Source organism: Protopterus annectens, chromosome 6.part0, assembly GCF_019279795.1.
Source record: "Protopterus annectens isolate FY-2018-M chromosome 6.part0, PAN1.0, whole genome shotgun sequence".
NCBI lineage: Eukaryota > Metazoa > Chordata > Ceratodontiformes > Protopteridae > Protopterus > Protopterus annectens.
Window position 1 is genome coordinate 1,085,585,534 of NC_056737.1, and position 72,089 is coordinate 1,085,657,622.

Consider the following 72,089-nt stretch of genomic DNA (forward strand, 5'->3'; position numbering starts at 1 on the left):
ATATTATTACAGTCTGTTTCTGTAGATGCATCAAAAGTTGCTATCTGTGAAGTGTTAAATTTTAGAACTAGCAAAAAATTCTGTCTTGTGTTTGTCAAATATTAAAATAAATGCGCTGCAAAAACTGTCTTTTCTTGTCTTGACAAGTGCACACCATCCTATCTAAACGCGTGTTCCCAAAATTAGGCTTGAATGCTCTACAGTTTTTCCTTTTTTTAAAACAAGCCAATTTTTCATGTAGGTATTTACCTCCAAAAATCTTTTCATTTATGGTTACCCAACTCTCCTTTTTGTATGTGATTCATGAAAAATAAGTCCTAACACCTGTACAAGCTATGCTATATAAGAGGGCTATAAGTTCCCAACTAACAGTTAGAGAGTACTTGCAGGTAAGATCATTTGTGCCACCATGAATAAAAACAGCTCAGTACTTCCTTGCATTAAGTCTTTTAAGGTCTTTCTCACGTTCTAGATTTTTGGTCCTGGCAAGCATAGCACTATTCAATGTTCATTATCTTCTCTGCAAAGCATAATTTCCTCTAATAACTGAATCTCCTATTACGAGTAGATCACTTCCGACCAGATCTGAAGAATCTACAGCTTCTAATTCTCTAATGTTTGCTCTATCCATGGTTACAAAGGAATGATCTTCATCACGATTAGCATACCTCTCAACCTCTTAGTGCAAGAAATCTAGGCAGAGCCAAAAGTAATGCGGTGGACAAAGGCCCAAAATTAGGGACAGATTTTAAATATTATTCTTACAAACTTAGAAAGTTACTAAAATAACAGGCTTATATTAACATGCATTTTGTTAAGGATACAAATCCTGAAACTCAAAATTCTCATTATTTAGTGAATTCAATCTTTATTGACTGTCCAGAAAACTACATATTTTATGAGAAACAAACCTAAAATATGAGGCAAAAGTCTGCACTTTCTGAGAAACTCTGAACACTTGAAAGGTATGCGATTAATCCCACTGTTTTTAATGCTTATGCTTATTAAATTTGCAAGCATATAATTAACAGCTGCTTTTGTACATCTACAGCTTGAGCTGTGTTGTCAACTTCTGTCTTTCTCTGCTGTTTAATTGGGTCTATACCAGAACATCGAAGTTTCAGAACTTTGAATGTTCTAATATCGACACCTACTAACCGAAAACTGATAAGACCGAACATTTAGAACATCTAATCTTTTCCTAGGGAAAAAAGTTGCTGTTCCAAAACACGTACACATAACACAAACACACCAAACAAACAGCAATCCACGTACATACACCTAAAATCTTACATCTAAACCTACGCTAAACTGCACATACACCACTATCTACCCACTTACCTTAACCCAAACCCTAACCCTAAGGCCCGTCACTATCGCACACACACACCTCACCCACACCCTAACCCTAACTCACCTATCCCACCCTAACCCTCACATCCAGACATTCTCACACTTACCTGACCCGCGCCCTAACCCTAACTCACCTATCCCACCCTAACCCTCACATCCACACAATCGCACACTTACCTAAACCCGACCGTAACTTTCCACTGCAGAGCTGAGAAGAGCGAAGCGACAGGAATGGACAACCAAATTCTTTCCCCAGGAAAGAATTCGGTTATCTAAAACTTCGCTATTTTCAGCTTCCGCTTATTAGGTGTCGATATTAGAACATTCGAAGTTCTGAAACTTCGATGTTCTAATATAGACCCGTTTAATTTTAGTACTGTTCTTCAATCCTTCCATGCTCAGTTTTGATTTCTTCCTTTTCACCCCCCCTTGCTTCTTTTTTCTACCTTCTCTTTTGGAAAATCGATGCCTTTTTCTGTATGCTGAAGGTTTTCTGGTAGAAAAATATTAGCATTCCCCGTAATCTGCATGTTACATAACAAACAGTGTTGTTTTTATTATACACTCTCGTTACATCACAGACATTCGGCCAGGTCTTTTTCTTCCTTTGTTGTGAACTTTTTCCTTTCATTTTTACTTTCTTCTACATGCTCTGAATCTTCAGCCTGCTGAGTACTTACATCCTGATTGATAGAGTTGTCACAGGTATTATCTTCTTTGATTGGGTTTGAGTGATCTTTACTGACAATGGACACTTCCTTTCCTAAATGTGTTCTATTTGTACTTTGCCTAATATTATTTATCTCAGGAGTCCAGTGATAAATATTTCGAACAAAAGTTCTCCAAGCTGCACCAGTTGCACAGCTGCAATCATAATCAGTAAGTCTAGATTTACTACTTATAATTGTAAGCAAATCCTGCAACTTTTGACATGAGGAACACAGGTCACCTCTGTTTTCAGGTGTTTCCTTTAAATATATATAGCATTTAGTCATCATCATCTTCTTTCGGCTGTTCCTGTTAGGGGTCGCCACAGCGAATCACCTGTTTCCATTTCTTTCTGTCCTCTGCATCTTGCTCTGTCACACCAACCAACTGCATGTCCTCTCTCACCACATCCATAAACCTTATCTTAGGCCTTCCTCTTTTCCTGTTACCTGGTAGCTTCATCCTTAGCATCTTTTTCACAATATACTCCACATCCCTTCTCAACACATGTCCAAACCAAGTAATCTTGCCTCTCTGGCTTTGTCTCCAAACCTTGTAATCTTGCCTCTCTGGCTTTGTCTCCAAACCTTCCAACCTGGGCTCACCCTCTAATATACTTATTCCTAATCCTGTCCACCCTCGTCACACCCAGTGCAAATCTTAACATTTTTTAACTCTGCCACATCCAGCTCAAACTCCTGCCTTTTTGTCAGTGCCACTGTCTCCAACCCATATAACATAGCTGGTCTCACTACCCTCTTGTAGACCTTCCCTTTCACTCTTACAGGTACTCGTCTGTCACAAATCACTCCTGACACTCTTCTCCACCCACTCCTTCCTGCCTGTACTCTCTTCTTCACTTCTCTTCCACTCTCACTGTTACTCTGAACTATTGACCCCAAGTATTTAAACTCATCCACCTTTGCCACCTCTACTCCTTGCATCCTCACCATTCCTCTATCCTCCCTCTCATTCACACACATATATTCTGTCTTAGTCCTGCTGACCTTCATTCCTCTTCTCTCTAGAGCATATCTCCATCTCTCCAGGGTCTCCTCCACCAGTTCCCTACTCTCACTACAGATCAGAATGTCATCTGCAAACATCATAGTCCATGGGGACTCCTGTCTGATCTCGTCTGTCAACCTGTCCATCACCATTGTAAATAAGAAAGGGCTCAGAGCTGATCCTTGATGTAACCCCACCTCCACCTTAAATGCATCCGTCACTCCTAATGCAGACCTCACTGCTGTCACACTACCCTCGTACATATCCTGTACCACTCTTACATACTTCTCTGACACTCTGGACTTCCTCATACAATACCACAACTCCTCTCTAGGCACCCTGTCATATGCTTTCTCCAATTCTACAAAAACACAATGCAACTCCTTCTGACATTCTCTGTACTTCTCCATCAACACTCTCAGAACAAACATCGGATCTGTAGTGCTCTTTCCCGGCATGAAACCATACTGCTGTTCACTAATCATCACATCCCTTCTTAACCTAGCTTCCACTACTCTTTCCCATAACTTCATGCTGTGACTGATCAATTTAATCCCTCTGTAGTTACTACAGCTCTGCACATCACCCTTATTCTTAAATATCGGTACCAAAACACTTTTTCTCCATTCCTCAGGCATCCTCTCACTTTCCAAAATTTCATTAAACAATCTGATTAAAAACTCCACTGCCATTTCACCTAAACACCTCCATGCTTCCACAGGTATGTCATCTGGGCCAACAGCCTTTCCATTCTTCATTCTCTTCATAGCTATCCTTACTTCCTCCTTGCTAATCCATTGTACTTCATGATTCACTATCCCTACATCATCCAGCCTTCTCTCCCTCTCATTCTCTTCATTCATCAACCAGTCAAAGTACTCTTTCCATCTGCTCAACACACTCTCCTCGCTTGTGAGTATGTTTCCCTCATTATCCTTTATCACCTTTACCTGCTGCACATCTTTCCTAGCTCGGTCCCTCTGTCTAGCCAATTGGTACAGGTCCTTTTCTCCCTCCTTAGTGTCCAACCTTTCATACAACTCTTCATATGCCTTATCCTTAGCCTTCGCCACCTCTCTCTTTGCCATGTACCTCATCTCCTTATACTCCTGTCTACTTTCTTCCTCTCTCTGACAATCCCACTTCTTCTTTGCCAACCTCTTTGCCTGTATACTCTTCTGTACTTCCTCATTCCACCACCATGTCTCCTTGTCATCCTTCCTCTGTCCCGATGTGATACCAAGCACCTTTCTAGCTGTCTCTCTTACTAGCTCTGCTGTAGTTACCCAGCTATTTGGTAACTCTTCACTGCCACCCAGTGCCTGTCTTAATTCATCCCTGAACTCCACCTCACAATTACCCTTTTTCAATTTCCACCATTTGATCCTTGGTGCTGCCCTCACACTCCTCCTCCTCTTTTTGATCACCAACATCATCCTACAAACCACCATCCTATGCTACTTAACTACACTTTCTCCGGCCACCACTTTACAGTCTCCAATCTCCTTCAGACTGGCCCTTCTACATAAGATATAATCCACCTGTGTGCATCTTCCTCCACTCTTGTATGTCACCCTATGCTCCTCCCTCTTGTTAAAATATGTATTCACCACAGCCATATCCATCCTTTTCGCAAAATCCACTATATAGCATTTAGTACACTGCACAAAAGTATTGGGCTTTAGCAGGTCATTAATGGCATATTCTTTTAAGAAATCCATTTTGAGCTGCAAAGAATTCTAAAAGAAAAGGTTAATAAAAAATCAGTTGCCAAAGAATTTAAATAGATTTTAAGTCAACTTCTATGAGACAAATCACACAAACAATATACAATTAACTATTACATTAAGTACAATAAAGTCATCACTCTGACCTACTGTACAATTTGCGCCAGTCATGCAAAAGCTGGATTTTGCTCAGTGTCATACCTCATTACCACAGGAAAGATCAAAAAATCACAAACCAAGACAGGACTGTTTCAGATGAGCTCTGGATTCAAATGGGTGGTGGGATGGACACTGGGGGACAGACGAAGAAATGAGGACTTCAAAGCAGAAGTCAAAGTAGCTCCAACTGCGGAGAAGGTCAAGGAGAACAGATTATGGTTGTCTGGGCACGTGTGCAGGCAAGCAGAAGACAATCCAGTGAAGAACATTTGGAACAGACCGGAAGAAAGCAAGAGAAGCCTAGGGTGTCAAGCAAAAAGATGGATAGATGGATTATGTGAGAGAAGACCTGCACGAGTCAGACAGGACTGCCAAAGAAGGTAAGAGAGTGGCACTGATTTAATAGAGATATGGTGGCAGTTAATGTGACACCCCAACCACATGTAGATTGTTGATGAGGATGATGATGAGGGTGATTTACCCTAAGCTATTTCTTGTGCTAAGTAGAAGGATTTTCTAACTACAATTACCATGACAGTCAAATAAGAGGGAACTATCAATCCAGATCATCAAGTCCCTGACTACATTCTCGTTTAGCAGTGGAGTATTGTCTATACTATATGTTGAAGGTAGGGGTTGCTTACCAAAATGAAATGATACTACTCTTTTTTTGTATTTAATTCAAACCAATTTTCAGTACACTAGGTTTTAATTAGGGTAAGTTTATTTTTGAAGTGTATAGATGTCAGAAAGGGTCTTGACAATCACACCAGTTGCAGTCATCTTGAAACTTAGGTAACCAGATGTCATAGATCTCAGCTTGAAGATAAGAGAAGTAAATGCCACAAAGGCGGGTCCTAGTACAGAGTCCTGGGAAATTCTACTGGTTATCTGCATACTTTCAAATGAGGCACCAGTGACATGAACTATGTGGTTTCTGTCTTTTAGCCAGTTTGCTATCGCTCTTACTACATAAGGATCTACATTTAAAGCATTTTGCATCCTTGCAATGTTCTCATGGGGTATGGTGTCAAACAATTTGGCTAGGTCAAGATACACTGCATGGCTACTATCAACAGCCTGTGTGACTCTCACAGAGAAATTATCTAGATTTAATAGGCAGGATCATCTCTTCATGAAGCCAAACCTTTGAGGGTCTAACCTAATAAGATTTTTGATTTCACAGTTGATGAGCTCAGTTATGATATGTTCCACAACTTTACAGATTAGACTTAGACATCTGATGGGTCAATAATTACAGGGGTCAGTGGTACAGCCACCCATGTGGAGGTATGTCACCAGTGAGGTACATCAGAATTAGGGAATAAATCTTCAGTCTAATCTTAGGTTAAACAGTTTTTAGGAGAGGTAAGGTGAGACCATGTTCAGCAATGTTTGTTAAGCATCCAGGTAAGTCGTTATGTTTCATGGAGGAAGTATTTTGGTCTTTGATAGCATCTTCAGGATCTGTTCCTTTGTGATAATAGTAAGTATAAGGGATTCTGGAATATGTGGAGTTTGGATAGATGTTTCAGGAGTCCTGTTTAGGATAAGTTATGACCATTATTGGATATTCCCTTAGTTTCCTAAAGTAGCTAAAGAAGGACTTGTTATTATCCACAACTTGAGAAACTATCCTATGCCCATTGGTTGCTGTACTAATCCTAGTGGTATTTTTCAATTCTGTGGTAATATTCTTTATGTTAGCCTTATTATGAGGGGTTTTACATTTGTTGTATAATTCAAGGTGTTTCTTCTTTTCTTGTAAAGTTTATTTATGTTAGGGAACCACCAGGGGGGGTTGTTTTTGAATTTCCCATTGTATTGTGTTCTGTGTGGAAGAACTATTTATTCTATGCAATGTTCATACTGCATTGCAATTGACACTAGATACCTGTTGGAGCCATGGCCATTCTACCATATTGAACTCTCAAATTTCGGTTGAACTTCAGTATAACACTGCACACACACAAACTCACAGTATCATAGAGTGTGTGTTTAACTTGCTCAAAGCCCACTTTCACTGCTTCAACATGTCTGGGTGAGCACTCCAGCATGACCTTGCCACAACCTCCAGAAGGTTCCCAAAGCTTTGCAGGATACATAACATGGTGGTGAGTAAGCACGCTGGACAGCCCAAGGATAGTGGCAAAGTTAGACCACACACACACACACAGCCAGCAGAAAACATCCCCATTATCATCCAATGGGGGTTTTGTGGAACATCAACAACCAGCAATCACACCACTCTCCCCCGACAGAACTAAGCACAGTATGTGATGCCACAGACAAAATGGTGGCATCTAGTCCAGATGCATGGGCTATGACAATCAGACAGTGACAGCACAGAGTCAGGTAGAGCAACCATGATACTTGCATTGTAACTATTAGACTGTGCTGGTCAGTGTAGGGTCAGACATTCCCAGATATGCCACACAGGATGAAGGATGATGGAGGCACAGTCATCATCATATGCACAGGTGGCTAGGGCCACGATGGCACATATATTCCTGCACACTGGCTGGGGGTCCTATCACAAATCTCTGACATGGGAGTCTCAAGGTTATGGCAACTCTATGTCATAGACAATTTCAACCAGCAATGTGGTGATGGAGATCTGTAGCCTCAACCTTGACTTGTTGCACTAGGATTTGGGGTTTCCCCTCACAAGGATAATGTGCAACTTTGAGACTATGAGCTGGATGTGGTCGATTCATGAGGTTTTCTACCAATGAAGACCAAGTATTGCTATGCTAAGGGGGTGGCAGACTGTTGTACCTCTCCAGCCTCAAGTGAGGCTGCATGCCTTCAGTACCCCCCCATTTAAGACCACCTCTGATGCATACCATACCCTGACCTCTTCCAACACTGCCATTGAGAGCAGTGATGTTGACACTAGCAATCTTCTGCAGGGGGATGGATATGGAAGTGGTGTGAGCGACCATAGACCTTATTTGACCAATTATTAATGTGTCCCTGGCCTCTATGACGTCATCTGATGACATACAACACAATAAACACCTTCATGCTGTATTGAATCATACTTTGGTACATCTGATGATTGATCCCAAGTGCCATCACATTTTTGGGGCCAGCTGTGGCAAGCAATGGTAATGAGAACCCCAATGAGAATGCAAAGTGATGGGTTCCCCACTTCAAAAATATGGGGCTCATCTGCTGCCACAGCTGCAAGGAAAGCTTCATTGGTGGTGAATGAGTACTCTGATTGTACAGCCCCAGGGCCATCTGTGGGTGAGAACACGCCTTCACGATATACTGTGGGGGGATGCTCACTAAGGTTGGAGGCAGACAGTGCCACCATGTTATCATACTGTGACTCATCATTATTGTTAGCATCTACACATGCCAACATCAGCCTAGTGCCCCTAGTGCCCTGTTCCAGCTTCTACAGGGGTCAAAATATCAGTGCTCTGAACTATGTATACATAGCAAAAGATTATACCTTTCAACTATCCCTGATTTTGCATCACATTTTTGCCCTGTTCCAAGTAAAATGTTTGATTTTCTGGTAAATCACTGAGAGTTATGGTCAGTTAGTAATATACATTAGAGGATTTTAGCCTTTGATTCCCCCCAACTACAATTATTTTTGGAATTGTCCAGAATTCTTGAGCAAAGAAGTTGAGAGGTATACAAAAGCCACTGGAGTTAGCATGCATACCTTTGGCTAAATGACACCCCAAGGCCATGCACATTAAGGATGTATCTGTAAATGCCAACATAACTCTGCTGCCATCATGATGTGGCTGGATACCTGATGTTTCTATAACAAAAGACAGGCAACAGATGTTGTGGTCAGCCTACAATGTTTAGGTACATATGCTGTGCTCAGCCTACAATGTCTATGTACATACACTGTGGTCAGCCTATAATGTATATGTGCATATGCTGTGGTTAACCTACAGTATCTGTGTACATATGCTGCTGTCAGCTTACGACGTCTATGTGCATATGTTGTGGTCAGACTACGATGTCTATGTACATACTCTGTGGTCAGCCTACAATGTCTATGTGCATATGCTGCAGTCAGCCTACAAAGTCTATGTTTACATGCTGCTGTTGACTTGCAACATCTCATATGCTCTGGAGAGACAGGAATGTATCCCAGAGACTAGCCTGTCTCTGGAACAGGCTCCCCACCAATGTGAAGCAGAGTTCCTCCCTATCCCAATTCAGTTGCAACTTGGAAAATTGGATGGGGAACAGGAAATTCATCCCTGGATTGGCACCTGTGTCTCTAACGGACAAAGGCAACCTGTAAATGTTTCATCTCCCAAGCCCCTGCTTACACTTATCAAGGATACCAGAACTTCTCAGAGACATGGGATGCATGGCTAGGCTTAAAAAGGCTCCTGTGGTCATTAGCCTAGTAAACACCTATGAACCTGTAGTCAGCCTACAATGTCTATGTACATATGCTGTGGTCAGCCTACAAAGTCTATGTGCAGTAATAAGGTACACAAATCTGGCGCAAGTGGTACAAAACTGGTATATAATCTAAGAAAGCATGTGGAGGTGGGCCCATCATAATATTAGTGCCCGCTCCTCCAGGGATAATCCCAGAACAAGTGTTCCCCTTGCAGGGACACTAAAAACTTATCCAGTTCTGTCAGCCTGCTGCTTCCAAGTGACCACCCCTGTGGCAGATATCTTAGTACCTATGGAATGTGCTTTTGCCTTAACATAGCTTAGTATGCCTGGGACATACTAGTGACTCTGTAGTAGTGTGTGATTGCACCCCCCCACCCCCACAGCATTTATGCCATAGACCACTGTCTTCCACATCTGGTTACGTAAAGACTGGTCAGCACCTACTCTCTCCAACAGCTGTTGTCCATGTCTGCTGAGTGCTTGTAGCAGGACATCATTTTTGGCAGGGCTGAAATCGTTGAGTCTCTGCTGTGAACCTTGCCCTTTGGAAATGCAGACCATCTGTAAACAGATAATACAGTGTTATAGAATGTATAATGTCTAAACTGATAAAATAACAGTTACAGTCAAAGGGATAACCTACTTACTCCATACTATATTCAAAAGAATGGCTGTGGGAGTATGCCATATGATAGCTGAAGTGAAAGATATAAGCATAAGTAGAATAACTGTACATGCCAACAGATATGTACAGGGTAAGGCTAAAATTCCCACTGTCAACAACTGAGGTTACCTTTCTAAATGGCATTGAAAATGCCATATCCTAGTATGCTGGAGGAATGTGTGTAAGCATATGACTGCTGTACTCATAGCCATAGGCCAACATCTGCAATAGACAAGCAAAGTTATTGCCATAAGAGTGACAGGCCCTCACAAGGATAGGCTGTCATGATATTGTGGGCTATCTTATTGCCAGTACAATTTACCAACATGACATAAATGTGGGCACACATATTTTCTGCTAAACTTTTGTAATGCAAATTACAGTATAAGGGTCTACATATTTGCCTAAAGATCCACATACTAGTACTCTTTCTCTAGATATTGATTATGAAATATGCAACATAGCTTCCCCAAATATGCATTACTTATTAAAATGGTGGCATGTCATTAAGATAACACAAATTTATATCTGTTTATGTACCAAGTTGGCAAATTATATCAGAAGGCATGAATGTCTATGAACCACTTAATCTTGTTGTCATGTACCTGCACCATAAGGTGCAGCCTGATCCCTGGACTCAACTTTGATATCTCTTAGCTACAAGTTCATGCTGGAGACCTGCATGAAAATTCACATTATGCATTTTGTGGTTACTCACAGTTCAGAAATCATCCTGTAGGTGCTATTTTCAGTTCATCATTTTGTTCCCCATAAAAGTGGCACCATTTTCAGAGGAGATTCAGAAAGTACGCTTCTGCTAGTGTCAACCTGACAGTGCCTGCACAGTGCACAATGAAGGCGAGCAAGATTATGCTTTATCTACTTCACAGCCATTTCAGTGACTACCTGCTGGGCCCCACTAAAGCTGCATTTAAAAAACTGTATGGTGACAAAGGGAGATACTGCCAGCACAGCTATCTGGAATTTTGTAAATAATGTGTTATTTGTGAATGTCAACATGATTTTTATAAGATGCTAGTGTTACAACTGTATAAGAACTGTATGTTATGTGTATATCAAACTTGTTTGTACAGATGTGTGTTGAAAAAGGTTTTTGCAAAGTGCTTGAAATGTATCCACAGTGTGCCCTACTGGAATAGAACAGAAATGTACATACACTATTGTAGCTGTTTAAATGTATATATTTTAACACTGGAAACTGGCACACAGGAGGTTGACTCCAGTCCAGCAAAACATCAGAAAAATAGTTGAAATTAAATAACTTTATGGCAGCAAGAGACAGAATGTCTATACTAGGAAGCTCTCTGTATTGTCTTTAAGGAGAAATGATTACTAGGCTTGAGCTGTGGAGAGATGTAATTGTTTTATGACTTCCAGCATCTGCCATACATTTGAGGTATATGTAGTTTCACAGGTAGATGCTAAATATCGCTAGCTTCTAGCAGTGGGGGTTTCATCTGGGATAAAGTCAGATGACAAAAAATGATGTCATCCTGCAAGCTATCCCATTAGTAATAGCTGAGATATTAATTTAAGAAGTCTCTTAAAGAGACACAGCATTCTGTATTCTGTCTCGAACTTGACAACAACAAATAAGAAGATCTATTCACCACATCTGCCTTGCTCTTAAGTAAGTTAACTAGGGTAATGTAATTATCTTAGATTCAGTCAGAAATATAGTGAAGCATAGCTTAGATGCTTTTCTTTATTTGTATGAGACTGTCCTGCAATGTTGTTTTAAATATTTCCTGTGCTTTCTAACTCTGATGTAACTGTATTTTCTTGTTCTTTTATTATTTATTATTAAATATATTTAAACCTTTCATTGTAGCAGATCTTTCTGAGACATATTTAAGTTTTGAGAGGACTTGCATATTTATTTGGTGACATTGTCGACCACTCCTAATAGCCTTGATCTTCGTCAAACTACCATTTGTATTAATAGTAACATTACACAGTAATATTGGGCACCCTTTGTTAAGGGCTTAAAGTAGCTGATAAGGAGTTGGCTGGTGGCAGTGATAACTACATTATAGACTGGACAAAAGGGGGCATAGCTAGTAAACCTGTGCCAACCTTTCCCCAGGAGTGTCTGTGTGTTTATATGTATATAAATCACATCTCAAAGTGTGTGTGTTTCAGCTACTTGGGCAAGGACATGAAGCACTGATTGGACAGAGAGGGTGCTGTAGGTCTTGGCTTGGCCACTCAGCTGAGACCTTAAGTCTATAGCTGTGCCAGTGGGGAGTCTTATTGGGGATCTGGAGAAAGAGGGAGAAACCAGCCTGGACTGACTGTGGTATCTGTGTGCTTTTAAGGGACATTGCACTTGATACAGAATTCTGCATCTGGAAATACCGGGTGTGTACCTGTCATCTTCCCAGTGTATGTCTCCCACAGGTGCCAGTGGTGAGGACTGAAGCTCCTTGATTACTGATCCAGTGGTGGATCATCACATTAATTGGTTGGCAGTGGTGGGATATCCACATATTGGGATTCAGTGTTGTGGATATTGAACTCCTGTAGCCTGTAAACAGTGGTCACTAAAGAAGGTGTTTGAACTCTCAAGCAGCCACACAGTGAACATTCAGAGTTTCATATCACAATAGTTATATTTATTTTTTCTTAGCTTAGTTAGTCAGGGAGAGCAGGCAAGGATGTCAGCAGAGGAGTATGGCAAGCTGACATAGAGCCAGTTGGCCAAGATGTGCCAAGACAAAGGACTGGGGCATGCCAACCTAACTAAAGCAGAAATGACTGTAGCCTTAGTCACAGCTGCATCACAGACCAGCAACCAGGAGGGCAACCAGACTGGCCTTCGGGATGTACAGCTCTCAAAAAATGGACAGTTCAACCTTTCCACGGGGGACTTAAAAATCTGTCTGGAGTTAGAGAGACTTGAACTGGAGGACAAATGATTAGAACTGGAATCAGCAGAGAGACTGTGGCATTTGTAGGCTGAAGAAAAAGAGAAACAGGTGGCATTAGAATCAGCCGAGAGACTGAGACATCTGGAAGCTGAAGAAAATGAGAGACTGAGACGTTTGGAGGCTGAAGAAAATGACAGGCAGAGGCAATAAGAAAAGGAAACACTGACTCTTTGCCAAGGTCATGGAGGTAATGGGGAAGGGAATAACTGAACCCCAAAAGCAACAAAGGTCAGTAAATTTATTCTACAATTTATGGAAGATGATAATTTTGATAGTTTTATTCATATATTAGAAAGGGTATGTAAACAGTATAAGATTGACCAAGGCCTCTGGGTATGGCTTCTGACCCTCTTACTCCATGGTAAAGCTGTAACTGCAATTTCTAAATTGTCCGATACTGATTGCTTAAATTATAAAACTGTTAAAAATTCTTTATTAGAGTGTTTTAAGTTAACACATGAAGCTTATAGAAAAAGTTTTGTGAGCATAGATGCAAGGCATATGAAAGTGTGTGCAAATATATTGCTTATTTTCATAGGTGGATGAGGGGGTGTTAGGTCACCACTTTTAAAGGACTGGCAGACCTTTCAGTGAGGGAACAAGCCCTTAGCACTTTTCCTTAGGACATGAGAATCTGGTTAGCAGATAGAGAATATAATACCGCAGATTTGTTGGGGAAAAAGGGAGACCTATACCTTGCAAGCAGGGCATCACTGCACAGGAAAGGGATAACCAGTGCTGCACATGGGTCTAAGGGAACCCATGGTGAGCAGCCTAAATCACCCCAACAGAGTCCACCAGTAGCAAGGGAAGCCAGTAGTTCAGGTACATGGCCAGGACCAAGGGTTAATAACTCATTACAGCCGTGTGCTCCTCCAAGCATTTCTGCAGTTACCCCCTACTGAGCCTGTAGGAGTCAAATATTGATCTTTTTCATATTTGCATTAATAATACTAAAACTGTGCTACATACAAGGTATCAGAATATTTTATCTTGAAGCAAACATGATGGCAAACACAATTGTATTGACATTTGACCTCTGTCAGTGAGTATTTGTTAGTACTGTAAGGTGATAATTTCATTTTTTAAAGGCTCAAGCTACACCCACTGGGAGTTAATGGTACACACTCAAAAGAGCTGTACTGGAGGAATTGAGTTAAATGTAGCCAGTGGGGACATGTAACATATAGATGTCCATGGAGGCAAGGTGGGGAACAAAAGTTGCGGGAGCCAGGAAGTGGGAATGACAGAATGCCAGCAGTAAGTTGTGTAGAGACTACAGGGGTACCAAACTACCACAAGAGGTTATATCCTATCTTAGTAGATTGGAAACAGGCCACTGTTAAGAGAGACATAGCCTCTGACCTAACCATTGTGAAGCCTGCAATGAGTAAAGAGGAGCACTACTTGCTTGGGCAGTCTATTCCAGTCAGAGCTTTAGGAGGTACTCCATTCCACATACTTTTGGCTAGGGTTCTCCTTGACTGGGAGGGTGGAAAATGAAGCAAGTAAGTAGGTGTGTTTGAAGATATCCCTGCAGATGTCCTAATAGGGAATGAGTTTGATAATGCAGTACCTTGTGTGCATGCAGTTACACTCAGTCAGGCTTGGACACAAGCAAATGGGGCCAGTAGCCCAGGGGAGGCCCAGATAGACTGCACACTTGAAGCCAGGACTAGTGAGGTGGCTACTTCAGAGAGGGAGCTACGCTGTAGCTGTGAGACTAAAGGTGAGCCAAAGCTGCTTGTGGGTACTGATGTTCCCTTGGACAGAGTGACTGCAAGGACAGAGGTGAGTAGTAGTACCCAGGCTGACAGTGAGGAACCGCTGTCAGAGAATACCAGACTTCCTGTGGAAGGGGAGCTGGGAAGGATTACAAAGCGAGAGTTGAGACAGGCCCAGCTGTCAGACCCTACATTACAAGGCTTGAGGGAAGTAGCAAGGGAGGCATCTGATTCTCAAGGAAAAGGAGAATCTGTATACTGGGACAAAGGGTTACTGTATAGAGTGGACCCCTGAGGGAGGGCTAGAAGGTGAGGTAATATAGTAGTTGTTAATGCTCAGAGCCTACCATCTGGCACTTCTAGCCATAGCTCATGATATTCCCTTTGCACGTCATATGGACATAATGTATAACAAGAGACATATCATGCAGAACTTTTATTGGCCTGGGATTTCCAGAGATGTAACAGGGTACGGCAGGACCTGTGAGCAGTACCAAAAGGTAGGCAAAGCAGGAGACAAAGTCAAAGCTCCTTTGGTGCCTTTGCCTGTGATTGAGGAACCATTTCAGAGGGTAATTATGGATATTGTGTGGCCTCTGAGTACCCCAAGTTCCACATGAAAGAAGTATATCCTAGTGGTAGTAGATTATGGTACCAGATACCCTGAGGTAGTGACTCTGTCCTCCATCGAGGCAGATAAGGTAGCAAATGCTTTGTTAGAGATTTTCAGCAGAGTAGGTTTCCCAAAAGAAATACTGACTGACAGGGGTGCCAATTTCATGTCAGACCTGCTGGCTTGTCTGTGGAAGCACTGTAGGGTGAAGCACCTAAAGACCACCCACTACCATCCCCAGACTAATGGTCTGGTGGAGAGGTTAAACTCTACACTAAAGACCATGCTACGGGAGTTTGCAGACCAGTTTAAGAGGGAGTGGGGCAAATATTTGCCCCATCTGCTGTTTGCTTACAGAAAGGTGCCCCAGGAATCCATAGGTTTTTCACCCTTTCAGTTGCTGAATGGGTATATTGTGCGGGGACCTCTAGATTTGATCAGCAATGAGTGGGAGGGTAAGTGTAAATCTCACAAGGAGTCTGTTGTGGCATATGTCCTAAACCTCAAGACAAGGCTCAGGGAACTCATGAGCTTGGCCCAGGAGAATCTGGCAGGAGCCCAAAAGCAGAAAAAGGTCTGGTATGATAGGAATGCTCGAGCTAGAGAGTATGCTGTAGGCAAGCAGGTAATGGTTCTCATTCCTGTCAGACACAAAAAGCTGCAGGCAGCTTGGAAGGGACCCTACAAAGTGGTAAGAAAGGTAAGTGAAGTTAACTATATGGTAGAACTGCTAGGCAGGAGATAGGGGCAGATATTGTACCATGTTAACATCATGAAACCTTACCGTGATAGGGAGGCCCTTGTGTTGAGTATTTGCAGTGGATGACAGGAAGAGTATGAGGGGGATCTGGTGACTGAGCTCCTCAGTGAGGCTTGGACTGACACCTCAGCTGAAGGGGTAGCAATGTCCCAGCAGCTATCCCCTACCCAGGTTCAGGAAATCCGAGCAGTTTTACAGGCATTTGGGGACATGTTCACTGGGAAACCAGGGTGCACTCACCTGGTGCAGCACCAGGTGGATACAGGACCCCAAAGGCCTATTAAGCAGGCCCCTTATAGGGTGTATGAGAGAGTCAAACCGATTCTGAAGGAGGAGCTATATGAAATGTTGGAACTTTGGGTAATCCAGGAGTCCAGCAGTCACTGGGCCTCCCCAGTGGTGCTGGTACCAAAGAAGGATGGCAGCACCAGGTTCTGTGTGGGCTACACAAATTAAATAGTCACACAGAGTCAGATGCTTACCCCATGCCTAGAACAGATGAAGCCCTAGAGCAGCTGGGTGGGTCTAAGTATCTCACCACAATTTATCTTACCTAGGGCTACGGGCAGGAGCCCTTGACTACCAACGCTAGAGAGATGTCAGCCTTTGTGACTCCTTTCGGGTTGTATGAGTTCACAAAGATTCCCTTTGGGATAACAAATGCCCCAGTGACTTTCCAGAGGCTGGTAGATCATATCCTAGCAGGGGCAGGAGATTTCACCCTTGCTTACCTGGATGATATTGCAGTCTACAGCCATTCCTGGAAAGAGCACATTCAGCATGTCAGGAAGGTGCTGGACAGACTACAGAGGGCGGGGTTGACCATTAAGCCTACTAAGTGTCAGGTGGGTATGGCAGAGTTCTCCTACCTGGGACATAGAGTGGGGAGTGGCAAGATCAGAACAGAACCTGCCAAAGCAGAAGCCATTCAGGCATGGTCTGCCCCTGTTACCAAAAAGCAGGTGAGGGCATTCTTAGGGACAGCAGGGTACTACAAATATATTGTCCCCCATTATAGTACCATAGCTGATCCTCTCACAGATCTGACAAGGAAAAAGAGGCCAGGTAAGGTAGTGTGGACCCCAGCATGTGATCAGGCATTGCAGAAGCGTAAATAAGTTTTGGGAGGACCCCCTGTGTTAGCCAGTCCAGATTACAGCAAAGAATTTGTTGTGCAGGTGGATGCTTAAAACCTTGGAGTGGAGGCTATACTCAGCCAGATTTCCTCAGAAGGAGAAGAATACCCTGTGGTATATCTCAGCTGTAGGCTCCAACCCATGGAGGAATGCTATGCAGCTGTAGAAAAGGAATGTCTAGCCATACTGTGGGCACTGCAGAAACTTCAGCCATATCTATATGGAAGGAAATTCACTGTAGTTACAGACCACAATCCCTTAACATGGCTACATTGAGCTAGACAGCAAAATGCCAAGCTGCTAAGGTATGATATGATAGTGCAACACCACAGTGGGATTAGCAATGCCAACGTGGATGGGCTCTCAAGACAGGGAATGGGGTAAGGTATTGCCAGATAGGCTCATCCCTCTCAAGCAACATATCTCAAGGGTCACTTGAAAAGGTAGTTTGAGTCTTTGGGGGGAAAGAAGTATGACAAAGGGAGATACTGCCACCACAGCTATCTGGAATTTTGTAAATAGTTATGTGTCATTTGTGAATGTCAGCATGATTTATATAAGATGTTTGTGTTACAACTGTATTAGAACTGTATGCTATGTGTATATCAAACTTGTTTGTACAGATGTGTGTTGGAAAAGGTTTGGGCAAAGTGTGCCCTACTGGAATAAAACAGAAATGGACATGCACTATTGTAGCTGTTTAAATGTATATATTTTAGCACTGGAAACTAGAATACAAGAGGTTAACTTCAGTCCAGCAAAACTTCAAAAAAAAGCTGAAATTAAATTACTTTATGGCAGCAAGAGAGGATGTCTATACTAGGGAATCGCTGTATTGTCTTTAAGGAGAAATAATTACTAGGCTTGAGATGTGGAGAGATGTAATTGTTTTAAGACTTGCAGCATCTGCCAAAGATCTGAGGTCTATTTATTTTCGTAAGAAGATGCTAAATACTGCTAGCTTCCAACAGTGGGGGTTTCATCTGGGAAAGAGTCAGATGACAAGAAATTATGTCATTCTGCAAGCTATCCCAGCAGTAATAGCTGAGATATTAATTTAAGAAGTCTCTTAGAGAGACACAGCATTCTGTAGTCTGTCTTGGACCTGACAACATCTAAAGAAGATCCATTCACCACATCTGCCTTGCTCTTAAGTAAGTTAACTAGGGTATAGTAATTCTCTTAGATTCAGTCAGGAATATACTGAAGCATTGTTTAGATGTTTTTCTTTATTTATTTGAGACTGTCCTACGATTTCATTATTTCCTGTGGTTTTGAACTCTGATGTCACTGTGAATATATATTCAGTATTGTCTTGTTCTTTTATTATGTATTATTAAATATATTTAAGCCTTTTATTGTGGCTGATCTGTGTAGAGATATTTAAGTTCTGAGAGTACTTGCATATTTATTTGGTGACAGTGAGTAGGCCACTCCTAATAGCCTTGCTCTTCGTCAAACTACCATCTGTATTAATATTAATATTACACAGTAAGATTGGGCACCCTTTGTTAAGGGCCTTAAAGTAGCTGCTAAGGAGTTGGCTGGTGGCAGTAATAACTACTTTATAGTCTGCACAAAAGGGGGCATAGCTAGTAAACATGTGCCAGTCTTTCCTGTGTATGTGTGTATATGTGTGTTATGTGTGTGTGTGTGTGTGTGTGTGTGTGTGTGTGTGTGTGTGTGTGTGTGTGTGTGTGTGTGTGTGTGTGTGTGTGTGTGTGTGTGTGTGTAAATCAAACCTCAAAGAGTTTTCAACTCTATAGCTGTGCCAATGGGGAGTCTTATTGGGAATCTGGAGAAAGAAATTAAAACCAGCCCTGTACTGACTGTGGTCTCTGTGTGCTCTTAAGGGAAATTGCACTTGATGCAGAAAGCTGCTTCTGGAAATACTGTGTGTGTAGCTGTCATTCTCCCAGTGTACATCCACCACTGGTGCCAGTGCTGAGGATTGAGGGTCCTTGATTACCGGTCCAGTGGTGGGTCGTCATACTTGGTATGACCTGTCATTAGCCATGACCGTCACCAGGACAGGGAAACACTGCAAGCCTTGGTTGGATGACCTGCAATGTAGGAACCCTGATGATTTCCATTCTTGCCAAGAAACGGTTAACAATTCCCCAAAAGGTAAAGTAAGTATACTGCATTTTTTTTATTCTTTTTTTTTCTCATTTATCCTGTTTTAATTTGGGGACTGTTGTTGACATTGTCAAGTATTTGTCAAGGATATATAAGGAATTAGCTGTCCACATCAGGAGTAAGTCGTGGTGGAATGCCAACCACAGAATGTAATATGTGTACTACATTTTACATAGATTACTGATGCGGAGTTGCACAACACCTGGTATGTTTCCATGTATAACCATGCCATGTTATGTTTATATAGTTTAATGCATGTGCTGCAGGGTCCAGACAGTCCAGACAGTCCTATTGCCTCCCATGCAGCTACGGCAAACCACTTATGAGACTAAATCTGTTGTTCTACCTTACACTTATCTGCTGTGTGTTTCCTCTTTCAGCATGAGCAAAGCATGGTAGCAACAATGTCACTTTCTGCGGGAGGCAAGAGGTTTGAAGCCAGTCATGGTAAGTTCCTCTCACAAGCATTGAAACAGCTCTTAAACACATTTTCAGCCCAATGTCAAGCTAGAGTCTCTTATTGTTACCTTCCTGTTTTGCCTCCTCACTATTTATTTGAAGGGTAGATTTGCTCTGTAGGTATTTCCACTACATCCTGCTTTTGCTGAAACTTTGGTTGAGGTGCAAGAGGGCAATGAAGCTGCCTTTGCCTTGCTGAAGGGAGCTTCTGGCCACTCACTACCAGTTAGTCTTCTGGCATTGCTTGAGGTGACTCATCTGAAGCTGGAGCAGTTGGTATGGCTACAACACAAAGAGCAATGGGAAAATACATGGCCAGAGGGAAAGTGTCCAGGAGTGAGCAGCTATATTGCCCAGCGGGAAAGCATCCAAGAGTAGAGTGCAGTTTTGTTCAACTGGTTGGCCCCTGCTGGCAGTTTACCATCTGCCCTGTCCGTCTCATAGTAATATATCCCTGTAGTGTTCCTGCAACCGAGGATGGGATATAACACACAAGATGATTATACATCTCTCTCCAGTGATGTGTACTACCTTCCCCCTTGTGTCCACCCCATACCCAGTGTTGCTCAACTTTAGCATCATCCATTTACTCTCTCATTCTCTATGTCCATCCCCTATCTAATGACCTTATTGTGTGCACTTTTATTCCTGTTTGTCTGGGCTAGTCTGTATTTGGAAGTCTGCTGCAATTTCTTTCTTACCCTGGTTTTCCTTTCACCCATCCCCCTCTTCCCTACTATCCATATAAAGAAAATAGTGGGGCTTTATTCCCCACAAAAGCATGGACTTTCTTCCTCACTGTCCTGCACACTCTTATATATTGCCCTTTTGTGTGACCCTCTGCTTACTCCTCCCCTTTTTCATACTTTCCTTCCCTTTTGTATTAGCAGTTGGCACAGAGGGTTAAGGCTCTGAACTGTAGATCCCATGTTACAGGGGTTGATTCTCTTAGCTGTCATTTACCTGCTGTGTGACCTTGAGCAAGTCACTTAACCAGACAATGCTCCTGGGTTACCCTTGAAAAAGGACAGTGTGGCCAATGGCCCTGCCTAGTAAACAAATGGGTATTTATTTTATGCATCAAACATGTGTCTACATATGAGGACATCATGGTAGTGCAGCTGCTAATACTATATGGCTACTTACCTTAGTGCGCTGCTTGGTGCCAGCCCTGCTGAAGAATACAATAATACATGCAGCGAAGTTGTTGAAAGCACTGCTGTATAGTGGGATACATCTGTGCAAGTTCACATTTTCTGTTCTCATGAGACTACACAATGTAGCATGTAACCATTTTATTTTATTTTGATTTTATTTGACATTTGTTTACCGGGAATGTCCGACTGGGTTGGAAACCCATTTTCAGTGGAGGGCCGGGGAGAAAAGCTCCAGAAACTACAGATAAAGAAAACAAATTATTTTTAACAAATAAAAAAAATTGTTAATGATGGTGGTACAGTTAAACAACAATGAAAACAAATTGCTGAACAATAATGGTACAAATAAACAATATTGATGAAATGAGAGCAGATAATACATAGGATGTTCTCATCTGTGTAGTAACTTTGAGGAGAAGATAAAAAAATAAACATTTAAATTGTGCTGTATGGTCCATTTGTACAGAACTTTTATATGAATGCAAGAGATGTTTTTATACTGTAATGTAGTTCTCATTTATACAAATAGACATTATTTACATAGTGGAGTCAAGTTAGCTGGAAATAAAACCTGAGTGTCTTAAGAAAAGGTTTGAAAAAACTTCATAAAGTACACAAAGTTTCCATTTGTCTAGCAATAAGAAAGATGTCATGAATTATAAAATACATAAAAATATTCTCATTTGTGTAGTGACAAAGCGAAGATCACAATCTTCATATCTAAATGGAGCACATGGCACCCATTTTGCACTGATTTTTAAATGGCTGCTTCAGATGTATAGATTATCTTATAGTGTAGTTTTCGTGAATGTAAACAGACCTGTTTTATAGTATAGGAGCAATGACTGAAAAATTATTTTTGTAATAAGAGAGGTGCCAGAGGTCATTTAGGCTTAGTATAGTGGGAAGGTTTAATGAGAAAAGGTGAGAGTGATAGTCCAGCTAGTCTAATTGTAGAAATTACTAGTGGGAGTTGAAAGAAGGAGTCTGGGATGAAAGGCAGAAAACTTGCATATTTAAGTAAGAAGTATTAAGGTAGAGGTTTGGTAAGTAAGGTACCAGACAGGTGATATTGAAATAAAAGGAAAGGTGGTAAGGGGTAAAAAGAAAAAGGGGTGAGGGGGGGAAAGGGTAGGAAGAGTGGACTGGTAAAATAGGATGTAGAGTGAGAGGAAGGTTAGCAGGGTTGTAAACAAGAACAGGTATTTCTGCTTCACAGGTGTTCCTGTAGTTTGAATTTGAATTTTTTAAAGTTTAGTGTAGTTCTAATGTCAACGGGTAGTGTGTTCCATAATTTGGTTACTGAATAGGAGTATAAAGATGTTCCTGCACTGCAGTTTTTTGGGCTTATTTAGAGTTAGGAGTTGTTTATTTTCTGAAAGTAGAGCTCAATTTGGTAAATATGTTTGGAGTAAGGAACTCATGGCAGGACAGGATTCAGAGTTATAGATAATTTTATGGGCCATTGTCAGTTGAAGGTAGTTTAATTTTGGGGTGAGTTTTAGTAAGTTTAGGGATATAATTATTCTAAAAGTGTATTAATTCTGGTTTAAGCACTTGGGCTTCAGGCCAGTTATTTTACATTAAAAGGGTTCGTGGTCTGCACTCTTGTGGGAGGAGAGGCTGGACTCTGCCCTTCTGAGCTGGGAATTTCTGGTTAAAGGCTTATAGTGCCTGCATATTTGAACTGCTTCTTACTGAAATTGGTACACCTTGTTTGCTGTAGCATAGACTAGATCCAGGCCTGCTGAATCTAGCTTTGTTTGTATAACTTGAGCACTAATCCAGGCATTCTTTAAAGTATTAAATTGTATTTATTACTGCTTGGTAGTAACTTTATTAAAGTGTAGCTATCATTCTAAGTCTTTTGGATTAAGCACTTGGGCTTCAGACCAGTTGTTTTACATTAGGAAGGTTTGTGGCCTGCACTGTGGTGGCAGGACAGGTAGCTTATATCCTTCTAAGTTGGGAACTGCTGATTGAGGGCTCAGTGTCTGTTATTCTAAAAGTGTATTAATTCTAGTTTAAGCACTTGGGCTTCAGGCCAGTTGTTTTACATTAAGAAGGTTTGTGGTCTGCACTGTAGTGGCAGAACAGGTAGCTTACATCCTTCTAAGTTGGGAACTGCTGACTGAGGGCTCAGTGTCTGTTATTCTAAAAGTGAATTAATTCTGGTTTAAGCACTTGGGCTTCAGGCCAGTTATTTTACATTAAAAGGGTTCGTAGTCTGCACTCTTGTGGGAGGAGAGGCTGGACTCTGCCCTTCTGAGCTGGGAATTTCTGGTTAAAGGCTTATAGTGCCTGCATATTTGAACTGTTTCTTACTGAAATTGGTACACCTTGTTTACTGTAGCATAGACTAGATCCAGGCCTGCTGAATCTAGCTTTGTTTGTATGCTTGTTGTTTGTTTGCTTGTTATTTCCCTGAAATGCTAATTCCACCTAAAACACAGCTGTTCAGTGCTTCTGTGGATCCCTAGTGACATCTGCATTGCTTACTGTACTTATTTCCTTGTTTCACTTGAAAGAAAGTTACTGTTTGTCGTTTTTGCATTTAAGTTACCTGTAACACGTTGCATTTAAGTTACCTGGCACTTGCTCACTAAAGCAATTATATAAGTCAGCACTAAAAAATTAAAAGCACTACACCCTCACAAACTCCCCTTGAGTACCTTGTTCCCCATTGGCCCTTTTTTTCAATTATAAAGGAATTCCCAATACTATTCTACCATGTCCAAAGGTCAGTTGTCAATCTTGTCTCCGGTCCAGCTGGTGAATCTGGGAATCTTGAGGCAATGTTACAACTGCCTCATGTACACAGACAACCCTCTCCTCCTCCCAACAAATTCCAACACATGTTAGAGATGCAACCATATAGCCATACTGGGGGCTAAGCTCTCTCAACTCAGTACTGGCAAAACCAGTCAGGAGGAGAAGGAAACCACATTCACTACAATTCCAGTCTCACATAGACCTACCACGACAGCAAACCAAACACATAAACACACAAAAACATACTCAGAGGCTCTAAATAAAAATCTGCCTAAGCAGCAGAGACCTCCAAAGCAGACACCCAAGCAACCGTTACCCCAAAACAAAACACGTGCAACACATAGCTCACAAAGCCAGTGTGCCGAACAGTCACAGCCCTTAAGGCTAAACAACACACCTGATACACTTGTAATAGGTGACTCTATCGTCAGGCACACTGACGTCCCGCTCACCAGGCTGAACAAGGAGAAGGTCACGGTGAGCTGCCTGTCGGGCGCTAGGATCCGCCACATAACACAAGCACTCAGGTCACTCCAAGGCGAGTACAAATATGACTCAGTCATTGTCCATGCTGGTGTGAATGACCTGAGATGTACCTCCCTGGAGACGAAAAGAGACATAGAGGAGCTCTCTGAGCATGTAGCCTAGGCCAGTATGACCCTGACCTTGAGTAGCATCTTACCCTCACCAAAAATGATGCCACAATATGAAGATAAGATGATCAATTTCAACAATTGGCTTAAGTATTGGTGTCATTCAAAGGGGAGCCAATGCCTGTCAGCCTGGGATGACATGCTCGACAAGCCACGATGCTTCGCTAGGGACAGCTTGCACCTGTCACCCCTGGGCTTTCGGATATTGGCAAAGGCTCTTGCTACCCCCATAGTGCCTTTTTTAGGCAAGGTTCAAAAGACAAACCCACCTCCATAGGTATCACAAGGGATAAGAAACTAAGAGTAATGCTACTCAATGCCAGAAGTCTAAACCTCAAGATGCACGCACTCGAAACTCTCCTTAGCATGGAGAACATCGATATCTGTGCAGTAACAGAAACCTGGTTCAAGGCTCCCGAGAGCACCCCAGCACTACCAGGTTATACCTCATACCATGCTTTTCGGCCCCAAAACTTGGACCAAACCACAAAAGGAGGGGGAGTATCAATATTCGTCAAAGATACCCACACTTCCAGGTTGGTGGCACAGCACAAAGCATCAGAGACTATCCATGTGCAACTAACAGTGGGTAAAACTGCTTTCCAGTTTATAGCCTGCTACAGACCACCCTCCCAAATCCAGGAACCCCACTCGGCCTTCCTGAGAACACTGGAAAATATGAAGGTCTCTCCAAACACCATTATACTGGGCGACTTCAACTACCCAAACATAGACTGGGAGCATTACTCTAGCTCCAACACCCTAGCCCAAACGTTCCTAGAATTTATAAACTCAAATGCTATGGAACAACTTGTTACCACTCCCACAAGACGGGAAAACATACTGGACCTGATCATCACCAACATGGGGACTCTATGCTCCAGACCAGAAGTGTATCCCTCACTGGTAAGATCAGACCATAAACTAATCTCACTGGATATTCACATCCTGACTCCACCCCTTGCCCTGAAAACCACAGTGAAAAATTTCTCTAAAGCAAATTTCACACTCCTCAAAACCGAGGTGGAATCCTTCAAAGCCCCCGGGCCTGTGGAAAATACGGCCCAGACTGCAGAATCCTTTATAAATGCATTCTATGAACACCTTCAGGAATGCATGGATCATGCAATCCCAAATAAAACCAAGACCCAATCCTCCAAAGGCAGACGTCCTGTCTGGTGGACCCCAGCCATAAACAAACTATACAATAGAAGGAGGAAGCTACTACATGATAGAGCAAAATCCCCAAAAAAGAAGGCATCTCTGATCAGTATTAGCAAAAAACTATGGGCACTCATAAAATCATCTAAGGCCAGCTTCGAGAGAAAAATTGCACAGGACAGTAAGGATAATCACAATGCTTTCTTTAGTTATGTTAGGAACCTGGGTGGGAATTCCCAGATATGCTCAGAATTAGTCCAAAATGACAAAAAATACACCGAACCCACAGACATTGCCAACATCCTAGCTGACAGGTTCAGTGCAAACTTCTCCCCCCTTACCCACCAAAAGGGCAAATATCTATCCCAGCAGAGTGCTGCCCCCCTGACAAATCAGATGCTCAGGTAAGAGCTGATCTCTCCAAAGCAAAAAACACAGCATCAATGGGACCAGATGGTGTCCCGGGCTGCGTCCTACATGAACTCCAAGAAGAGCTAAACCCAAACATAAAACTACTGTTCAATCTCAGTCTTACTACAGGATATGTACCCAAAGAGTGGTGTACAGCAACAGTGGTCTCTCTCCACAAAGGTGGTGTCTCAACGGATCCTGGAAAGTATCGCCCCATAAGCCTGACTAGCTTGCTCTGCAAAGCTATGGAAAGGATCATCATGGACCTCATAAATAAAGATATTGGGGACCTACAGACACTGGATCCTACCCAGTTCGGCTTTGTTAAGGGCAGATCCTGCCTCTTAAACCTGGTTGATTTCTTTGAAACAGTCACCAAGGCCATTGACGAGGGGATGGTGGTCCACACAGACTACCTGGACCTCACAAAAGCCTTCGATACAATACCCCACTCGGGCATTATAGATAAGCTCACCAGCTTAAATATAAACCCCTATGTCACTAGATGGGTTGCAAACTGGCTGAAGGACAGAACCCACATGGTTAGAATTGCTGGAGCCATGTCAGACTCCAAACCAGTTACAAGTGGCATCCCACAAGGCTCAGTTCTGGGGGACCTCTCTTGTTCGGCATATATTTCTCGGAGGTACAGGCTAACACGGAAGGACTGTGGCTGACCAAGTTCGCAGATGACTGCAAACTGGGCACCATAATCGACTCTCCAGCTGACACAATCATCCTCCAAAAGGGCCTCATAGAAACAGACAACTGGCACCAGAGCCATAGCCTCAAGCTAAACGCCAAAAAGTGTATAGTCATCCCCTTTGGCAAAAACAAAGTGCCCACAAATTACCATATAGGTGGTAATCCATTAAGTACAGAAGAAGTAATTAGGGACCTGGGGACCCAAGTTGATAGCAATCTCTCATTTGACAACCACGTTGTCAAAGTGGTTAGAAAAACATTTTATATAGCCCACCTAATCATGAAGGGATTCACATCTAGATCAGGGGAGGTCATCGTGCCTCTTTACTCATCCTTCATCAGGCCCATAATTGAGTACAATGCCCCTTTTGGGATGTACCTTACCAGACACCTGCACCAACTGGAAAGACCCCAAAAGTACCTCACCAAGAGGATCAAAGGGCTCAAACAGATGCCATATGCTGCCCGGTTAAAGAAACACCAGCTCTACTCAGTGGCATACCGCCTGCTCAGAGGCGATCTGTGCCTGACGTATAAAGCCATGTCCAACCCAGAATTAATGGACATGCTGCACCTCAGAAAATCCAAATCCCATCGAGCTATGTGCTCGAGAGACTTGAACCTCAGCACTGAAATAAATAGGACATGCTGGAGGGACAGATTCATAACCCAGAGGCTCCCTTCACTCTGGAATAAAATCCCAGTCCAGGTTAGGCAGAGTCCCTCATGGACTCTCTTCAAGAGGAATCTTGATGAGTGGATGGGAGATCGTAGGTATACCCCGGGTATCACTTCTGTGTCACTGTTAGACAGAGGCACAGTATACTAACCTCGAAAAAGGGCATAGCAAAATTAATTTAAAATGGGTGGCGAAAGCCAAACACACTCTGGCAAGGCTTATAAATGCCCTAGGGCAGATAGCCTAGTATGAACCTATGAACCTATGAACCTATAAGTGCAGTGCAGTGGTATTCATAGAATGAGGATCCTGTTGTGAGTTTTGCTGTTTTATTGTAGCATGATTCCTGTTTATTTTTTAGTGTAGACTGAAGGTTGGTTAGTACGGTAACAGCTTATAATAAAGAGGGTAATAATATATGGAGGTTAGTTTTATTTTAGTGTCTGGGTCCATAAAGGTTTTGTGTCAGTAAAGCATTCCAAGTTTAAGGTGAGTTTTTTTAATAGTATTGTGTACGTGAAGGTCAAAGAAAAGTCTGTTATCTATAGTTAATCCTAGTAGTTTGGTATAAGGGACGACTTCTATTTCTGTGTTGTTTAGAGAATATGTTTTGAAGTCAATTGGTTGAATTTTTGGCATGAAAAGTAGTTATTTGGTTTTATTGGGGTTGAGTAGAAGTTGTGTGTTGCTGCACTTGCCCTATGAACTGTGTCCTGTGCTTCCGTGCATGCATTCCACCGCACACATGCATGTGCCCACGTGTAGAGTCTCATTGCATGTCTAATTCCACTTGGATAGATTCCGTGCAGCTCGTTTGTTTACACTGACGTGCAGCTCTCGGAACATAAGCTCAGAATGTCCTGATCTGGATATTTAATAACCCCCTGTAACCCCCTGTGCTGACCACAGTGTCACCTATCTGCACACGGCAGAAGTGCAGTGTACTGCATTTTTATGAATCCTGGCCCTTGTTTCTACATCACAGTGTCTGTGGTCTCCCACCAGCAGTGAGCAAGTAATCAGTTTTGTGTGTGTGTGTGTGTGTGTGTGTGTGTGTGTGTGTGTGTGTGTGTGTGTGTGTGTGTGTGTGTGTGTGTGTGTGCATGCGTGTATTAGTTGTACACACAAGGGAAATGTTATTACTCACATTACTCACTTCTTTAATATAATGGTATGCCAAGTTGCTATACACTTTTTTTCTGCAACATGTTTGTTTGCTTCACAAAACATTAATAATTTTGTAGATTTACAAACTGTTGCGCATGAAACAGTAGAGGTTTTATGCTACAAGTGCACAAATGAAACCACAAGCAATGAGAATCAAAACAGTACAATACAAGAGCATATGACTTGCATTTCTTTTCACAGAATGCATATTTATTAAATATGTCTGTTGCCTAAAATTAGAAATGTTCTAACTCAGGTTTTAACACAAGTACCTGTTATGAATAATTCAAAAATGCTAGCTGGCTTAGACTGTTACACGGACTCAAATAATCTCATTATTTAATGCCTCTCAAATGTCTTCTGCTATCCTACATCCAATACACAAGGTACTTAGGATTTCAGTGTTCAGTGTATACATGTGTCATGTTATTGTTGAAAGGTGAACTATAATAAATCTCCAGACTTATCTTTTTATAGAAATACATTTTTTGAGTGTTGCTTTACAACGGTTTCTATTCATGTTTGATTTTTTTTTCATAAACTAGATGTTTCTAGCTGAAGCATTTTTACAAAGGTCATTTTTGAAGTGCACAATTGTTTATGTGAATTGTGCTATGTATTTAGTCAAATTAGATGGAAATAACTGTAATTCCTGTTTCAAGTTTAGGTGGGAGTGGTAAGGCTTGAGTAACAGTACAGGATGAGATAAAAGAATGAAAACAACATAATCGTATTATATTAGCACGCCAACAATACACATTGTTGCAAACAGAAGACTGTATATCTGACTACTGGGGCATTTACATGAGTATTAGTCAGTTCACAGAACAGCTATACAAAGAATGCAGCAGAAATCATACCACCTGTGCTGTAGTGCAGGTACCTAGAGACCTAACAAAACATATTCAGGTGGCAGAAAACGTACCACCTGTGCTGTAGTGCAGGTACCTAGAGACCTAACAAAACATATTCAGGTGGCAGAAAACGTACCACCTGTGCTGTAGTGCAGGTACCTAGAGACCTAACAAAACATATTCAGGTGGCAGAAAACTTACCACCTGTGCTGTAGTGCAGGTACCTAGAGACCTAACAGAACATATTCAGGCACTGACCCTCCCCATGTTGCCGATCATGGACACACACACACACACACACACACACACACACACACCAGCACTCACTGTAGCCATTCACATACTGATCTCAGGGCCCACTGATAGACAGTATCACAAAAACACACACACACACACACACACACACACACACACACACACACACACACACACACAAATAAGTGTGTGCTGCAAAAATATGTCATGCACTTAATGTCCTTAAAACTCTGCCTTGCACTTTCATAATTTGGATAAATAAGTACTATAACTGGGCAGCATGCCAGGAAGTTCATTTACATAGACCCCTCCCCATTGAACACCGCATTAACAAGTGGCACTTCAAACCTTGGTACCTATTGTAATCACAGGTCTTCTTCAATATTTTTCATTGTTGGGACTCTATCCATGTATGTTGCACTGTGTAATTGTCTGAAGGGACAGACTGTATTATGAAAACATAAAACCAAAGGAGAAGCACCTGGTAAATCCAGTGGAAATAAATCCAACAAATACTAAAATAATAAATCCACAGGAACCAAGTAGCACAACAAGTATTTATTTATATTTATTTATTTATTTATTTATTTATTCCAGTTGTTGACCGGGGTGGTCCACTGGGCTCAAGAGCCCGTTTTCAGTGGAGGCCCGAGGAGAAACGCTCCACAGAACAATGTTACAATTCAAATAGTGACACTACAATAAAGTACAAGTAAAATGAAATACATAAACAAGATATAAGCAAAAAATTATTTGTTTTACAGAGAAAAATTGGGTGGAAGTTCCACAGACAGCTGATAAAAGCTTTCAATATTTAAGTAGTTAATAATTAAGGAAATAGGATGGTTAAATGAGGATTGTCCTGGAGGAAGAGAGGCATATAGCAAAGGAGGATGCAAATAAGTTGGTTACATTAATGAAGAAGGATAGGGGAAAATTATGGAAGTTTAGCCAGGAGAGTTGGGGGATGAGAGCTTGGGTGGTGAAGAATAAAGAGAGCAGTTACATTTCCTTTGAGTTTGCAGGTAGTAATGGAGCTGTGTTTTGAAGGAGTGCAAGTTGTCACATGTCCTTAAAGTAGAGGGTAGGGCATTCCATTTTTTAGCTAGGGAATAGGAGAGTAGAAGTTGACCAGCAGGGCGCTTGGGTTTGTGGATGGAAATAAGGTTTTGGTGGGAAGATCTGAGGGGTCGGGGGGGTATATAAGGTTGAAGAATATTGGATAGTGCGGGGCAGCTGGTGGGTTGGAATATTAGTTTGTGGGCAGAGACTATTTGGAGGTAGAGTAGTTGATTAGGGAGTTCAAGCCAATTTAGAGTTTGTAAGGAGGAGCAGTGATGGGAGAGGGAGTTAGCTTTGGTGGCGAATTTGGAGATTTTATTGTAGCAAACTTTCTAGTTTGGAGGTTAGGGTGGAAGATAGATTTGTAAGCAGAGGAGCACCATATAGAAGAGATGGCAGGAGAAAAGTAGTGGCCAAGGTGTGACGAGTAGAGGGTGAGAGGAATTGATTGTTTCTGTACAGTAGGCTGAGTTTTATGTGGGTTTTTTTGATGTTGAATTGGATGTGGGTGTTGAATTTTAAGTGTTCGTCAATGGTGATACCTAGGAGTTTGGCAGAGGGAACAATATCAATGGTGGAGTTGTTTAGGCTAGTAATAATAAAAGAGTTTTTTTCAGTGGGGGTGGATTTAGAGTGAGAGAATTGGAGAATCTTAGTTTTGGTAGCATTAAGTGCAAGGTGGTTTTGATGCATCCATTTTTCAGTGGTTGAGAAGGCGGTTTGGGTTAGAGACTTGAGATCTGTAAAGTTGGAGGCATAGCAGATCAAAGTTGAGTCGTCTGCGTATTGGACAATTTTGGTATTGGGGATGGCTTTGTGGAAATCATTAATGAAGATATTAAATAGTAGGGGGCCAAGTATGGACCCTTGGGGAACTCCTGTGGGGGTAGGGAGGAAGCTGGAGGAGGCTTGGCTCCATTTCACGGCTTGGGACCTGTCTGAAAGGTAGCTGGAAAACCAGGATAGAGTATTGGGGGAGATGTTGAGGTTTGATAGTTGATTTAGCAGATGAGAGTGGGAGATAGTATCAAAAGCTTTAGATAAGTCTAATAGAATAGATGAAACAAAGTTGCCAGAGTCACGAGCTGAATTAACAGAGTGTAAGAAGGAGAGGAGGGCTGTGTTAGTGTTATGTCCAGGGCGGAAGCCGTGTTGGGTGGGAGAGAGCAGCTGGTGTTTGGTTAGAAATGGCATGAGCTGCAGGTGAATGCATTTTTCAAGAATTTTGGAGATTGGTGAGAGGATAGCTATGGGGCGGAAGTTGGAGAAGTTACAGTTTTTGCCACCTTTATGGAGAGGGAGAATAAAAGCAGAGTGCCAAAGTTTGGGAACATAGGACTCAAGAAGAGATCTATTTATCAGGATGCTGATAGGGAGTGCAATACTGTCAGAGGCAGTTTTTAAGAAGGAGGAGGGGATGTTGTCAGGGGCATTGGTGCAAGGTTTGAGTTTGGAGAGAAGTTTTTTTATAAGGAGGGTAGACACAGGTTTCAGTTCAAAGGTAGGGGTTGAAGGAGATGAGGCAAAGGAAGCATGGCCAGAGGGAGGTGGGGGAGAGTTGTTGGGGAAGGTTTTGGTTAGCTCAGCAATGGAAGAGGTAAAGAAGGTATTAAATAGGTTGGCAATTTCTTGGTCAGATTTGCTAGTGTCAGGGCAGGGGTTGTTAGTGGTACCAGGCTTAAGGAGAGAGTTAATGGAATTCCAGAACTGTTTAGGGTTTTTTGCATGAGTTGTTTGTAGGTGGTTGTAGTAGGACTTTTTATCCATTATGACTTGTTTTTTGGCTAGGTTTCGTAGTTGTTTGTATTTAAGTAGGAGATCTGGTTGTTTATGATGTAGATAGCATTTCCAAGATTTATCTCTTTGTTGCATTACTTTTTTGGTTTCTTTTGTTAGCCAAGGAGCAGTATTGGCTTTGACTCTTTTTGTTCGTATTGGGGCTAGTGAGTTTAGGACAGAAAGGAATTTGGAGTTGAAGAAATTGACAGCTTCGTCTAGGGGTAAGGTTTTTAGTGGGTTCCAGTTGATATATTTAAGGGAGTCAGAGAAGGTGCAGGGGTTAAAGTTAGTTAAGTTTCGAGTATGTAAGAGTCTGTGTGAGAAAGAGGAAGAGGAAATGGTTCTGTGGGTGAAGGCAGGTAGGTGATCTCCTAGTGGGTTGGGAGAGACACCAGATTAAGTGGTTCTGTTAGGGTGGGACACCAGGATCCAGTCTAGGATGGGGCCTGTGAGGTTAGTTTTGTTAGGTCTGGTTGTAGAGTTAATAAGTTGAGTAAAATTGAAGAGATTAATAGATAAGGTGGGATTATGGTTGCTGATTTTTTGCCAGTCTATATTGACGTCTCCCATTATAAAGGTTTCATATTTAGTGTTTAAGGAGGTCCAAGAGAGGATGTCTTCTAGGGTTTTGGTGTTGTTTCCAGGAGGAATATAAAGGGAGATGATGCAGATGCTTTTATGGTCATTTAATTTTAGAATGCCTGATACTAGTTCTGCGTTACTGAAGGTAGGAATGGGGATTGGGAAGGGAGTGATGGATAAGTGATTGGAGTAGATTAATGCTATGCCACCACCTCTTTTATTTTGGCGGTCACATCGGAGAGAGTGGAAACCAGGGGGAAGGAATTCAGTGTCTGTTATGTGAGGTTTTAACCATGTTTCTGAGATGGCTAGTATGTCAGGTGAGTTATGGTTGAGCCAGGCATGGAAGAGAGTAATTTTATTGGCTAAGCTTTGGGCATTGATGGTGAGGAATTTTAGGTATTTACAGTTAGGTTTTTTATTGGAGCTAAGGTAACTTGCTTTGGAACTGTTTGGTCCAGGGTTGGGATGAATATCGCCTGCTAAGCTAAGGTAGGAGAGAAGGTGGATAAGTTTCGTAGGAGTGTGTTTGGTTAGGAATGGGTGTGAGGGGGAGGGTTTAAGTTTGTAGTATTTGGTTTGGATTTGGAAGTGTTTTAGTGTTGAGAGCAAGGTGGGGTGTAAGGGGATTAAAGAAGGGGAGATATTGTGGAAATGGTTTGTGGGGTAGGCAGGTGGTAGTTGATATTGAGAGTTTAGGTAGAGGTTGGTATAATAGGTAGTTTGGTAAAGTGGGATAAGAATGAGTAGTAGGAGAGTTGTAAGGGCAGGGATAGCAGTGGGAGGAGAGAGCATTTTGGAAAGTCTTTTGATTAGAAGTAAAGAATAAAATGTTTGTGTTTAGGATGATTTAGTTAAAGGATGTTGAGTGGGGAGGAGACTTGCTTGATGAGGTATGGTTGGTGTAGGGGCAGGTGTTTTGAGAGAAAGTGGGAGGAGTACTGTTGTGAGGGGATTGGGTGATGTGGAAGGGAGGGAGTATGGGTTTGCAATAAAAGTAGGACCAGTGGGGGCGGGTGAGAATTGGGGGCAGGGTAGGGGAGTGGAGTGAGCCAAGAGGGCTTAACGGAGCGGTAGAGCTACAGAAGGAGTGAGCGCTTGTAGTGAGCACAAGGAGAACAATCAGTGGAGAGCTGAGGTTAAGGTAAGTGAAGGTGGAAAGGGTAGAAGGTGTTAGTCTTGATAGTAGGGATAGGGGGAGGGTAGCTGAGTTGGTACAGAGAAAGGTGATAGAGGAATGAAGTGGGACTATGACTTTACAAGCAAGGAGTCTATATTCATGTATGATGTATATGTAGACAGAATGCTAGATCTAGGATAGAGTGCCACTTAGTGGCCAAAGGCTGTATAGCTACAATAGATTTGTTTAGGAGGTAGCTGGTCTTGGAAACAGAGGAGGACTTAAGGGATACTAGGTATTTATAGTGGTGTAGGAGGGAAGGTGGTCTAAGAGGAGAAATCGGAAGATTATGGCTGTTGGTCTCCCTAGCAGAAAGGTGTACTTTAAAACTTACAAAAGTTTATACAGTGCAGCATTTATTGACAGAAGTTATAAAAACACATACTATCTTCCTTTTTATTGTCCTTGCGGGGCTATTTCTCAGGGCAAGATATGAATCACTTCCTTAGTTTAGGGTGAAGACGGCTGTTATGAGATGGGATGAGGTAGCTGGCCAACAGGACAGGGCAGTTCCACAATGTTAGTGCCTTACGAACAGGCAGGGCAACTGGTTGCATAAAGGGAGAGAGAGAGAGAGAGAGACAAAGGGGTTAAATACGTAGAATGTTAAGCACAGTCATTAGGTAGCATAATACACAATATTAGGCCAAACACAAGGTAAAATAGATCTCAATTCAACATATAATGAGGTTCACTGAAAATAGACATAGCGTGGGTAGTTTCACTTAAGTAAATTATTTATAAAATGCAACCTCACAGTTTCACTAAAATAGCTTCATCAGGCATAAAATCAGAAGACATTCTGTCTCTTTTTATACAATGTTAATAGATCACATGATTCATTATACTTCCTGCTGCAGACATTGTAACAAAGGTTTTAAAGAGATACATTCATTTAAGCCTGGGGGTATGTGTGCTTTTAGCCTCAGTATCCTTTTATATTCTTCCAACTCCGTCTGCTGTATTAAGTACCTCCATGTAAAGATAGATCTATTCTAGATAAAATCATAAACTTAAAATAATGTGAAGTACCTGCTTCCTGTATATGCCTATATAGAGCATTTGTTTCAACCTTCCTTTTGATTTCTGACAAGTGATTACTAATACGTTTTTTAAACTTCCAATTTGTTTTTCCAACATAATAACATAATAAGTGTTACATAACTGACATATTGATAAATAAACTAGATTTCTAGTGTCACAGTTTCCATAAGCATTAACATAAAATTGCTTTTTCATAACTGGATGTATAAAACTTCCACCTACCAAAATATCTGCACAATATGCACACCTGTTACAACAAGATGTTCCCTTCTTACCTGTATCAAAGAATTTGTTATACTTCAGTTATTCCTTGTAACATAGTTTTTGTTTCAAGTTATTACTTTTCTTATAACCAAAATAAGTTTCCGGTCCTATTTTTTTCACTTGATTCTATAGCTGTAGTTATAATAGACCAGTGTTTCCTTATAACTTGCTTAATATTTTCTGTATTTTGATTATATGTAAAAATGCATCGAGTGGAACTCCTATTTATTTTGTCAGCTGGAGTCTTATTGTTCGTATAAGTACAGTAAATTGTTCCTGTTTCCATATTTTTCATTTGCATAACCTGCTCTTTAATACATATTGCTTTTCGTGGCCATAGCCCCTACTTGTAAAGTCATTAACTATATTATCCAGCTGTGTAATCATCTGTGAATCATCTGTATGCAACCTAGCCATACGTCTCATCTGATTATCCATGATGTTGTTAAATATAAATGGAGGGTGCATACTTGCATGATGTAATTATTTCTTTTCATTGGTTTCCTGTGTAGGCTAGTTCCTATCTTACCATCCTCCATTTTAAATAAAGTAATACCAAGGAAGTTAATAGATTGAAGGGAACATTCCCTTTTAAACCATAAAAAAATCAGTATAAGTATTAATATATTCATAGAATGAATCAAATTCATACCAAGAACCATTCCAATAAGAAAAAAAAATCATCTACAAATCTCCAATAATAGCTTATGTAGGACATGTATTTCTTGTTATCATTGGATAGAACATACTGGGTTTCCCACATAAACATAACCATATTTGCATATGTGTTAGTGACAGGTGTGCCCATGGCAACACCTGTAGCTTGCTGATATAACGTAGTTTGAAACAAGAACACATTATTGTTCAACACAACTTGCAGTAAACCACATAAGTTTTCAATTGTCCTATTCTCAAAATCAGAATATTCAGATAAAAATTCTTAAAGTAAGTGATACCTATGTTATTCAGTATTCAAGTAAACAGTGAGTCAAAATCCACTGTTACAAGATATGATAAGCTAATATCTACTACTTTACCCCCATCTATATAAATCACTCAGAAATTCATATGAATCATTAATAATAGTAAATGCTCGTTTTAAACATTTTTTCACTTCTACATCAATATATTTCAAAATTGGCTTGGTACACCAAACCCTAGCAAAAGCAATAGATCTTAAAGGTGGTGTAACATTATTTTGATGTAGTTTGGGAATACCATAAATTATTGGTGCAATTGGAGCATTCACTGTGAAACAGTTCTATAAAGCAAAATCAATATCTCCCTTTTTATATATATCATGTATGATGTCATTTATACACTGAATTATACATGTCATACATAGGCTATTATCGGAGATTTGCAGATGATCTTTTTCTTATTTGGAATGGTTCTTTGTATGAATTTGATTCATTCTATGAATATATTAATACTTGTGTGATGCCAGTGCCCTGGCCCAGCAATCAAGGAGCCTCAATCCTTACCACTAACACCAGTGATGGGCGTCTCATATAGAAGGAAAGGATAACAAATATACACAGTAAAGTGCAATTTCTCTTAAGAGCACACAGAGATCACAGTCAGTCTGGGGCTGGTCACTCCCTTGCTCCCCGGGTCCCCAAATAAGACTCCCCACTGTCACAGCTATAGAGTCCAGATCTCAGCCTAGTGGGCAAGCTAAAACCTCCAGCACCTTCTCTATCCAACCAGTGCTTTGTATCCCTGCCCAAGTAGCTGACACACACACACACACACACACACACACACACACACACACACACACACACTTTGAGAAGAGTTTAGATGACCACACAGACACTCCTGGGGAAGGCTGGCACAGGTTCTCCAGCTGTGTCCCCTTTTCCCAGACTATATGGTAGTATCAGCTGCCGCCACCCACTAATATTTATCAGCTACTCAAAGACCCTTAAAAGGGTGTCCAATTATTACTGTGCAATATTATTATCCAGTTGGTAGTATAAACAGTCAAGGCTTCTTAGAGTGACTTGGTACAGGATCACTATATACATGCAATGTACTCTTAGAGATTAACTTATCTCTACCCAAAACAGCCACAGTTGAAAGGTTTTAAAATATTTAATAATAAATAATAAAAACACAAGACAATACTTCTTTCTACACAGTGCTAGTCAAGAGTTCAGAGATCACAGGAAAATACTTAAAATAATTCAGTAGTACAGTTCTGATATCACAGAAAAACACTTAGTCTAATCTTTTTTAGTTTCTAGCTATTTCTAACAGAAAACACAAGTCTAAGATAACTTACATATAGAGCAAGACAGAGTGCTGATGAGCTGGATGGTCAAGACAAAAATGCTTAATGCTCTCTGATTCTCTGTTTTTAAAATCACATTCCTGGTTCACATTACATCATTCTTCACACTTCCCTGGGTTCCCAGGCTAACAGAAACTACATTTACATTCTTAACATCTCATTGTGTTATCTTGCAGGTGGTCAGGAAGCAGAGCAATAAAAATACATTTGCATGTTTAAATCTAGCAATTTAACTCTTGGTTAAAACAATAGAAAGAATGTCTTCATCTAGATATTTCGGCACCATGTTTAGATCAAAGGGTCACAACATGCTTTACTTGGTCAGCTTTCTGCCAGAAGAGTGCAGTGCTGTTACATTTTTTTGCAGTTCCACATCTAACAGCAGTCTTTTCACATTTAAGAGACAAATCTGTAGCTTATATTAATATTTACAAATGACAGAATTATCTATAAAATTCTATCTGGCTAGGCTTGCAGCCTTCACAACTTGTACTGATTTTTTTATGGTTTAAAAGGGAATGTTCCCTTCAGTCTATTAACTTCCTTGATATTACTTTATTTAAAATGGAGGGTGGTAAGACAGGAACTAGCTTACACAGGAAACCAGTGAAAAGAAATACTTAATTACATGGTACAAGTATGCACCCTCCATTTATATTTAACAACATCATGGATAATCAGATGAGACGTATGGCTAGGTTGCATACAGATGATTCACTGATGATTACACTACTGGATAATATAGTTAATGACTTTACAAGTACGGGATATAGCCAAGAAAAGCAATATGTATTAAAGAGCAGGTTATACAAATGGAAAATACGGAAACAGGAACAATTTACTCTACTTATACAAACAATAGGACTCCAGCTGACAGAATAAATAGAAGTTCCACTCGATGCATTTTTACATATAATCAAAATACAGAAAATATTAAGCAAGTTATAAGGAAACACTGGTCTATTATAACTACAGCTATAGAATCAAGTGTAAAAACAGGACCAGAACCTTATTTTGGTTATAAGAAAAGTAATAACTTGAAACAAAAACTATGTTATAAGGAATAACCAAAGTATAACAAATTCTTTGATACAAGTAAGAAGGGAACATCTCATTGTAACAAGTATGCATAGTGTGCAGATATTTTGGTAGGTGGAAGTTTTATGCATCCAGTTATGAAAAAGCAATTTTATGTTAATGCTTATGGAAACTGTGACACTAGAAATCTAGTTTATTTATCAATATGTCAGTTATGTAATGCTTATTATGTTGGAAAAACAAATAGAAAGTTTAAAAAAACGTATTAGTAATCACTTGTCAGAAATCAAAATGAAGGTAGAAACAAATGCTTTATATAAGCATTTACAGGAAGCAGGTACTTCACATTATTTTAAGTTTATGATTTTATCTAGAACAGATCTATCTTTACGTGGGGGTGACTTAATACAGCAGACGGAGTTGGAAGAATATAAATGGAAACTGAGGCTAAAAGCATACATACACCCAGGCTTAAATGAAAGTATCTCTTTAAAACCTTTGTTCCAATGTCTGCAGCAGAAAGTGTAATGAGTCATGTGACCTATAAACATTGTATAAAAAGGGACAGAGACAGAATTTCTTCTGAGTTTATGCCTGATGAAGCTATTTTAGTGAAACTGTGAGGCTGTGTTTTATAAATAAATTACTTGCTGTGCTACTTGGTTCCTGTGGATTTATTATTTTACTATTATGAAAACATAATATACAGGGTTTTACACAGAAATAAGACCACACACACACACACACACACACACACACACACACACACACACACACACACACACACACACACACACACACACACACACACACACACACACACACACACACACACACACACACACACACACACACACACACACACACAGTTACCTTAATCACAATAGTAGAATTCTAAAGAGATCTTAAATTATATTTTGCTAAATATTGCTTACTAGGATAGACTTGTTCCATGTAACCTGGAGTAAAAATAAAACGGGTAATGAAAATGAAAGAATGAAGGAACAAATATAATAATACATATCAGTTAAGCGTGACATTTATTTTTGTTATTTAGTTATTGTTCCATGTCATTTAGTGCCTTTAGTGAGAGCTTCTATTCCATCACAGTGGTTACTTAAAATAATTCCTGTGTAATGGCCAACAACGCCATGTTTTTTTTTAGTTATTTTCTTATACAGGAAGCCAGAGTTTAACTGACTTCCCACTTTGATTTGTTATTCACTGCACAGCAAATCCCAGTGGCCCTTTAGGCTCCAGCAATCAGAAAGAAACATGCTGTGCTGGATTCAGTAGCAGCACAGTGTTTTTATTTACTGTTACAGAGGAACATTCCTGTACAGCAGGGAAGAGGAGCTGTCCTACGACTCTGAATGTATGATTATGAATCCTCAGAGGTACAGAACAATGCATCTGAGGTATGTACTAGTATTTGTACCATGACGGGATGGCGAGTAATTCCTTTGTTGCTCCAGTGTCTTGGGATAAAACTAGAAATTACATTAGAAGAAGGAACAGTGTAGAAACTGTAAATACCACAGCATTTCTTCCATGGCCCTGAACCATGAAGAATTCTAAATAATGAGTCATCGACAATGGGGACCAAAATATTTAATTCAATAAAAGAACATGTATGATGTTTTCTGACTAGCGAAACCTGGTGAGACTAGAACTTAAAAACGACCTGTTGACTTACATGCCAACATTTTCCCTCTGCGACAACTTATTCTCTTTTAATATAATGCCTAACGTTTGGTTCCCTCACTGTATGAAGGCTTAGTTGTAGAAAACACATATATAACTATTTTCAGGTACTAAAGTCTTCTCTTAAATATCAATTTACCTGTGATCATAATATTCTAGTAGAACAGGTAGTGAATCATTTTACTAGCCCCATCAGCCTCTTCAGCTATAGTTAATGCATTATATTTTACAACATCTGTATGATGTATCATGTTCTTACCTGTCAGGTTCCTGAACATTTTTTCAGGTCAAGGTTCAATTTCCTTAGCTGATTACATACCTCTCAACCTTTCAGAGTTTGCAAAATGTCTCAATTTTATCTTATATTTTTTGCTGTGTCCTTTATAAAATTTTTGATTTGCTGGTCAAAATTGAAGATTACAGTCGGTCAACAATGTCAGACGTTATTTATTTATTTTACTGATTTATTTGACATTTGTTAACTGGGTTAGTCCATCTGAGCTTGTGCCCTTTTTCAGTGGAGGCCTAGGGAGAAGAGCTCCATAGTTCAAATTAAACAAGTAGAACATAAATTCACAATTCATAAGAGACTCATTCTTCTTTTTGCTCATAAAAAGTATGTTAATGCTAATGTAAAGAATAAACACTAAGATCAGAAGATCAAGTTATGTTTCACTATTAACTTTTTAAGCGAATTGGAATAATATTGACAAATTGTCCCTGACTTTGGTCCTTTGTCCCCCACCTCCACCCCATTATTTTTGACTTTGTCCAGAATTCTTGAGCAAAGAAGTTGAGAGGTATGTCTGAGTACCAAATAAATAAACAAATATGCTGACTCAGGCTGCTTTATGGTCAGTGTCTGTGGCAGTGCTGTTAAGCTGGACACCTAATGTAAAAAATAAACACTAATATTGCAAGATTAGCTTCTGTTTCACCACACTGCAGTAGTGATCTAAACTTTGTAGCACAATATTACTTTCAACATCCCTGCTGTAGCACAACATAGTGCTTCTTCCTGATTAATAAGAATTGGTTCTTCTGATCCTGCCATCTTCTTTGGATCATTCCTTCCCCTGAACTAGTGATTTTTTAGTACAGCCTTTATTTCCTTTTGCCAGGTGAGTCTGCCCCCTTTTAGGATGAAGGGTCGTGTATATCAATTGAGTTGGAGAAATTTCAAGAAACAGACAGGATACCTTAAAGCAGTATTGGAAGCTGCCCGGCACTGATGACCATAAAAATCTCATATGTGCAGTCATTTCAGTGCATTACACAGATTCCCATGTGTATACTGTTAGGACATCAGTTCCACTTTCTGGCATGAAGACTACAAAAGTTAAGTTACTGCAGTCTCCACTACATGTCTTTTACTTGAGATACAATCTAACATCTTCTCTCCCTCCCAAAAGAGGAAAACAGACCTATAGCCTCTCAAGAAGTTGAGGTCTGTAGTTGAACCCCCCCGCACACCCCCCCCCCCAAATTGCTGGCAAACATGAATGTTATGCACTTCTACCAGAAGTCTAGTTGTTACGGCTCAGCTCTTTTGTACGTGACAGTTTGCATTTCTTAGACCAAACAATGACCTGGATTTTGCATATTAAGCATTATATACTGCGAATTATTTTATTTGCACCGCTGTTCTTCTCTTCACCCAAAAGCTTAAAAACATCAGTCGGAAATGTTTTTTTCAGTTCTGCATATTGTTTTAGAAAATCAAGATGTGCATTATGCTTCCTGCAGACGTTTGTTACCCTCTCTTTGCATTGACATTATTTGATATACTCTCATCACAAACTACAAACTTTACTTGCTTGTTCATTTGCTTCTTACCTCGAAAGCCCCAGTGATACACCATAAGTAAGCTATTCCAAGAAAGATCTGGTGGTTAGGGTAGCTTAGAAGTACAACATATGAAGAAGGTGAATGGAAAATATGAAAGGAAACACGGCAGAGAAGATTGCAAGCTGTATAAGGAACTGATTAAGAGGCAGCTGGTAGAAAGATGGTTGCATCAGAAAATAAAATTAGCATTGTACTAAAAGTTAGTTTTTCCAGTATATATTAAACTGCATATTATCAGAATTTGATATACTAATTGTCTTTTGCAAAAAACTCTGAGGTCATGATACCTTGTGCAGGTAATATAACATCCTGCCATTTTGTTAAATTCTGCAAAACGTAACTTTCAGTGTGCTGAATCTGACTAAATGGCATATTCTGATACCATTCAATTATATTATCGTCATTTAGGTGAACAGCAGTCCACAAGTATAATTTCTGAGCCCTTTTGTGACTGACAAATCCAAGAATGCCTTTTAAACAGTGTTTGCTGATGACCCCCAGACTGATATAGCAGTAAATAACATCGGTATTAATCTGCTGGAGAACCTCAGAAAACTACAAGAACAGGGAGTAGCAACGTATTCAGCACTTAGCAGTCTAAAAACTAAGAGCTGTTTTTGTTATTACATGAAAAGCCAGCTGGCATTGGTTGTGACAGAAAGGGGTAATTTAGCCAGCCCACTCACCATTTAATAAATCATAAGAAATATATACTTAAATCAACAGATTATACATCTCCCTATATCTATTGGCATACTAGCTAGAGAACCACTCAAATTGCTCTTCTGATGTGATATATATTTCATGCATTATGGTAAAAACAACCTGACAATTGCACATATAATCAGTGTAATGTGGTAGTAAAAGTATGTGCCAGCATAGTTAATATGGAACACTTGAAATACCCTGGTTAAAAGATAGACTGAAAGGCCACAATACTACAGATCTTTGCCTCTCATGCAGAGGGATTCTGTGACCACGTGTGGAGACTCTTGAAGGACTGTTGACCAGAAGGAGCTGTGGAGTACCAGGTGACCACCTCTTGAGTTTTCTCAAGAAATACCAGGAGTCTAGCAGTGGATATACAAGGAGAAACAGAGGCCTTCTTGTAGATGTGCCTGAGAGTTATAAGGCAGCTTGGCCTAAGCTAGAGTTCCTAGGCTGTGAACTGTTTTAAGACACCTTAAATGTATTCAGACTGTAAGTAACCAGTCCAGTAAAAAAGTGTGGTTGTTTTGAACTGCACAGCTGTCTCCAGTGTTTCACTTACTACAACACACACACACACACACACACACACACACACACACACACACACACACACACACACACACACACACACAGACACACATATATATGTGTGTGTGTGTGTGTGTGTGTGTGTGTGTGTGTGTGTGTGTGTGTGTGTGTGTGTGTGTGTGTGTGCATGGCACTGTAAATAAACTGCACTTGAACTGCAGAGCTGTCTCCAGTGTTCCACTTACTACAGTATATATATATATATATATATATATAGAGAGAGAGAGAGAGAGAGAGAGACAGACAGGCAGACAGACACATACACACACAAACACACACAGACGATCAATGCAATTTAAAAAAAGCACTAGCATCAATGACATTTTCACTGATTCCCAACCCCTAGAAAACAATTAAAACTGCTGAATAATGTAAAATCCCAAGCCCTCTACCTACAACCACCTCGAGCCTCACAACTTAAATAGCCCTTCCACAACCTAATCCTACTAAACTACATAGCCATCTAATAATGCTGACTCTGACCCCAAGTCTTCCCTCCCACTGTCTCAACCATGCGTATACAGGATTGCCAGGTGCAAAAAAAAAAGCTAATTAATTATACTACTCTTCATTGGCCTGCCTAAAAGAACATTTGCAAACCTTGTGAGAATTTTGATCATTTTAACTTCCCCACATTTAGTTTTAAACTTAAAATGATTTGTGATGTTGAAATGTATTCCATAAATATAGTATTTTACTACCTAAATCCTGATGAAGGCTTTTCTATTCATAGTTCATTTTCATAATCTGGAAGCTAGTATCACTTGCATGCAGGTGCTATAGAGGTAAAACAGTGTACTGAGGCCCAAAGACAGCACTTGCATTGTGCCTTAGTCTGCAATATAGTTATTTCAAATATACAGATTCCAATTTACAAGACTGAGCCTGCAAACAAATATGAAAATTAAATACTGAGCCCAGAACTTGTTTCACAAGTGTAACCATTATTCCTTGATTAGAACACAATGTGTAGATTTCAGTAACAGTCATGCTTTCTGCTGCATTGCAGTGACATTGTAGCACAAAATTGTAGAAATATTTCAGTCTAGTATTGTGAACAAATTGTACCCTACAGTTTCATGCCTAACGCACCCTTGCTGTTACATAACAAAATAAATGTAGTGCAGTTAAACATTTAAATCGGGTGTACTGAAAAGGCTTAAGCAAAAGCATGACTGATCACAGCTGTTCCTTTCTTAATAAATTTCCATTGATATGAAAAGCTCAATGTTATAATTCCCAGACTAGTCCCTTTAGTTTTATATACAGGTCAGGCATATTTTTATCAACCAGAGGAGAAGTTGTGGACAGCAATTAATAAAGAGCTGAAGATCTTTATCTGGGAGGGGAAGAGGGCAAAAGTCAAGTGGAATAAATTGATCATCCCACTAGAACAAGGTGGTTTGGAATTACCTAATCTGAAGGGATATTTCAGAGCTACACAGTTAAGGCTTCTATACATAGCACAAGCAGAAAGCTATATGGAAAGTGGAAAGGTGTGATGATGAAACAGGGGGAATGAGACTCAAGAAACAAGGAGAGACTGGAATTATGGACACAGATGCTTAAGAAGAATAACAATAACCAAACAAAATATTATATTCATAAAGCAGAAGAAAGTATTCTAAGAACTAAGCCAGCACGGGGATGGATAAAAGAGATTCTGCCGATGGGGATGACTGCAATTAGGAGTATAGAGAATAGACAAGAGGGGGATGAATTTACTGGAGAAAGTATCAAAGGAACCAAGGTAGGTACTGGGAGCAAATAACTAGAGGGAGAAATGTCATAGAAGGGGAAGAGACCAAGAATTTGTTTGGACTGCAGGCTAGAAATGACCTTCCCTATCAAGGATGGATATCAGAGTATAGGCAAAGAGAAAGGAAAAGGGGAACCTAAGTGAAAGACCAGCACTGGTAGAGTTTTTAGTAGATTCTAGAACAGAAGATGATGTTAAAAAAAGAGATAATTAGTAGGGTATATAAAATATTGTATGATAACTATAGGAATCAATCGGAGGAGTTTATAAAGGACTGGAAAGACAGATAGGAAAAACAATTCACTACAAAACAAGGAGAAGACATATATATGCCTCCCAAATATGCAACAAGGTCTAAAAGATTTAGGATCTTTTCTTGGCAGTGTTTGCCTAGGTATTTTTTATACCCCAAGCAGACTCCAAATAATTTTTCCTCAGGTAGATTGCAAATGCTGGCGGTATGATGGGGAAAAAAGAGATAATTAGGAATACATTTTTTGGGAGTGTAATGAGTTGGCAGACTTTGATAATTCCTTGCAAATTACTCTATCAGAAATACTGGGTGTTGGGGGCGTGGCTAGAATGCTGAACTGATAGCTGCTCTTCATTTCAGCTCTCTTACTTCAATTCAATTCCTGACAGGAATTTCACAAAATAACATTTAATTTGAAGAAATATTTATTACTAACTTATTTCTAATAACTTCGAGCATCTACAAGAAAACTTTCATTGTCAGAACTTGAATAATTCCTGTCAAATTAATTACTGGAAAATCAGCACCAATATCAGCTTCACACCATGAGCCATCTAAGGAATTCAGGACAAGACTCTTCTCTCAAAAAAGACCTGCAGTCTCTCATTACAAATCTACAGGAACTTACAATAAAAATCGACAAGATGGACAATAAAATAGATACTTTTAAAGAAAAGTGCTCACAACAACTGGAACAGCTTCAAGAAATGTTTACACAGCAGAAAAGACAGATATCACTTATTGAACAGTCATTAAGTGACATTGACACTAGAGTCCAAATAGAAGAACAACAAACTGAATTCTTACTTCAACAGAATACATATTTACTAGAAAAGCTTGATGATGTGGAAAATCGAACAAGAAGAAATAATATCAGAATATATGGTCTACCAGAAAAATCTGAAGGGGACAATATGATAAACTTTCTTACCACTTGGATACCAGATGTAACAAAAATACCTGAAGCTCTTTCATTTGGAATAGAATGTGCACATAGATCACTAGCAGCTTCTGGAAATACTTCTTCTCCAAGTAAAAACAAGCCGAGATCCATAATTGTAAGACTTTTTCTACACAAGATAAAGATCTTATATTAAGAAATGCTTGGGCAAATTCTCCCATCAAATACAATGATTCATTAATAAGATTTGACAATGATTATTCTACAAAGGTGGTATCGAAAAGAAAAGAATTTCTACCAATTATAAAAACCTTGAAAAAGAAGCAATTGAAAACCCATCTTTTATTCCCAGCAAGACTGAGAGTTTTTCTACCAAATGGAATAAAAGTCTTCAAAACAGTAGATTCAGCAATAAAATACCTTACCAACAAAAACATCCTAACACATGAAGAATCTATGGACTGGTCAATTAGTACACCAAAGAGAAATACTGAAGTAAATAACTGGAAAACTGTTGAGCAAAAAAAAAAAAAAAACTAAAGGACAAATAATCTAACAAATGGTATATTCTGTAAAAGTTTAAATAATAATAATACTAACAACAAAAGAAAAGTTCTTTCTGTCTTCAAGTCAATCTGAAACAGGTACTGTTTTCAATTATACTTTAATTCTCAAAGTTAACATTAATTTAAATGCATTTATCTCAAATCACATTAATATATTAAGCACAATTTAAACATTACTTTATCATTCAGTAATTTTATATTTCTAATCAGAATAATCAACACATAAAAATGTTCTCAAGTATGTTCTCAAGTATATATTTTTTTTCTTTTTACTTTGTTCTTTTTTTATATATAAAGTCTTCATTAGTTTATAACACTTTAACCAGTATATGGTTACATTGCTTAATAGCTATAATAATAGCAGCTATATATTTTGTTATTAGTTATATCACTATCAACATTGCTTTTTATGAATTAAAAATGTCCCTGATTGCGTAAATAGTAATGCTGAATGGGAATGTGATGTTTTTGTTTTTGAAATGAAGTATTTCAGTTTAAACATTTCATGAGACTATTTTAGATAGTGTTAAAAGGTGTTCTGTCCTTGACCTATATGCTCGTGTTAATGTAATACAGTACAGGATGGCACAACAACTCCTCGGCTGGAACAGAGCTCAATTTATTTATCCAATATAAAATACTCCAATGAGTTACTTCAATGACAAACACAAGACAACTTTTTGAAAAAAACGTATAAAACTTGATGAGTTAAGCGCTTTCATCTGACAATTTGCAGACTTCATCAGAACTACAATATTTGTTTAACTGGCTGCTTTTATACATGCTCGTATCATTTTGATGCCTTTGGCTTATTTAAAATTTTTAAAGTGATATCAACTTAAAAACTTGAAAACATACTATGCAAAACATGCATTGTTAGCGTAATACATTGCGCTCCATATAACTCAATACTGAATACTACCCATGTTCATAAAACCACTTGATCAGTCTGGGTATATAGAAAAATGTAAATAATACATACATACATAAAAATACATAAAAAATGCTTACATGATTTGTACGTGATTTTCACGCTTGGATGAAATATCCCATGACACTTGATATAAAGTTGATAACAGTAAATGTTCGAAATTGATGTTGAAATAAATAAATAAATAGATAAATAAATAAATAAATAAATAAATAAATAAAATGTATTTATTTATTTATTAAGTTGTTAAGTTAAATAAATTGAGCTCTGTTCCAGCTGAGGAGTTGTTGTGCCGTCCTGTACTACATCTTTGTGGAATTACGTTGTTGGGTTTGCTGATTAAATTGACCATTGCGGTGGTATGGAGGGCTCCAACGATGTCTCTCAGGCTGTATCGGACAGGGAAGAACTTAGCAAACTTCAAAAAGACATCTCAGAACTGAAAGAGGAGATGTCACGTCTGACTGCATTAGTCGGGCGTTCCGTAGCAGCATTTACTACTACTGCGGTTTCGCATTCTACTGAAGCAGTTAAAACAGCTGATTTACAGCAGGAATTACCGGCAGGGTTTGAAACACGTCCTGGTAACAACGAGGAAATCCATTCACAAATAGACACGAGTTCACCTTGTGTCATACCTAATGGACAAAGGCAACCTACAAGAGATGGAATTGTCTCATTACACTGTTTATCGAAAGAATTGTCATACAATCGTGGTAGAGATACCAGCAAGAACTCTCTTAATGAGTTCACCTTTGATTTTAGTTTGTTTCATGTTAATAATGAAGCGGAGAGGCTGGGAGCGAGACCTAAACGCCCAATGACAACGAAAACATATGCTGGTGTATTGAAGGTACATGTGGACACTTTCAAAGGTACTCATTGTCATGTTAATAACTCTAGCCTTAAAACTGGCAAAAATCACAGAAGTGGTAGAATCAATACAAGTGGACATGATAGAACTAACATAAAAACTACTAGAGGAACTGTTGGTGATTGTATTGAATGCTTTTTAAAGGATGATTACGAATTCACAAAATATAATAGAATGGATAGTGTGGTTGATTATTGTAACAAAGATAATAATGTGTACATCAAAGACAAGATTTACACGTTAGGTAAAAAATTATTGGCCATTAAGAATACGAAAATTGAAAATGCGTATTTTACTAAATGTATGACCTTAAAAATAGTCCCTAAAGGTATTAGATTTTTTAAAATACCTATGGGAGTGGAAATAGATACGAAAACTATGACAGAATTTAATTTGTTATTTGACAGCTTTGGCTACAATTATATGAGTTTGTTAATCAAAAAGAACGATGAAAAAATAACATCTTTAATTTATGAGGTGGATAAATTAAATCAGGAAATTGTGACACATGAACAATTTGTAGAATGGACTGAGTTATATGAGAGACAATTTACCTTGGCGGACCAAAAAGCTAATAATATATTCAATAGGAAAGGAAGGAAAATTGTGCATGATTTGGACCAATACACTAATCACAGAGCTTATATTTGGCCCAAGGGTAGAAGTGAAGGAGAAAAGGGTAGACATTATAGAGGTGACGAGACCATGATAGAGAGAGAATTTTCGTGGAGGCAGACATGCACCCCCACCAAAAGAGACATACACACCCTGGAATCGGAGAAAGAGATAGCAGTAATTGAGAATGACATTGGTGACCTCGACAATGATTTCAGGTTGAATGATGTTATAGAACAATTAGCTGTCCCAGTAAGTAGTGAATTAAATGAGGGTAGTGATGGAAAATTTTGGATCCAAAAAAGTGACTAAAATTATTTCTACTTATAATGGTTTTAAAGTGTTTAATTACACCAACATGGTTATTACAGAAGATTTTTACAAGTTGTTTTCCAAAGGAATGAAGTTTATACCCACAGTTGATATCAATTTAGTGGATATTATTACTGAGGTGAAATTATTTTGTCATAGACTTAATTTAGCAATACAGTTTGAAAAAGAGGATTCAGAAAAGGCAGGTGGCAGTAGCAGAAGCACTAATATACTTAAGAAAAAGAGCACGTATATACCTCCGAGTAATCCTATTATAGCGAGTTTTGAAAAAATGGTTAGTCAAGAAATTTACAGTCTTTACAAGACTCACAACATGGAACACAGAAAGGATAGCAACGACAATTTAACTACAGGGGAGTGTGAGTGTTTAAAAACTCTCATTAATAACAAAGAAGTGAGGGTTATGAAACCCGATAAAGGGGGTGGGATCGTAATATATAATAAGTTGGAATATATAAATGAAATATACAACATTTTATATCAATCAGGTAAATACGAGACCATCTCCCTTAACGAAATTAATATAAGATACAGGCGTATAGACCTAGCCTTAGAAGAATATCTCATTGACCACAGAATTACGCAGGAGGTATACCAGTATTTGAAGGTTGAATATTCCACACTGGCCACTATTGCGGGAATTCCAAAGATACATAAGAACTTGGAAAATCCCCCATTTAGACCCATCATATCTGGCAGCAAATCCAAAACCTTTCCTTTAGGTGTTGCCATAGATAGATGGGTCACACCAGTATATAATAATATATTGCATTTGATTAAAGATTCCTGGGTGTTTCTTAGTAAATTAACTTCTAATATTTGGAACAGGAAGCTTATCTTTATCACGATAGATGTAATAGATCTTTTTTCATGCATCCCTAAAAAAATAGGTTTGGAATACTTTAGTAACAGCTTGAGAAAATGTTCAAATCTGGAATGGGACAAGATTTGCCTCATCACTGACATGATGGGTCTACCACAATTACATATATTTTGAGAACGAATTTTTCAAACAAAAAAACAGGCGTAGCCATGGGAGCGTCATGCGCCCCTATATTTGCAAATTTGGTAATGCTTGAATGGGAGACAGAATTTTTATTTAGTAGTGAATATTACAAATATGTTAAATATTACACAAGATTCTTAGATGACCTATTTGTCTTATGGGATGGACCTATTCACCTTATAGATCCTTTCATCACATATCTCAACAACACTACGAGTTTTTTAAAATTTACATACAATTACAATGTAAACGGAATAGCATATTTAGACACTTACATTAGCCATGGAGAAAATGGTTTTGTATCCAGTATATATAGAAAGGAGACGTTTTCAAATGATTATTTAGAGTTCAACAGTAACCATCCAAAACATGTGTTTAAAAATATATTTAAAGGGCAGTGTATCAGGGCTGTCATCAATGAAGGATATTATGTTACATGAAATTCAGTATATTAGATCTATGTTTAGTGTCAGGGGTTACCCTGAACATTTACTTACTGATGTGGCTAGATATATCAGTTCAGAATGGGGTATAAAGTATAAACCCCTGTTAGGAAACTCAACTGTTATTTCATTGTATGGTAATAAGGACAACAAGGAGCAAACACACAGGGTATGTGTATTAACGTATTCTCCAGTGGCAAAATTTATAGAGAATATTGTAAAACAGCATTGGAAAATGATAGTGATAGAAGAGAATATAGCACAGAAAGTAGGTTTATTTCCAAAATTTACATACAAGACAGGTCCAAATTTGAAAAAGATGATAGAGTATAATGTTCATGAAACCACAAAAAAGAAAAAACGAACCATGAAGTGTGGTACTTGTAAGCAGTGTAGTTATATTAATGAAAAGGATGGATGTAGATTAGGTAATTTTAATGGTACATATATTAATGGTAGGGCAAGTAATTGTAACACTAGATTTGTGGTATATATGGCAACTTGTGATACATGTTCCGCGTTTTATATAGGAAAAATGGAAAGGCGGTTAAGATGTCATATTTATGAACACATGTACAGTATTAAAAACAAAGACAAAAAGAACGCCCTTAGTAGACATGTAATCAAATATGGTGAACTTCACAAATTCAAATTTATTATTATAGACCAAGTGAATTTCACGCTAAGGGGTGGCAACCTGAAGGCCATGTTAGCTAAAAAAAAAAGTAAATGGCAAATATTAACTGATGCCACCAGATTCCCTGGCATTAATGATTATATAAGCATTAAGCCGTTTTTATGTGACATAATAGGAAGTATGCATTAGGTGTTTTTAAAAAATGTACTCAAGGTAGCAAGCAGTAAATGCATTTTTACATATATTTAACTTAACAACTTAATAAATAAATACATTTTATTTATTTATTTATTTATCTATTTACTTATTTATTTATTTATTTCAACATCAATTTCGAACATTTACTGTTATCAACTTTATATCAAGTGTCATGGGATATTTCATCCAAGCGTGAAAATCACGTACAAATCATGTAAGCATTTTTTATGTATTTTTATGTATGTATTATTTACATTTTTCTATATACCCAGACTGATCAAGTGGTTTTATGAACATGGGTAGTATTCAGTATTGAGTTATATGGAGCGCAATGTGTTACGCTAACAATGCATATTTTGCATAGTATGTTTTCAAGTTTTTAAGTTGATATCACTTTAAAAATTTTAAATAAGCCAAAGGTGCTAAAATGATACGAGCATGTATAAAAGCAGCCAGTTAAACAAATATTGTAGTTCTGATGAAGTCTGCAAATTGTCAGATGAAAGCGCTTAACTCATCAAGTTTTATACGTTTTTTTTCAAAAAGTTGTCTTGTGTTTGTCATTGAAATAACTTATTGGAGTATTTTATATTGGATAAATAAATTGAGCTCTGTTCAAGCCGAGGAGTTGTTGTGCCGTCCTGTACTACATCTTTGTGGAATTACGTTGTTGGGTTTGCTGATTAAATTAATGTAATACAGTGCAGGAGTATGTTGTCACTGATATTTTGCGGCTATGAGCTTATAATGCTTTAACCAGTATATGTTTACATTGCTTAATAGATATAATAACAGCTGCTATATATTTTATTATTAGTTTCATTTGTAACAACATTGCTTTTTATGAGTTAAAAATGTCCCTGTTTGGGTAAATAGCAATGCTGAACTGGAATGTGCTGTTTTGAAATGAAGTATTTCAGTTTAAACATTTCATAAGACTAGTTTAGATGGCATTCAGATGTGTTCTGTCTTTGACCCATATGCTTGTGTTAAATCTAATACAGTGCAGAAGTATGTTGTCACTGATATTTTGCGGCTACGAGTCGACTGTGTTATGGCTCCGGACGTCCGGAGTTGAGAGATGCCTTTAAATGGCTTAGGTGTTCTGTTGCCTTTTCTCTCATTGAGAGATATGGCATCTTATGTTTAAAAGGCAGGCTTAGTTGGTGCTAATCTCTATTCGGCAGACTAGAGTGCTCGCATGCACACTATATGATTTTCTCATGAAGCGTGACAGGGAAAGGAAAAAAAAAAAAAAAGAGAGAAAAACACATACCTTTTCCCGCTTAGCTCTCGAGACAATTAAACACCCATGAATATCTCTAGACACTCGAGTTCCTTATTGCTTGCCGCATTTACTTATTTACATCATCCCCTGACTTTAAATAATTGACATCTATTCAGGAAATAAGCACCATTCACTTTTAAAGATACAAGAACCCAAATTCCTTTTAATAAAATGCAAGTAATATTTGTGCTTCATCTAAATGTATGCAGATATAATTTTACACATGTTTTATATAAGAAGGCTGAGATACAAAATAATGTGTCTTCATCACACTGATTAGGATAGAGTATGAGAAACACCATTCCTGACAGCAATCTTTAATGGCCTGTAAGCCCTAGATATCATCCAGGATAGTGAGAACTTTTTATCAGAAATGTAATGTTATTTAGAAAATAGTGGAATAAAACTTTGTATTGACAAAGTTTTATTCCCTCAGCCTGTAGTTCCCTACTGTGCTACTCAAAACAAATCATATAACCAGACATCCTCCTGGGTCACCCTAAAATCAGTTATATACCTAGAGGGTTTACCTGGTTAATAAAGGAATATAATATGCCAGCATGACAAGCATCACTACAATACACAAAAGGGTTTTTTTTTTTATCAATAAAAGCAAAAATATATAAACATATACATACTCACACACACACACACACACACACACACACACACACACACACACACACACACACACTGATACACAGTACACAAGAACAAAATATCACCAAACACAAATAGAACAATTGATAGCTATTTTCTAAGCATAAGTACAACCTCAGTGGTGCAGCTATAATAAGAAATTGCAGATGTTTAAATCCAAAAATTTTACTCAATTATAAGATTAAATTACTGATGTTAAGTAACCCAATTTTGTATTTTCAATACATATTGTCAGCAGATAAACTCACTGATTAAATGCCAGTCTAAACTGTAAGAGATAGTACTTGTTTGTGTTGGAAAATGTGGTCAAATGAACAGTACTTTTACCTTTGTACTGTGTCTTTTGATTATACAAATTCGCTATGAAAATTGATAAAAGTGTTAACAACAAAACATTCAATCAAATAACATTATAAGCAATCTCTTAGATAACGGAGATGTCTAAATTTTGATCTTGTTGCCTCCACCCATGGAGAAAGTTTTTGAAAAGTTAGAAAATGCAATTAGGCAAACATATTTGATGTCCATTAAAGAAATGTTAATATGTTTGTGCATTGTATTCCATTTCAGTTTATTTTAAACATGAAATATGATGTGGTTTCAGAACAATTTATGTTTTATTCAAATGTGACATTGTAAATACTACTCTAATAACTGGTTTTGGACTTGAGTAGTCTAAAAGCACTTACACAGCAATGGTATTGTATTGTAAAGTAATGTCAGTATATCATTTTCAACAGATGTCTACAATATACCGTTACATATTTTAACATGAGTAAATGTTTATTAATACTCCAAACTATTTTGAAATGATATTATCTTAGTCTAAATATTTGTACCTTTTTGAAGTCTGATTGGAAATAAGTATTACTGAATTACAATAAGATAAAGAGTAAAAGTAAATTTATATATTTTAGCTGATTAGATTATCTTAATATATTATTCAATTATCTTTATTTAAAACCTAAGAGGATAAGAGTAACTGATCCAAATAATATTAGAAAGGGTAGAAAGATTGTTTGGTTAGTTTCACTAATCAAACAAGGAGGTATATTACCTTATAGTGATAGGGAATGTTTTTTAAGGTTAAGAATTACAAGTTTGGAAGTTCTTTGTTTTTTTATTCTACCACTTTGGTGTCACTTAGAAACATGTAAAAACCACACAAGAAAAATATTTTTGAATTCTACATCCAAGATGAAACTAAGAGTAAACAATATTTACATAAATTCACATATAAAATAAATTCAAAACTAGGAGATGAAATGTCTATCCATAAATATTAATGGTCTAAATAATAGTAATAAAAGGCAAAGTCTATTCAAATACATAAACTTACATAAACCACAAATAGTCTTTTTACAAGAGACACATTTATTAGATAGATAGATATAGACAACTTAAATATTAATAATTACACAGTACTAATAAACTCTCAATACAAAACAAAAAAGAGGAGTAGCTATACTACTTCGTAACTCAACTATAACACCTAAAATAATTACTACTCATCTAGATACATCGGGTATGTTTTGTTTAGCTTCACTAGAACCAAATAACAGAATCTATGCATTAGTAAATTTATATTGGATCCCAGGACTAGGATTAAGAACAGTTAAACAGCATTTTGAAGAGATAATTCATTTAACTAAGGGTAGCCTCATATTGGCAGGTGATTTTAACTGTATAATGAATGAAAAAGATACAGATTCTAAATCTAAAAGAAGAAAACAACCTATCTCTAAAGCACTATCAAAGTTTATAGATACATTATATTTAAAAGACATAAATGAATTTGTAGAACCAAACTCATTAATCTTCACATTTTATTCTCATAGATATAAAACTAACTCAAGAATAGATACAATATATGTTGCCAATGACTTAATAACAAAAACTGACAAAGTCAAAATTATAAATTGTCCATTATCTGATCATAATGCCATAGTCTTCGAAATAGAACTTACACCTTTTTATTCAAATCCCATTACTATGATACCTTCTTATATCACAAAAATGACAGAATTCAAAGAATTTTATGAAGAAACAATCAACAATTTTCTAGAAATAAATTACAAAGAGGATATTTCAGAAATATATGTCTGGGATTCATTAAAATCAGTTACATATGGGAAAACATTATCCTGGTACATAAATAAAAGGAAGTTATGGAATAAAGATATGCTAGATTTACAAAACAAAGCAGATGAATTGAAGCTGGAAATACAAAAGGGAAATACTTCTCAAGTTCAAAAACTTACACAAATCAATAAGAAGTATGCAGAATTGTTACATCATAAGATTATGATTCATTTAGAAAAAATAAAAATAAATTCATACTCCACTAATTCGGCACACCTGAGACACTTAACTAATAGAACAAAAAATAATTAAATCTAAACAAATAAAATAAATATTTATTCCTAATACTAACGAAAGAGTTACGGATCTAAATGATATCTTAGAAGCATTCAGACTTCAATTTAACAATTCCATAAACACTCAAGATACACCTACTAAGGATATAACACAATACTTAGAAAATAATATTCATATTAAATTAACACAAGAACAAATAGATATTATAAACAAACCAATCAATATGACAGAGTTAAAGTCACAAATTAAAAAGCTCAAGACAAATAAAGCACCTGGCCCAGATAATATGCTACCAGAAATGTATAAATTAATACCCAATCAAGCCATTTCCTTACTATTAAAAGTATATGATATAGCCAAAAAAGATTTGAACATTCCAACCTCTTGGAAATATTCATTGATATCTCCAATTATCAAACCAGATAAAGATGAGAGGCAGAGCTCCTCATATAGGCCAATATCATTACTCAATATAGACTATAAGATGTTTATGGCTATATACGCAGATAGGATTAAACACTTTCTTCCTTTCTTAATTCACAAAGATCAAACAGGCTTTATTAAAGGAAGAAATACTTCAGATAATATTAAAAGAATACTAACATTAATAGACTATAGCAAACATAGAGTCCTAGATTTAAATGTAATCTCATTAGATATTAATAAAGCTTTTGATTTGGTTAACTGGAACTTTCTTTCACTAGTTTTAAAAGAATATAACTTTCCTTCTAATTTAATAACCTTATCCAAATATTACATGAAAAATCTACTGCATATGTAGGATCACATAGATCAGGCCCTATAACAATTAAAAAGGGAACTAAACAGGGTTGCCCTTTATCACCATTGTCATTTGCATTACTCATAGAACCCTTTGCAAATCAAGTCTGATCAAACATTAACATAAAGGGCATTTGTATAAATAAAATGGTAAACCTTAAAATCCAACTCTTTGCTGATGACATATTATTAACTCTCTCAGATGCCAATGAGTCTTTAAATGCTTTATTTAACTCCATTAATAAATTTCAAAATATTTCAGGCTTAAAAATTAATGAAAATAAAACAAAAATTATGCCATGTAACTGTATAAAAAAGAATATAAACAAAAAAATTTCCAAATATATAGTAACAGAAAATAAATTATTATATCTGGGAATAAATCTACTCAATGAATTAACAGATTCTTCAATATTTAACTTAATAAAATACTAGATAAAATAGAACACTCAATTGGTTACTGGAATAAATACATCTTTTCAACAGCAGACAGATTATATCTTATTAAAGTAATCATATTTCTCAAAATATTATACTTAATACAAAGTTGTTCATTGCCACCTCCCAAATATATTATTCAAAGGTACAATAAACTAATTTTAAATGTTCTATGGTTTCCAAATAAACCCCGTATAGCCTTAAATAAACATTTACCAAATTGGGAAGACGGTGGAATTAATTTACCGGATATTGATTTATATATTTCCTCATCTGTTATTAAAAATATAACACTATGGTTAAATAATTCATACACACCTATATGGAAACAAGCCCATGAGCAGATTTACAAGGAAGTTAATTACAATCATATACAGGACAACTTAATAATATCATCACCCCTTATATGGATGTTAAAAGATTATTTTTTAGGGAAAAGGAATAATATCAATAAATTGCCATCAAACTATATAAGCTCTACACTTTCAGTGTTCAAAACATATATAAATAAAATACCAAATATTAATTATTGATTTTTCTTATTTTCCCTATAGCTTTTACACCAAATATTCTAGATACATCCCAAATATCTAAAATAAATATACTTAAAAAAGAATCATTACTCTTTTGGCATCAACTTATAGAGAAAGGAAAAATACTAACAAATGAACAGATAATTTATAACTATAATATAAATAAAGACAATTTGTTGTTTTTACAAAATCTAAGGCATATTCTTATAAATAAAATAGAACAAATGCAACCTTCGTTTAGACATGAAGCTCCAAAACTCATTGAATAACTTATTCTTATCACAAAACAGCCTTATCAGGGTACAGGTTATTTGTCTGATATCTATAAAATTGTTAAAAAAACAAAAAACTATCATGAAAAATCATACTGGGATTATTATACTTTAATAAACAATAATCCTCCAACTGAAGAAGAAAAAAATAATATTTTAAAATCTTCCAAATTTTCTACATTATCAAAATACTGGCAATTATTCACTTGGAGATATTTACATAGAAGTTTCTATACACCACATAGGCTAACCAAAATGTATTCTATTGAAGATCAATGTTGGAGATGCCATATCAAGTTAAAAGCAGAATGGCAGCATGTTTTTTATGAATGTATATGTCTTAATATGTATTGGAAGTCTATTAACTATTTTTTTCAGACTGTTTATAATGATAATTTTCAATTAACAAAGTCTTTAATTTTATTCAACTCTCCTATTCCAAACTTTGTACCAAAAAGACACTAAAATCCTATGGTCACTATTGGCAATCTCACGTAAAATCATAACTATACATTGGAAAAATGATACTTCTCCTACGTTCAATGAATTTAAGAATTTAACATCAACAGTTGCACACATGCAAATATTAACATTGAAGAACAGAACTAAAAAATCTACTTCTTACCATTAATCTTGGATGAAAGTACTGGAAATATTTGAAAAGATCGATGAAGATATATCATCTTATGTTTCTAATTTTACATAATATAAAATTTCAATGTTATTTGAATAGACACCAATGTGAATAGTTATACAATGGTTTGAAGTTAGTAATGTTTTAGTTATGTTTCTTTATTTCATGTAATGTTTTTTAACAGATCTTATTTGAAATAATAAAAAAATATTTAGTGAAAAAAAAGAAATACTGGGTGAGCAAATTGGTGTAACTAAGAATTATTTTTCTGAGCTGTGATACAGAATTGTAATTGCCTATATCTAGTAAGGCCTTGCTGAACTGAATTCTGGTGGCTGCCAAAAAGCAATTACTAGAAAATGGAAATCAAAGTCTAAACCAACAGTACTAGAAGTAGTGAGTACAGTAACATGGGTGAAGAATGGAAGTGTGATCTTTTTAAAAGGGTAGGAGCAAATACATACAACATGGGAATTGTAGGAATAATGTATGCAGAATAATGTTTTGGAGGAGGAATGAGATTTAAGGGAAGGCAAGAATTTAATGAGCTATGTAATGTTTAAATGACAATGGCCAGTTAGTTTGTAAGTGATGTATAATGTTTGCAACCGAAAATATGTGAATATGGTTTGTTTTCATTTATACAAATATATGATTGCCTATGCCATAAGTGATAATTCAATAAAGATGTCTCTTGTTTAAAAAATGTTATAATTCTAAAACTTTTCAGTAAAGTATTTTTGTCATGATGTGCATGTCTGGTTATCCAGTAATGTTGAATGGCAGTGTCAGTACTGTTAGGAAATACCAGTGTTTCTATAGAAAACAGTAACATTCATCCTTTACAAAATGATAGGACAGTAAGAAAAATGTTAACGGTTCAGTCATTACTAACACATTGGCCACTAGCTCTAAGCACAATGCATTATGGGATATAGTACTTCTTAAAATGGCGATACTATATATTTGCCTTAAAGTGGAAATGGTTCATAGGTTCATAGGTTCATACTAGGCTATCTGCCCTAGGGCATTTATAAGCCTAGCCAGAATGTGTTTGGCTTTCGCCACCCATTTTAAATTTATTTTGCTATGCCCTTTTTCGAGGTTAGTATACTGTGCCTCTATCTAACAGTGACACAGAAGTGATACCCGGGGTAAACCTACGATCTCCCATCCACTCATCAAGATTCCTCTTGAAGAGAGTCAATGAGGGACTCTGCCTAACCTGGACTGGGATTTTATTCCAGAGTGAAGGGAGCCTCTGGGTTATGAATCTGTCCCTCCAGCATGTCCTATTTATTTCAGTGCTGAGGTTCAAGTCTCTCGAGCGTGGCTCGATGGGATTTGGATTTTCTGAGGTGCAGCATGTCCATTAATTCCGGGTTGGACATGGCTTTATCGTCAGGCACAGATCTCCTCTGAACAGGTGGTATGCCACTGAGTAGAGCTGGAGTTTCTTTAACCGGCAGCATATGGCATCTGTTTGAGCCCTTTGATCCTCTTGGTGAGGTACTTTTGGGGTCTTTCCAGTTGCTGCAGGTGTCTGGTATGGTACATCCCAAAAGGGGCATTGTACTCAATTATGGGCCTGATGAGGGATGAGTAAAGAGGCACGATGACCTCCCCTGATCTAGATGTGAATCCCTTCATGATTAGGTGGGCTATGTAAAATGTTTTTCTAACCACTTTGGCCATGTGGTTGTCAAATGAGAGATTGCTATCAACTTGGGTCCCCAGGTCCCTAATTACTTCTTCTGTACTTAATGGATTTCCACCTATGTGGTAATTTGTGGGCACTTTGTTTTTGCCAAAGGGGATGACTATACACTTTTTGGCATTTAGCCTGAGGCCATGGCTCTGGCACCAGTTGTCTGTTTCTATGAGGCCCTCTTGGAGGATGCTTGTGTCGGCTGGAGAGTCGATTATGGCACCCAGTTTGCAGTCATCTGCGAACTTGGTCAGCCACAGTCCTTCCGTGTTGGCCTGTACCTCCGAGAAATATATACCGAACAAGAGAGGTCCCAGGACTGAGCCTTGTGGGACACCACTTGTAACTGGTTTGGAGTCTGACATGGCTCCAGCAATTCTAACCATGTGGGTTCTGTCCTTGAGCCAGTTTGCAATCCATCTAGTGACATAGGGGTTTATAGTTAAGCTGGTGAGCTTATCTATAATGCCCGAGTGGGGTATTGTATCGAAGGCTTTGCGAGGTCCAGGTAGGCTGTGTGGACCACCTTCCCTCGTCAATGGCCTTGGTGACTGTTTCAAAGAAATCAACCAGGTTTAAGAGGCAGGATCTGCCCTTAACAAAGCCGAACTGGGTAGGATCCAGTGTTTGTAGGTCCCCAATATCTTTATTTATGAGGTCCATGATGATCCTTTCCATAGCTTTGCAGACCAAGCTAGTCAGGCTTATGGGGCGATAGTTTCCAGGATCCGTTGAGGCACCACCTTTATGGAGAGGGACCACTGTTGCTGTACGCCACTCTTTGGGCACATATCCTGTAGTAAGGCTGAGATTGAACAGTAGTTTTATGTTTGGGTTTAGCTCTTCTTTGAGTTCATGTAGGACGAGCCGGGACACCATCTGGTCCCACTGATGCTGTGTTTTTGCTTTGGAGAGGGGCGGCTCTTACCTCAGCATCTGAGATGTCAGGGGGGCAGCACTCTGCTGGGATAGATATTTGCCCTTTTGGTGGGGGGGGGAGAAGTTTGCGCTGAACCTGTCAGCTAGGATGTTGGCAATGTCTGTGGGTTCGGTGTATTTTTGTCATTTTGGACTAATTCTGAGCATATCTGGGAATTACCACCCAGGTTCCTAACATAACTAAAGAAAGCCTTGTGATTATCCTTAGTGTCCTGTGCAATTTTTCTCTCGAAGCTGGCCTGAGACAATTTTATGTGTGCCCGTAGTTTTTTGCTAATACTGATCAGTGATGCCTTCCCTTTTTGGGATTTTGCTTTATCATTTAGTAGCTTCCTCCTTCTATTGTATAGTTTGTTTATGGCTGGGGTCCACCAGACAGGACGTCTGCCTTTGGAGGATTGGGTCTTGGTTTTATTTGGGATTGCATGATCCATGCATTCCTGAAGGTGTTCATAGAATGCGTTTATAAAGGATTCTGTGGTCTGGGCTGTATTTTCCACAGGCCCGGCCGCTTTGAAGGAGTCCACCTCAGTTTTGAGGAGTGTGAAATTTGCTTTAGAGAAGTTTTTCACTGTGGTTTTCGGGCAGGGGTTGGGTCGGGATGTGAATATCCAGTGAGATTAGTTTATGGTCTGATCTTACCAGTGAGGGATACACTTCTGGTCTGGAGCATAGAGTCCCCATGTTGGTGATGATCAGGTCCAGTATGTTTTCCCCTCTTGTGGGAGTGGTAACAAGTTGTTCCATAGCATTTGAGTTTATAAATTCTAGGAACCTTTGGGCTAGGGTGTTGGAGCTAGAGTAATGCTCCCAGTCTATGTTTGGGTAGTTGAAGTCGCCCAATATAATGGTGTTTGGAGAGACCTTCATATTTTCCAGTGTTCTCAGGAAGGCCGAGTGGGGTTCCTGGGTTTGGGAGGGTGGTCTGTAGCAGGCTATAAACTGGAAGGCAGTTTTACCCACTGTTAGTTGCACATGGATAGTCTCTGATGCTTCGTGCTTTGCCACCAACCTGGAGGTGTGGGTATCTTTGATGAATATCGATACTCCCCTCCTTTTGTGGTTCGGGTCCAAGTTTTGGGGCGAAAAGCATGGTATGAGGTATAACCTGGTAGTGCTGGGGTGCTCTCAGGAGCCCTGAACCAGGTTTCTGTTACTGCACAGATATCGATGTTCTCCATGCTAAGGAGAGTTTGAGTGCATGCATCTTGAGGTTTAGACTTCTGGCGTTGAGTAGCATTACTCTTAGTTTCTTATCCCTTGTGATACCTATGGAGGTGGGTTTGTCTTTTGAGCCTTGCCTAAAAAGGCACTATGGGGTAGCAAGAGCCTTTGCCAATATCCGAAAGCCCAGGGTGACAGGTGCAAGCCATCCCTAGCGAAGCATCGTGGCTTGTCGAGCATATCATCCCAAGCTGACAGGCATTGGATCCCCTTTGAATGACACCAGTACTTAAGCCAATTGTTGAAATTGATCATCTTGTCTTCATATTGTGGCATCATTCTTGGTGAGGGTAAGATGCTACTCAAGGTCAGGGTCATACCGGCCTGGGCTACATGCTCAGAGAGCTCCTTTATGTCTCTTTTCATGTAGTCCAGGGAGGTACGTCTCAGGTCATTCACCAGCATGGACAATGACTGAGTCATATTTGTACTTGCCTTGGAGTGACCTGAGTGCTTGTGTTATGTGGCGGATCCTAGCACCCGACAGGCTGCTCACCGTGACCCTCTCCTTGTTCAGCCTGGTGAGCGGGAAGTCAGTGTGCCTGACGATAGAGTCACCTATTACAAGTGTATCAGGTGTGTTGTTTAGTCTTAAGGGCTGTGACTGTTTGGCACACTGGCTTTGTGAGATATGTGTTGCACGTGTTTTGTTTTGGGGTAGCGGCTGCTTGGGTGTCTGCTTTGGAGGTCTCTGCTGCTTCGGCAGATCTTTATTTAGAGCCTCCGAGTATGTTTTTGTGTGATTATGTGTTTGGTTTGCTGTCGTGGTAGGTCTATGTGAGACTGGAATTGTAGTGAGTATGGTTTCCTTCTCCTCCTGACTGGTTATGCCAGTACTGAATTGAGAGAGCTTAGCCTCCAGTTTGGCTATATGGTTGCATCTCTCACATGTGTTGGAATTTGTTGGGAGGAGGAGAGGGTTGTCTGTGTACATGAGGCAGTTGTAACATTGCCTCAAGATTCCCAGATTCACCAGCTGGACCGGAGAGGAGATTGACAACTGACCTTTGGACATGCTAGAATAATATTGGGAATTCCTTAATAATTGAAAACCAGGGCCAGTGGGGAGTGAGGGTGTAGTGCTTTTAATTTTTAGTGCTGACTTATATAATTGCTTTAGTGAGCAAGTGCCAGGTAACTTAAGTGCAATGTGTTACAGGTAACTTAAATGCAAAAACGACAAACAGTAACTTACTTTCAAGTGAAACAAGGAAATAAGTACAGTAAGCAATGCAGATATCACTAGTGAGCCACAGAAGCACTGAGAAGCCACGTATTAGGTGGAATTAGCGTTCCAGGGAAATAACAAGCAAACAAACAACAAGCATATAAACAAAGCTATATTCAGCAGGCCTGGATCTAGTCTATGCTACAGCAAACAAGGTGTACCAATTTCAGTAAGATACAGTTCAAATATTCAGGCACTATAAACCTCTAACCAGAAATTCCCAGCTCAGAAGGGCAGAGTCCAGCCTCTTCTCCCACAAGAGTGCAGACCACAAACCTTCTTAATGTAAAATAACTGGCCTGAAGCCCAAGTGCCTAAACCAGAACTAATACACTTTAAGAATAACAGACACTGGGCTCTCAATCAGCAGTTCCCAACTTAGAAGGATGAAAGCTACCTGTCCTGCCACCACAGTGCATGCCACAAACCTTCCTAATGTAAAACAACTGGTCTGAAGCCCAAGTGCTTAATCCAAAAGACTTAGAATGACAGCTAAACTTTAATCAAGTTACTACCAAGCAGTAATAAATACAATTGAACACTTTAGAGAATGCCTGGATTAGTGCTCAAGTTACACAAACAAAGCTAGATCCAGCAGGCCCGAATCCAGTCTATGCCACAGCAAACAAGGCACCAACTTCAGTAAGAAGCAGTTCAGATATGCATGCACTATAAGCCTTCAATCAGAAATTCCCAGCTCAGAAGGGCAGAGTCCAGCCTCTCCTCCCACAAGAGTGCAGACCACGAACCCTCTTAACGTAAAATAACTGGCCTGAAAGCCTAAGTGCTTAAACCAGAATTAATACACTTTTAGAATAACAGACACTGAGCCCTCAATCAGCAGTTCCCAACCTAGAAGGATGTAAGCTACCTGTTCTGCCACTACAGTGCAGACCACAAACCCTCTCAGTGCAAAACAACTGGTCCGAAGCCCAAGTGTTTAAACCAGAAGGCTTAGAATGAGTTACACCAAGCAGTAATAAATACAATTGAGTACTTTTAAGATGATGCAAAAGTAAAAAAAAGTATGTAGAAACACAAGTACAGTAAAAGCAGATTAATTTTTTTTTTTTTTTCTGAACAAGTGCTGAGATCAAAGAAACAGATTTGAGTGCTGAAACTAGAAAATTGGCTAGTTATAGGGAAAAAAACTAAGCTAGAAGGCTTCCCTCCAACACAGAAGGGCTTGGGGGCTCAAAAGCCTACAAATAGTCTATACCACTTAACAGGAAAGGCAAGAAACAAGCTTAATTTTTTTTTTTTTTTTTTTTTTTTCTGTTTCCCAGATGCTCTCTTTGTACACAGTAGGAGTGCCTGAAATCAGAATATGATCTCACTGCACTCAGTTGAGTGAGCAAATGAGATGGGCCCAGAAGGAGTATCCAAACACAAATTTACAAGAGGGGTGGGCAGCTGCAAGGCCACTAAGATTAACACCAAAACAAAAACAGGGAGGGTGGGTGGGACAAACTGAAGAGCAGAGTGAAAACTTGCAGTTCAGCTAAATATTCTTTCCACACAGTTAAAATCAATTTAAATACTGTATTTTTTTGAAAAAAAGCAGATAAAGGTACTTAAATTCTCTTATACGTCCAGTTGAATATAGCAAGTTGTTAGCCGCCAAAGCTGAGGTTTTTAAGCAGAAAATATTTCACACTGTACCACTTAAATAGGCAAGGACAGGAAATCAAAGAATGTGACTACCCCACACCTGTAATTACTAGCAAATAACAAAATTCAGCAAACACTGACTAACTACCAGTTCAGTTAATATTTCTTCCACACTGAAGAGCAGAGTGAAAACTTGCAGTTCAGCTAAATATTCTTTCCACACAGTTAAAATCAATTTAAATACTGTATTTTTTTGAAAAAAAAGCAGATAAAGGTACTTAAATTCTCTTATACGTCCAGTTGAATATAGCAAGTTGTTAGCCGGCCAAAGCTGAGGTTTTAAGCAGAAAATATTTCACACTGTACCACTTAAATAGGCAAGGACAGGAAATCAAAGAATGTGACTACCCCCACACCTGTAATTACTAGCAAATAACAAAATTCAGCAAACACTGACTAACTACCAGTTCAGTTAATATTTCTTCCACACTGAAGAGCAGAGTGAAAACTTGCAGTTCAGCTAAATATTCTTTCCACACAGTTAAAATCAATTTAAATACTGTATTTTTTTGAAAAAAAAAGCAGATAAAGGTACTTAAATTCTCTTATACGTCCAGTTGATTATAGCAAGTTGTTAGCCGGCCATACATAAACACAAATTTGAAGCAGCTCTTCACACTCATCACCACAGCTCTTCCTCCTGAGGAAGAGAAACTTATTTCTAAAGTTACAAAGTATGGATATGTGCACAACAAGTGCACATTAATTTAAAATTCCATTTTTGAATGGTATTGATAATGCAGGCCTCTTAACATTTCTATAATGTTATGCTGTGATTATTTATGGAACAGCAGCACTTGAGGTTGTCACTAATTAAGCAAAACAGTTTACCACATGTAGAAATTCAAGAGTCACATATTTTGTGTTCAAATTACTCCGCTACACTTTTTCTAAAAAATTGGTATTGTGATTTCCCTTCCTTAATATATCCCACAAACAGTACTGGAACTGGAACTGGAACTGAAACCTGTGGAAGAAAAATTAGAGAATGGGCAACCTGTACAACACCTCTTTAACTGCAGAAGAAATATTGTACAGCAGCGTTTTAATGTACAGGTCATGCCCACTGGAAAAAAAAAACAAGTCTGCTGCTTCATGGCAGCAACTTAACCTGTTGTTAAGCTTGGACAGTTAAAAAATAAATGTCTGACATTTTTATGAGAGTTTTGCTGTTTAGTATTTATAACATTAAAATGATAAAGAAAAAAATAAAAGAGTGTGTGGGTGTGCGTGTGTGTGTGTGTGTGTGTGTGTGTGTGTGTGTGTGTGTGTGTGTGTGTGTGTGTGTGTGTGTGTGTGTGTGTGTGTGTGTGTGTGTGTGTGAACATTTACATGCATGTGCATGTGTGCTTGCATGCATGAATGAGAGAGTGATGACTGCAGCACGCGGTCTATTATAGCAGATAGGTTAAAAAATGAATTGCGAAACTCTTAATTTTTGCCATTACTGACTGACTTCCACAGTGATTTACCAGAGAAATCAATGGATGAAGCAGTGCTGTGCAGCAATGCTTTATTTTTTTTTCTTTTTCTAACAAGGCAACACCTGTGGATGTGTTTGCTGAATAATACGGGTGTTATGTGCGGGGTGTGTGTGTATCTGCGTGTATATTGCTATTTATGTATATGTGTAGGTGTGAGACTGTTTGTCTGTCTATATTTCTATGTACATGTCTGTGGGTATTTCTGCACTTCCGAGTGTGTGTGTGTGTGTGTGTGTGTGTGTGTGTGTGTGTGTGTGTGTGTGTGTGTGTGTGTGTCATAGTTTTCAATGATTTGAGATTCGATGAAATGAGTTTTCGACTATTTGGTCTCGATGATTTGCAATTCGATGAAATGGTAATTCGATGATATGAAGTAGAACCATGTGTGGACATTAAATACTTACATAACTTATAGTTTGGATCTAAAATACTTCCTCCAGCAACAATTACATATACTACATTAAATTTGAAACAATAGGCAAAATAACTATTTTACATTAAAAATATAAAAAATATATAATAATAAAATATGACACAATTTACCAGACCATTCTGTAAGCATAACAGTGCTCTCCAGTGTATTTGTTATTGTGGAAATAATGCCCTTCCAAGGGTGAAGAGGCCCTTCACAGGCCTCAGAACAACCCTAGGTGTGCGTTATTTCCACAGTAACAAATAGCCTGTTGGGCATTATTACTTGCATAACAAATACTGTTATGGTTGGCGTCACTCAGCAAAACAGTATCAAGAGGATCTGGAACTGTCACACTCAGCTGGGCAGCACTTGGTCAGTCATCACACATTGTGGGTTTTGAACTTTCACGCTTGTGTCAAATACTGGCTTGTAATAATGCTTTTGGGGAAACAAAAACACATTTTCTGATGTTGACCTGCAGGGTCGGCCTTAGGTCAGGTGGTGCCCTAGGCAAAAGGGCTCTACAGTGCCCCCCACACCACCTGGTACCCCCATCCTTGTCTTTTACATCATCCAGTTTACTGGAAAAGCACCCCTGCTACAGCGGTGCCCTAGGTGACCTCCTAGTTGGCCTATGCCTAAGGCTGACTACGTTGACCAGGTCTATATTATGTCCGTGAAAAATGAATTAGCTGAACTGCATCTACATAGAAAATGCAGTTCAGATAATTGATACTATTAAAATTGCAGTACAGTGAGGATCGGGAAATTTGTCCTTTCCTCACTATAGTGCGATCTTAGACTTGGTATATATAATTAGTGGGGGGTGTGGGGGGTGCAGCTCCCCACAAGAGCAAATTCGCTGAACTGCATTTTCGATGTAGATGCAGTTCAGTGAATTCATTTTTCATGGACATAATATAGACCCATGTTGACCTGGTTATTTTTGGCTCAAACACATCAAGTTTACTTCCTGGAACATGGCATTCAGCTTGAGCATAAGGAATGGTACCCACCATTCAAAGCATATTGACCTGCAGCTCACTTTAATCTTAATTTTACTGATTCACACATAAAAAGACCAACTTGACCAAACAAATCCAAACCAACTTCATTTATTCTGATAGCACCCATTTCACATGGCCCAGCTCTGCTGAGCAGATTGTTTATATACAGACCAGCCAGCACATAACTTCAGAATTCAAACATCTCCCCCTTCCAGTCAGATATGTCCAGAAACATACTAATGCATCTGAGTTTGCCTACAGGGCTACATATTTCTATCTAGGCTTCATACTGCTACAGATGCTCAAGAAATGTCTGTAGGTATCACATGATATCACAGTAACATTGGTCCCTGAGTCAGTCTTGAAGCTGAGTTGGTATCACATGAAACCACAGTAACATTGGTCCCTGAGTCAATCTTGAAGCTGACTTGAGTTCACTGAATAGGGAGTTTACTTGCCAGTCTTAAGTATTACACCTAGTAGCTCCTGAACTCAGGAAAATGCTTTCTGAATTCTATTTTCATAGTAATGTTTGTCAAGTTTTAATTTTTATGAGTTGTTGAAATCAAAAACTTAAAAAAAGAAAATACTTTCATTTTATTCTCAGAAACAACTATTTTATACTTATTTAATTAGGCTATTTTTACAAACAATTGCAAACTGCCCCAGTCTCTTTCCATCTCTTAACGATTCTGCAACTTACTACATACTGCCCTGACAGTGTGATAAAAGTTAAAACACATGCTATATGATGGTCTAACTCATTGTGATAAGTTACACCTTTTGCAGCACACTGCCCTGACTCAGTATGATAACAGTTACACCTCATGCTGCACACTGCTCTGACTTAGCATGATAACAGTTACACCTCGTGCTGCACACTGCCCTGACTCAGTATGATAACAGTTACACCTCATGCTGCACACTACTCTGACTCAACATGATAACATTTACACATCATGCTGTAGACTACTCTGACTCAGCATATCAGCTACACCATGTGCTGCACACTGCTCTGACTCAGCATGATAACAGCTATACCATGTGCTGCACACTGCTCAGACACATTATGATAATGGTTATTCCTCATGCTGCACACTGCCCTGACTCAGCATGATAATGGTTACACTTCTTGCTGCACACTACCCTGACTCAGCATGATAATGGCTACACCAGGTGCTGCACACTGCTCTGACTCAGAATGATAACACTCACACCTCATGCACCACACTACTCTGACTCAATGTAATAACAGTTACACCTCATGCTGCACACTGCTCTGACTCAGAATGATAATACTCACACCTCATGCAACACACTCCTCTGACTCAATGTAATAACAGCTACACCTCATGCTGCACACTGATCTGATTCGGCATGATAATGTTTACACCTCTTGGTGCTCACTGCTCTGACTCAGTATGATAACAGTTACACCTCATACTGCACACTACCCTCACTCAACATTATAACAGTTACACCTCATGCTGCACACTAACCTGACTCATCATCATAACTGTTACACCTCATGCTGCACACTGCCCTGACTCAGCATGATAACAGCTACACCTCATGCTGCACAATACCCTGACTCAGCATGATAACTGTTACACCTCATGCTGTACACTGGCTTGACTCAGCATGATAAAGGATACACCAAGTGCTGCACACTGCCCTGACTCAGCATGATAACAATTACACCTCATGCTGCACACTGCTCTGACTCAGCATAATAATGGTTACAACTCATGCTGCACACTGCTCTGACTCAATATGATAATGATTATACCTCATGCTGCACACTCCTCTGACTCAGTATGATAACAGTTACACCTCATGCTGTACACTACACTGACTCAGCATGATAAAAGTTACACTTCATGCTGCACACTGGCCTGACTCAGCATGATAACAATTACACCTCATGCTGCACACTGCTCTGACTCAGTATGATAACAGTTACACCTCATGCTGCACTCTGCTCTGACTCACCATGATAATGGTTACACTTGATGCTGCACACTACCCTGACTCAGCATGCTAACAGTTACACCTCATGCTGCACACTGCACTGACTCAGTATGATAATGGTTACATTTCATGCTTCAAACTGCTCTGAATTAGTATGATAATGGTTACTCCTTATGCTGCACACTGCCCTGACTCAGCATGATAATGGATACACCATGTGCTGCACACTGCACTGACTCAGTATGATAACGGTCACCCCTTATGCTGCAAACTGATCTGACTCAGTTTGATAATGGTTACTTCGCATGCTGCACACTACTCTGACTCAGCATGATAAAATTTACACTTTGTGCTGCACACTGCTCTGAGTCAGTATGATAATGGATACACCTCATGCTACACACTGCTCTGACTCAGCATGATAAAGATTATACCTCATGCTGCACACTGCTCTGGCTCAGCATGATAATAAGCTCACCATGTGCTGCACACTGCTCTGACACAGTATGATAATGGTTACTCCTCAAGCTGCACATTGCCCTGACTCAGCATAACGGCCACACGTCATGCTACACACTACCCTGACTCAGCATGATAATGGCTACACCACATGCTGCATATTGCTCTCAGCATAACAGTTACACCTCATGTTGCACATTGCCCTGACTCAGCATGATAATGGCTACACCATGTGCTGCACACTGCTTTGACTAAGCATAAAACTTACACTTCGTGCTGCACACTGCTCTGACTCAGAATGATAACAGTTATACCTCATGCTGCACACTGCTCTGACTCAGAATGATAACACTTACACCTCATTCAGCACACTGTTCTGACTCAGCATGATAAAGGATACACCTCAGGCTGCATACTGCTCTGACTCAGCATGATAACAGTTATACCTCATGCTGCACATTGCTCTGACTCAGCATGATAAAGGAAACACCTCATGCTGTACACTGCTCTGACTCCGCATGAAAACAGTTACACCTCATGCTGCACATTGCTCTGACTCAGCATGATAAAGGAAATACCTCATGCTGCACACTGCTCTGACTCAGCATGATAACAATTACACCTCATTCTGCACACTGCTCTGACCCCGCATGATAATACATACACCTTATACTGCACACTGCCTTAACTCAGCATGATAACTGTTACACTTTGTGCTGTACACTGCTGTGACTCAGCATGATAATGGTTGCACCTCATGCCACACACTGCTTTGACTCG